The 61583-nt window shown below is 40.5% G+C and overlaps 2 protein-coding genes across 2 annotated transcripts; both read right to left on the bottom strand.

The window, feature by feature from the left end:
* Positions 1–11717: 11717 nt before the first annotated feature.
* Positions 11718–24128, bottom strand: galm (galactose mutarotase). The gene is made up of 8 exons (XM_018694097.2): positions 23909–24128; positions 23342–23496; positions 20591–20704; positions 18915–19007; positions 17980–18061; positions 14270–14420; positions 13981–14155; positions 11718–12158 (listed from the first exon to the last, which is right to left on the bottom strand). The coding sequence occupies exons 1-8, from the start codon at positions 24120–24122 to the stop codon at positions 12081–12083; spliced, it is 1062 nt and encodes a 353-aa protein (XP_018549613.2). The 5' UTR covers positions 24123–24128; the 3' UTR covers positions 11718–12080.
* A 1584-nt stretch (positions 24129–25712) lies between these two features.
* Positions 25713–40378, bottom strand: LOC108895346 (rap1 GTPase-GDP dissociation stimulator 1-B). The gene is made up of 14 exons (XM_018694096.2): positions 40147–40378; positions 37635–37739; positions 37256–37378; positions 36839–36964; positions 36424–36552; positions 35777–35902; positions 35312–35455; positions 34479–34610; positions 33789–33923; positions 33433–33558; positions 32202–32341; positions 31940–32066; positions 30626–30754; positions 25713–29382 (listed from the first exon to the last, which is right to left on the bottom strand). Exons 1-14 carry the CDS (start codon positions 40157–40159, stop codon positions 29255–29257), a joined length of 1683 nt encoding a protein of 560 aa, XP_018549612.1. The 5' UTR covers positions 40160–40378; the 3' UTR covers positions 25713–29254.
* Between the last annotated feature and the right edge of the window lie 21205 nt (positions 40379–61583).

Raw genomic sequence — 61583 nt, 5'->3', positions numbered from 1 at the left:
AACGGAGGTAAGACAGGTTCTTATGGTCAGTCCAAACAATAAAAGGGTGTGTAGAACCCTCCAGCCAGTGCCTCCACTCCTGGAGGGCCAGCACCACTGCCAGCAGCTCCCGATTCCCCACATCATAGTTCTCTCGCAGGTGTGAGGCGGCGGGAGAAGAACGCACAGGGGTGGAGTTTCTGGTCAGAGGTGGACCGTTGAGACAGGACCGCTCCCACACCAGAGTCCGAGGCATCAACCTCTACAACAAACTGGACAGAGGGATCAGGGTGACACAACACGGGAGCAGAGGAAAATAAACTCTTTAACTTAGCAAAAGCGGCCTCAGCCGCAGGGGACCAAACAAAAGGTGATTTGACAGAGGTTAACTTAGTAAGAGGTGCAGCCACTCTACTGTAATCGCGAATGAATCTGCGGTAGAAATTAGCGAACCCAAGATACCGCTGTAGTTGCTTCCTGTCGGTGGGAGTGGGCCATTCAACCACTGCCTTAATCTTGGCAGGGTCAGACCTGACCTGCCCTTTTTCCACCACAAAGCCCAGGAAACTGACTGAGGGGACATGAAACTCACACTTCTCGGCTTTAACAAAAAGACGGTTCTCCAAAAGTCTTTGCAAAACTAGCCGGACGTGTTGTACATGTTCATCAGGGGTGCGGGAGAAAATCAAAATGTCATCCAGGTAGACAAAAACAAACCGGTTGAGCATATCACGGAGGACATCGTTGATGAGACATTGGAAGACAGCAGGTGCGTTGGTTAACCCAAAAGGCATGACAAGGTACTCAAAATGACCGAGAGGAGTGTTGAATCCGGTCTTCCATTCATCCCCCCTTGATCCGCACCAAGTGGTAAGCATTACGTAGATCCAACTTGGTGAAGATGGTGGCCTGGTGGAGGGAAGCGAAGGCAGAATCGATCAGGGGAAGAGGGTACTTATTCTTTACAGTGATCTCATTAAGTCCCCTGTAGTCTACACAGGGCCGAAGAGTCTTGTCCTTCTTTTCAAAAAAAAAAATCCTGCTCCCAGGGGCGAAGAGGAAGGACGGATGAGACCTGCCGCCAGAGAGTCAGAGATGTAGGTCTCCATAGCCTCCCTTTCAGGCTTGGAGAGGTTATAGAGCTTGCTGGATGGATAGGGGGCTCCAGGGAGCAGATCAATACTGCAGTCATAAGGTCTATGGGGAGCAGAGATTGAGCCCCCCTGCTGAACACCTCCTGGAGGTCATGATACTGCTGGGGAACTGAGGAAAGATCTATGGGTTTAGGGGTTCCAGGAGCTGAGCTGGTGGTGGGAATGGCCGAGTGGAGACAGTGGGAGTGACAGAATAAACTCCAATTAGTAATGGATAGAGTGGACCAGTCTATGTGTGGGTTGTGGAGCTTGAGCCAGGGAAGGCCTAAAACCAAAGAAGAAGATGGTGAGGGGATTATGTAAAAGGAAATATCTTCTCGATGATTGCCAGAGAGGAGCAGGGATACAGGAATAGTTCGGAGAGTGACATGGGCCAGAAGGCGACCATCGAGGGCAAAAACGTCCTTGGGTTCAGGAAGGGGTTCCGAGGGATGTCAAAACGGGAAACAATATCAGAGTCTATGAAATTGTTGTCCGAACCAGAGTCCACTAGGACAGGGAGAGGAATGCCCTCTTTAGACCAGGAAACAGTCCTTTCAGAGAAAAACGCTTGGAGGATGGGGGAACAGCAGAAGTTCGGCTCACCAACGTTCCCCTAGTGGTTGATGAGCCAAATCTTTTGGTCGTAAGGGACAGAGAGCGAGGACATGACCCTCACCACCACAGTAGAGGCACAGTCTCTGGAGGAAGCGGCGTTGACGTTCAGTGGGGGTGAGTCTCATCCCTCCCCAACTGCATTGGCTCCTCTCTGCAGGGGGAGGAAGAGGCAGCTGGGGGAGATGTACAGGCAGAAGGTGGCTCCGGAGGAGGGCAAGGTACCATGGGACCAGAGGGTCGAGGGGACTTTGATCGAAGGGAAGGGGCCCTAATTCTGACTGCCCTTTCCCTGCGTCTCTCGCTAAGGCGATTGTCCAAACGGATAGCCAAGGAGATTAGCTCCTCCAGAGAAGAGGTCTCATCCCGAGAAGCAAGTTCATCTTTTAGTTCCTCACTGAGCCCTCGCAGAAATAACCCTTGTAAAGCCCCTTCATCCCACCCACACTCGCAGCGAGAATGCGGAAATCTACTGAATAAGCAGCTACAGTGAGGGATCCCTGACGTAGGGAGAGTAGCCGGTTACCAGCTACCTGCCCCGGAGTGGGTGGTCGAAAACTCTACGGAACTCACAGCAAAAGGAATGGTAGGTTTGCCAAGCAGGTGAGTTAGCACTAGCTGTGGCTACGGCCCATGCTGACGCCTTCCCTGAAAGTAAGCTGCTAACAAAAGCGATCTTGGACCTGTCGGTAGAGTAGGATAAGGGCTGCTGGTCAAAAAACTAAAAAAACACTGGTGGAGAAACTGACTACAAGACCCTACTTCTCCTGAATACCTGACCGGAGTGGGGATAAAGGGCTCACGAGGAAGGCTGGGCAGGGTAGGAGAAGTAGTTAGGGGCTGGAGGATGGACTGGTGGAGCCGGAGAGGGAACAGGAGCCGCCAGAGAGGTAAGCTGCGTGGAGACCTGGTCCAGGCGGGCGTCGAGTTGGGTCATGCTGGAGGCCAGGCGGAGCAGCTTGTCTGTAATATCCCTCAGAGCATCCTCATGTTGGCCCACCCGTGCTCCTTGAGAGGTGAGAGCGAGTTTCACCCTCTCAATCTCTGCGGGGTCCATGCTTGGCCAGAGTATTCTGTTATGAACTCTAGTATAGGACCCCAATGCAGAGAACACACACAGGTAAGTACCAACAGATGGCTCTTTAATAAGGCACTGGATGAAAACACAGGAACAATAGGCAGGCAGCATGGCAGGCGACTGGCTGACTATAGAAAGTACTGAAGACACGAGGAACAGAAAACGCTGCCACTGGAGAACACAGGTAGCCACAGAGAACAGGAGAATCCAAACGCAGGTAGCGCTGAGAGCTTGCACACAGGATACAGCAAGGAATACTCTGGCCAAGGACTGGGTGAAGGCCGGGCTTAAGAAGGCGAAGGGAGAACGAGCGGAGTGGAAACAGGTGTGTGTAATCAGCCAGCAGGAGGAGACAGCCACACCCCTAGCAACACACCAGCTCTGCAACCAAACAGAAAAAAGGGAAGGGGGAACAGAGAGAAAGAACACAACACAAAGACAAACTAACCCAAACCATAACAGGGCATTCACAAGACCCATGGTCAGAAGAGAACAGAAGTTCAGCCCTGGACTTATCCTCTAGAACAGACAGGATTTTTGACTGACTGACTCAGTTGACATGCTAGACCAGTAAGTAACCTGCCTACTTATTAATACAACCAGGTGTTTTATTCTGCCTTTATCACAAACCAAAAAACTAGAAACCCCAAACTCACCTGTGAGATTGGGGTTCTAGTTCAAACATGGATTCTTATGGTTGTTTCTTGCTTTGGACAGTAGCCAAGCTGATGGTGGTAGCCATGTTCCTAATGCAACCACTAGCAGTAGGACTAACAGATGATTTGTTATTTGTTTGATAATGACTTTTCTAAAAATGAGCAGGGGTGAAACTTACTATATACTTCTTTGTGACAGCGTCACCAACCAAATCCTTGTGGAAAGACAAGGGGGGAAAGCTGTCTATTGTCACTATAAAGAAAGAGTGCAATGTTTTAGTGGGTATTTGTTTTCTGCTAAAACGTGAGTCAGTTTCAAAGAAGAGAATGTTGTTATCAAAGAAGTGCAACTGAGTATCATTTAGTACCAAATAATGTGAGATCGATGCCACCAGGCACTCATTCCAGATATCTTCTGTGATAGGCCTCAGACAGCAGGTGACAGGCTATAAAAAGTTTTGGAAGACAGCTGATTGGTTGGTCTGTTTTTCACTCTACAGGAAAATGGGCCATCAATTTGTGTTCTGTGAAGGTTTTTCACTCTAATTGTTTGCAGAGAATCCTAAGTGGTAAACTTAATGAAATAGTTTTTGTTTCTCCTTTTTGTGGCCAGTCAGAAAAAAAAAAAATCTGAAAAATCAACACTACCAACTATCCTCAAGCATCCTTGGGGTGTGGTAGAATGGGAGATTGGCAGCTTGAATGTGCAGCTGACAAATGCAATCATGTCAACATTAACCACAATCCCAAAGAACTGCTTCCAACATCTTGTCTAGGTTCCTGTTGAGCTGAGGCTGTTTTGAGATCAAAGGGAGGGCCTATGCAGTATTAGTATGGTGTTCCTACTAAAGTGTTTGCTGACTATATGTTTATATTGATCTTATTGACCCAGCAGTATAACCTGAGCTGATCCACAGGCAGTGATCAGTGGATAACAGCTGAAAAGTAAGGTGACATCAGTACCATATGTTGAGCCCATTAGTCAGGGATATCTCTCAGTTCTCAGTTCACATTTTGATGTAGCATTTTTCATTGTAAGCTAGGTTATAAGTTAAAAGTTCTGATCTGCACTTCTCTACACAACAGCATTCAGTGCATTTCACAGGAAGTGTTAAAGCACTATCTATTACAGTCATCTGTCTTTTAATGAAATGCTCAATGAAGCTATATATAATGTGATTGTTAAAATGACAGAATGAAATGGTGTAATAAAATGAAATAAAACTATAAATAAAATTAAAACACATCTCCCACGACTTCAAGTATCTGTTGCTGCTGTGGCCATGGTGTACTGTCTTTTGACGAGTCAATGGTAGACAAAAGAAGTGAGGATAATAATAATCAGGTGCGAGGGAGTCCACAACCAGTGAAAAACTGTATACCCCACTGAAGCCATGCAGCATGACCCTCTTTTCACAAGCTGTTGGCACTCCTTTTCATGGTCACATGAACTGCAATTGTAGGATCTTGAATTATTTCACAGGCTGGTTAGCAATGGTCACCACAGAGCTGTGCTCCATGTTTGTGGTGAGCACCTGTTAACTTTGGCTGTGCATTCTTGTATGTGTATGTAATGTTATGCAGTAATATCCATATAAGATACATGTCATCAATCCAAGTGTGTACTAATAACTTTTCCTTTCATATTTCAGATTAAGTATAAATCACTATGTATAAACCAATTCCCTTAATTATTTATAAGCTCAGTATGAATGCATTTGCATTTTCTAGACTATCTCTAAGAAATGACAATTTCATAGACCCATTGAGTAGGCCACAATATCCAAGTACTTCATATTCATGTACACGCTGCTGTAACCTCTTCGTATGGCCTCTGGTCAGACTGTGTAGCAGCCCATCAAAGTCAACTGTCTTTAAGCACTCCTGTAGTGTGCACACTCTCCAATCATCATGGAGATGATCACTTTACTATTTTCTGAAAAATAGCTTAGCCTGGCAAGATAGTCTTAAAAGATATAAGAAGGCCCTCTGTAATGCAAGAGGCGCCTATTACTCGTCACTACTAGAGGATAATAAGAACAACCTCAGGTTTCTTTTCACTGTGGCCAGGCTGATAGAGAGTCACAGCTCTATCGATCCATGTATTCCTATAACCTAATGATTTTATGAACTTTTTAAATGATAAAATGTTTAATATTAGAGACAAAATTCATCACATCCTGCTTTCAACCAGCACTGATTTATGTCAAAATACAGGATCCATAGCATCAGCTGTGAAACCTAACTTAGACTCTTTTTCTCCCATCGACCTCCCCCAGCTCACTTCAACTATTTCAGTATCTAAACCTTCAACATGTCTCTTAGACCCCATCCCAACTGTATTAGATATGTTAAATCTGTCCTTGTTAACAGGTTATGTGCTGCAGTTGTATAAAGTAGCTGTAATCAAACCTCTTCTAAAAAAAGCCCACTCTAGATCCAGACGTATTAGCCAATTACAGACCTATATCTAACCTCCCCTTTCTTTCTAAGATCCTGGAGAAAGCAGTTGCAAAACAGTTGTGTGATTTTCTCCAGGATAATAGTTTATTTGAGGTTTTTCAGTCAGGATTTAGGCTGTATCACAGCACAGAGACAGCACTCATAAAAGTTACAAACCTCCTGATAGCATCAGACAATGGACTTGTTTCTGTCCTTGTCTTGTTAGATCTCAGTGCTGCTTTTGATACAATTGACCATCACATCCTTTTACAGAGACTGGAGCACTTTATTGGTATTAAAGGAACTGCACTAAACTGGTTTAAATCCTATCTATCTGATAGGCTTCAGTTTGTACATGTTAACAACTACTCCTCCATACACACAAAAATTAGACAAGGAGTTCCACAAGGGTCAGTGCTTGGTTCAATCCTCTTCACCTTGTATATGCTTCCCTTGGGCAACATTATCAGGACACACTCCATAAATTTCCATTGTTATGCAGATGATACACAGCTTTATCTGTCAATGGAGCCTAACGAAACCAATCAGCTAGCCCAACTCCAGGCTTGTCTTAGGGACATTAAAACTTGGATGACAAGCAATTTTTTATTACTGAACTCAGATAAAACTGAAGTCATTGTACTTGGTCCTGAACACATCAGAAATAAATTTTCTAATGATGTAGTTCCATTAGACGGCATTGCCCTGGCTCCCAGCTCCACTGTAAAGAATCTGGGAGTCATCTTTGATCAGGATATGTCCTTTAACTCACATATAAAACAAACTTCTAGGACTGCCTTCTTTCACCTGTGTAATATCACCAACATTAGACATTTTCTGTCTCAAAAAGATGCAGAAAAACTAGTCCATGCATTTGTTACTTCCAGGCTGGACTACTGTAATTCATTATTATCAGGCTGCCCCAACAAGTCTCTAAAGACTCTGCAGCTGATTCAAAATGCTGCAGCACCATTACTGACAGGAACTAGGGAAAGAGACCATATTTCTCCTGTGTTAGCCTCTCTACATTGGCTCCCAGTCAAATCCAGAGTAGAATTCAAAATCCTCCTCCTCACATACAAAGCCCTTAATGGTCAGGCTCCATCTAACTCAATATCTCCTCTTTCCCATAGTATTGTGCTCTTCCGTCTCTCTCTCCTCTTCTGTCTCTTTCTGCAGGTATTTCTGCCTCTGGAGCTGTAGAGTCTGACCTGTGATGACAAGTCTCCTGCTGCTCCTACAACTCCACTCAACACCTGCTGCTAGAATTAGAAATTGTTACTATTGCTTCTAGTAGGGTTAGGGTTGGTGGGATCTGTTGGGTCTCTCTCTGTAAATACCTATTTTAAAGAGTACGGTCTAGACCTGCTCTATATGAAAAGTGCCTTGAGATGACTTTTGTTGTGATTCGGCACTATATAAATAAATTGAATTGAATTGAATTGAATTGCATGATGTTATAAAGTTAAAGGAACATTTATTTTTAACATGTTTCATAGAACATAAATAACACACATATATCTATATATAACATAAATAACAAATTATATATATATATATATATATATATATATATATATATATATATATATATATATATATATATATATATATATATAACTAGCAGCTTGCAAACCCTGTGTAAAAGCACCCTTAGGATCCTTTCACATTCACATTCTGTTAATTTGGTTCAGACAGGATTACTAAGCCATTTTACAGCAAGAATGAGTTGTTGGTAAACAATGTAACTTCTTAATAACAATAACTCTGCATTGATTTCTCCTTGGGTGTCCATGCAGCCTGACGATGGAGGTGATTATTTAAACCTTCTTTTGACCTATCCATATGTTTTCATGTCCACACTTAGTGGTTGCTGTGCAAAAAACCAATGTGAACAGGAAATGGAACTAACAGGAAACAATGTTTTTTCCCCTTTGCTGTGCTTTGCCAGCACTGTGGCCATAAAAATGTGACCACAAGCCAACTTCTCTACCCTACTGCTTTAAAGTAACAACAGAGGTCACAATAACATGGTTATTCAATGCAACTAGTAATTAAGAACAGACAGAATTAGATACCTTTGGTAACTTTTTGTTTTACATGGATAAAGAGCTTTGTCCTAACAGTGAAAAAGTTCATTGTATTGAACAGCAAGTTGACTATTTTCTGATGTGTTTTTCTAGACATTTTTATGTCAGGAAATTCTGAATATTAATATCAGAAAAATATTGTTAATATTGTGATACAGGTTTCAAGCATATCCATACTGGCCTGACACCTACACTGCTACAATTACCCACCTTTACATTTAGCAGACACAGTATACACAGATGCATTCACTCGGAAATAAACTGCTAGATGCTGCATTTGCCATCTTCTTAACACCACTGCTGTTGCTGGACAGGCTGGTAGTGTGCAAGGGTGGTTTCTAAGACCAACACACGCTCCATCAACAGACTGGTTTACAAGTTCTCACCCTTGCCATAAAGCTGACATAAAGATTTTCAGTTGGTGGGATTAACTTGTTTAGTCCAGTGTGATCTCCTTTCACTGGAGACAATACATTTGTCTTGGCCCTACATTGTAACATAATAAATAAACAGCTAAATTTGAAAATAAAAATCTTGCTTCTAGTGTATTTTGTTTCACATGATTCATGTACAGCTGAACTCACTTCCTCCTACTGTTAGGGACTCCAGCTAAAACTCCCACTCATCACCTCATCAATTTTCTGTTCTCTGCTGCAGGTTCTCTCTCCCTTCGCATCATTCCTTCTTTCAACATTCTTTTTGAAGGCTTGTGTTGTTCTTTGGTTGGATTTACATCTACATTTTTGGCAATGATGGTGTAGATGATTACATTATTCTAGAACCACTTACAGTGTAACTTTACTGTAAATCAATAATCATGTCTTATTAAGACTGTCAGCAGTCGTATTGTAGTCGTATGGTGAGGATAGTGACAATGGCAGTCAAATAGGTGAACATACTTACAGGGACCATAGTACAATAACCACAAGCAGAATCACAGAGGGAAGAAAATAAATCCCACACTGTTCAAAGCTGTGTACAAAGGAGTGTTGTCCACGAAACTGTCCACACTGTCCACCAGAACATATTCTGCTTACTATATCTCATCTCTCTCTCTCATTTCTCTCACCCCTCACCTACACACACGCACATACACACACACCACACACACACATACACACACACACACACACACACACACACACAGCAGCAGTATTTGCCACAAAGTCTGACATGATTGGTTCCACTTCCCCATGACCGTAATCAGTCTTGTCTTGCTGTTTTTGCAGAGAACAACACACACACACACACACACACACACTTTGATAACAGTCACACTCACTCAGGACTGTAGCTTCTGTAAAATGTTTCTCAATAAAAAGGCTTTTGTCACTTGTCTTCCTGTGTAGTTCTGTTCTGACTGTAGACCCTGACCTCTGATCTGTCCATATGATTCAAGATCCACATTGTGTTATACAATACTGATATGATATATGACACAAGGCATCCCAAAAAATGGTTCTCTATTCACAAATAAAATCTATTTTACAAAATAAACCAAGCCCCAAATAATAATACTGCCATAATAAACTTGAAAGCAAAACCATAAACTGAACTTTTATATTTGAATTTAATTAGATGCACCAAGTTTGGTAGGCAGACGTATCATACCAAGGCTTGAGAAAAGCCTCTTGGAACTGTAGTAGACAATCAGCAAGTAACTAACAAATACATTGTCCAATCTGACCCAAACTTCACACTTCATAAGAGAGGCTGCTTGAGGACATCTACAAGCCAACATTCAGTCATAGTCATAGTGCCACCTACTACACCACCTATTAGCCACAGTATGTCTAAAAGATATAACCCTGATGATGTCATAGTAATGTCACCTTAGCCTTGTGGTTGGCAAACTTATTACAAGAAAGTCCACAAATTGGAAGTGTGGAGTTTGAAAGATATCTAACAGGCAGGGACAGCCAAATGAGAAAATGCGATTGGTTGCATTATGGGAACTGTAGTATCCAGTCAGGATTTCTTCAAATCTAACTCTTGTGACTCTCCTATGAAGCAAACACCATGATGGCTACATGACAAATAAAAAGAGACATTTCCATAAATTCAACCTGGATACAGAGTCTTTTGTCTCAGCTGACAAGCATCTTCTATGAATGTTGCCAAAGCAAAAGTTTCCACCTTAAAAAGCCAGTCAACATAACTGCATCAGACAACCAAAACAAGTCAGGGTTATTCACTTGAACCTTAACAAACAAACATTTTCTTAAATCAGAGTACAGAGGGCAATAAAATACAAAATGAAATTCATCTTCAACAACCCCAAAATCACAAAAAACACATAAACATTGTTCATCTGGTGTTCCTTTGTATCCACTCGCCTCAGTTGCCCGCAGTAATGTTCAATAAGTTTTCAATAAACGTTGAACCCGTCTGGCCCTTGACTTGTAGCATTTTTTTAATTTCGGCCCACTGTGTATTTGAGTTTGACACCCCTGCACTAACTGCTCCTGTAGCAGGCAATGAAAATTATGAAGGAGCAAAGAAGTTGATTAGAAAAAATATGTGCAGTATCCTTTTAACAACCTAGCCTTGGAAAATTACTAGTTCCTCTCTTCAGGTAAGTTAAACAGTCCTCAATAATTTAATGAAATGTTTTTTCCAAGTATATAAATATTTAAAAATATCCCCGGTCATCCACCCTTCAGGTACAATGTATTGAGTAAGTCACTTACCCAGCCAACTTTATATGAAATTGATTAAATCTGAACTCTTTTACTTACTGTCCCTGCACTGTAGCCCAGCGGGAAAGCCTTGTCCATGTACACTCAAAGAGAATTGTATGCCTATTAGCTTACCTATACCTATATTAGCTTCACATAAATGTTGAAAAATAAATATTTGCATGATACAAGAACAGTGGATTTTGGGTCACATTAATGTGAAATGAAAATGAAAGCCCATTGAGAGAGGATCTTTTAATGTATGAACAGGAGGAGTAATTAAAGCAAATAAAATAAAGTCCTATGTTCATACAGGTGCCTGGCTCTTGTTTTATATCCTGTCCTTTAAGACAAATGTGGTAGAAGTAATTTTAGGGATTAAGAAACTGCCATGGCTCTGGCAACATCACAGTCCTTAATTATTAACAAAACAGAAAGGCTCAGGCACCACAAGAGACAGTTTATAGAAGGAAATAAACCAACTACACTGAGAGGTTGGTGATGTGAGTGGTCCTCCCTGTGTCTGTGAAACTGTTACCACAGTGAATCAGAGCTCTCTCACTCCTCCCTGCATGAAATTCAACTGCAGTTTCATGGTGTTGACTGTGAAAGCTGTCTCACACTCCTACAGTAAAATATGAATAATGACAAAGCCACGCAGCCTCTGTTGGAGACCAGTTTCCTGTTCTTTTCTGCAACTCAACTTACATCAACTTATATCACATTTTATGAAATCCCAGCTGTTAAAAGTCTTTGCGAGTGATGGATGAGAGGTTGCCATAGCGACACATCATGTCTCCTGGCAGGGGAACGGAGTGCCCTCTCACCCAAAACCGCCTCCTCAGCTCATGCTCTAGGAATAGTTCAGTTTGTATAAAGATGTTAATCACACACAGGTGAAGACTCACACACAGTGCAATGTTACATAACATGAATAGAACTGCTCTCTAATTCTTGATGGACTACAATCATTCAGTGGACAGGGACCATCAGGGACAATCTGACACATTGTAACAAACAACAATAACCAGCTTGAGTGAGCAAGCTCTTTGACACTTATTATTAGTTTAATGTACGAATGGCACAGGTTCGTCACATCACAAATCACATATATCTAACCAAGTTTGGTCAGGTTACACTATGAGCATCATGTCGCTGTAACATACCTGACATGACTATAGACTGGCATGGTAAAGTTCATTAAAAAACATCTCATCAAATCACACAGTTGCACAAGTGGGAACTACATGTGCACAGAAAAAGGCACTGGCTATTGAGCTGTATGGTGCATGATTATACTGTAAATTGAGAAAAATAATTTGCATAGTTAATTAATACACTTAATTATCTACTTCAAAATATCCAGTTTTCTTCTTTTCTGTCCCACTGTTGCTAGAGGTCAGGTCAGATCAGACTGAAGTGAAGGTGAAGCGAGTGATATGTTGGTAGTCCTCACCAGGACGCAGGAGACAGTCAGGAAATGAAGCCTGAAGAGACACACACACACACACACACACACACACACACACACACATCGTGAATATGGATTTTGTTTCTGGTTTCTGTGCTACATTTACATTTACTCATTTAGCAGACACTTGTATCCAAAGTTACTTCAAGTAGACAGACCCAGACCCACAAGTTGCTGTGTAGGCAAGCACTGGTGACATGAATTTGATTTTCATGTCATGGGTAGCCACTGGAGGTCAATGAGCAGTCGATGGACATGTGCCTTTAAAGGCTGATGAAGTGCAGATGCACAGCTACATTCTGGACCATCTGCAACAGTTTCACTGTGTGTGAAAGGAGGCCCGCCAAAAGGGCACAGCAGTCAAGTAGAGTGATAGCCATGGTTACTTAAGCCACTTAAGACCTGATTTCTTACATTGTATAGTGCAAGTGACACAACAAGGGGACAGATGCAACGTGATTATAGAAGGACAGCTGGTCATCAAACATGACAGCCAGGTTTCTGATGAGTTTAACTGGGTAGAGAGATGAAAAGGCAATTTTGATGCTGATATTGTGATAGAGACATTGATTGGCTGGGATTACTCAACAGTTTTTGTTGCTTAGCAAGAGAGTTGTAGAACATTTTGCTGAGTTGAGTAATACTAAACCAGGTTTCTCAATCTTGAGGTCAGAACCTTATATGGGGTTGCCTGAAATACAGAGAGGGTTGTAGAAGATTTGTCAGGCTGACATATGGGTAAGAGGCATGGGGAAAATAATCAATGGCAATTTTTAATTAAAACTTTTAATTCTAAGTATCAGCTGTAGAAATTTCAGCTCTCATCCAAGAGGCTTCTTCAGTCCTGACTAAAGAGACCGGGGTATTTAACCTCTGTGGTGTTATCATCAAGGCTGTTGGTGTTGCTTCATTGTCACTGATGCTCTGTTGTAACAACAGTCTTCAGGGTCGTTGGAGTCACATGAGGCCAAGTGTCCACACAAGGCCAACTGATAAATATTACAAGTATTATTAAAACTAAACTTCAAATCAGCTCGAAAATGCTGTCTGTTCTCAGCTCGTGAGTTACAGTTACATCTCCGTCTCTGACTCAGCTGTCAGGTGAGCACAAACAACAGCCCCCACCCTAGAGGTTCTGAGGCTGAAGGAGAATTTTCCATTGTCAGGTCAGTTATATTCATATTGTACACTCCACAATCACAAAAAATAAGATAACTAAGACAGCCTCTCTACTTAGACCCTCCCATCTTGCATCAATATGTTCTATATGTGCTTTGTTCAGAAATGAAAACATATTGACAAAATATTTGAAAATCTATTTAATGAGACTGTTGACTGCAGAAAAGCTTGGGTTTTGTAAGTGGTACTGGACTTGGAGTGGAAACAATGCTATTACATGGTGACTGTTGCAAAATAATTATTCTACAACTTACCTTAGATGTGGTGCATGAAGATTCATATCAATGGTAAAATGCTCTACACAAAGCTTCATTTACATACATCCTTATTAAGATTTCAGCCATATCCCACAGCCCTCTTCAGCATGTGTAAGTAAACCATGTGTTTAGACTATTTTACCACCACACAATTTCATTTATGTTAGAACCAAGGCAATGATCCCCAGTGACTGAAGCATCTCACCTGCATGCATGCACCTACACATCTGCTGATTTCATTATTGGTCAATAAATCATTTACTAATGCTCGTGGTGTATTATTAGATTATGAGTTAAGTTATATTTACCAAGAAAATTGCAATTTCAACCCTCTTAACAACATCATAGAACTAAATAACAGATGGTTTTAACAGCAGTTCACTCCATAAAACATCATCATACCTGGTTGACAGCATCAGGCCAATTCTGTGTCTCCAGACAGAAAGCACTGTGCTTCCCATACCTAACCCCACCCTTTCCTGTCATAGAACCATCCAGGAAGTTGGCAGTGTAGAACTGGACTCCTGGTTGGGTGGTAGAAACCTCCAGGACACGCCCACTGGCCAGGTGACACACTCTGAGGTGAAGAAACATGTTTTCCTTCCAAACTTTAATACAAAGGCCACATGCTTTTGTATTTATTTGTTTTATGTAACTGTGTGTAGAGTGTGTATGAGAAAATGCAGCTAACCTGGCAGCATGTTTCTCAGTGCAGGGGTCTCTGGGTGATGACAGACAGAAGTTGTGGTCAAACCCCGGACCTGGAACTTCCTTCAGGCAAGGGCCAATCAGAACAGGCTTTCTGAGGTCAAAGGATGTGCCCTCCACTCCTCTGATCTCTCCTGTGGATACATTAGATTATTGATTAGGATGAAGGGTCATATGATACAAAGAATGTGCACAGATATGGGAAATCCTGCAAGACACATCTAGCATTCAGAATAATTCTGTCAGAAAGACAGGCTCTAAGAAATGTGATGCAGTATGTAATTGTCATAGCAAGTAAATGAAAGCACAAACTGGTAACTGATGTCAGAAAAATACTGTAATACCCTATTTTATCCTTCTAGACTGAAAACAAGTGAGTCACAGCAGTCAGGCACAACTTCTATCTCAAAATATGTTTCCAAGCTTAACTTTGTCCTCACATAGAAATCATGCATTTGTCACGCACAGTGCCTACTTTACATTTGCTCTGACTGGCTGATTGTCACTCTATTGTGTGCAGCATACAGGAAAGTACACATATTAAAGTGTTCCAAATTTCTTTAGATGTCTTTGCTTTTGTCCAGTGGTTGTGAATAATGACATAAACTGAACACTATCTAAAGCCCACCCATAAATTAGCTGAGCACTCAGAGGGTCAGAGATCCAGTCTTGTCTTACCACTGAACTCAACTTGCCTGAGTCCGCCTCCAAATATTAGTTCACCTCATAGTTTAGCCATCTGTGTGCACAGTTTTATCAATTATACAGATTTTCACATTAGTATTTTTTAATTAACCAACTGGGAACTAACCTGAGTTCCATTAGATTTTATTATATTCATATTTAGAGGTGTTTCTAACACTACTCAGATTTAAAATGTGTTTGATTCATGTTTCAATCAATAAGGCCCCAGGTTAGGGAGCAGCCACAGCTCTAATAAGCCTTATTTTGCTTGAGTGTCTTCTAGGCTATCAAGCATTCTAACTCTGACGTACAGTCTATAGTATCTGGGACAATGTCTGCATTATGCTATTCATTTTTAAAAACATTGTTTTCATGTGAAAGCCATGTGTTGACCAAATCATTGTTTTATGATTACTACATTATCTGCCAAAATCAGAATATCAGCTTGTTACACCTCTGTTCAGCCCTCTGCTCTCTGTGATGTTACATGTTAACCAGCAGCCATTCCCAAGCTGAGTGAAGACTGAACAGCCTGAGAAGACAGGCAGGATCAGCCAGTCAACTTTTGAATACTGACCACTAATTTTAACTGTGCATGACACAGAATTGATCCCATTTTTAAAATCATGTTTTAATTCAGTCCTTAAGGTGGATTTCTATTGTAACACAGATTCTGTGATATAAATAAACAGTCATTAGCTCCTCTGTCTCCAGGGAAAGCTCCAAAGCTAATTGCAGGGTAATGAGAATGTTTGTCTAACAGAACTAGAAGAAACACATCCCTGCACAAAAGAACAAGTGTTCGTGCCTCCGCATGTCTGTATGTAACAGTGGCAGGATAGCAAACACACACAATAGTTATTCATATTTTATACAGTACAAAACATAAAGAGTAAAGGTGGATTCAACATTCACACAAATTAAATCAGGACTAAACAGTTATCTGAAACTGCAACAAAGACAACAGGACTTGATCTCTGGAAAGAGACACAGAGACAATCACACACAGGCTGCTTGTGCATTCTGCAGTGGAGTTTAAAGACAAGAGTGTTCTGTCAGAGGAAGACAGAGAGAGAGGAACATAAAAGATAGAGAGGAACTATGATGTCTATAAAAATGATTGCCTACTTCCTGATTTTTTTCCCAGTAGGTTTGTACTACACTTTGTATTTGAAAAAGGACAAATCAAAAACTGTTATATTGTGCTTTAAGAGAGTCTCCGTTAGCTCACTCACCAGCAACCAATATTCATAATTATTACTAATGAAGTTCTTGCTGAGAGTTTTCTTTGCTTCTTTCAGTCCAAACTGTTTCCAATGAAGTAAACTTCATGTTTTCATGAGTTGATATTAACACCTGCTGATCAACACTACTGCAGCTTACTGGACGTGGTCTGTAAACCCATGTCAACTGATGAATTAATAAGTTCTGTAGGTCTATACACAGACCCACTAAATTCCAGATTTTATTGATGAATAAGACTATTGACTAACCCTAACCTTTTTATGGTTACTACGTCTAATATCCTAAATTTTAGCTGATTTTAACACTGGATTTTTACTTGACTCTTTCAGTCTTACCCAGTTAGTCAAAGGTCATACTCATATCCATGGTCATAGTCTTTGTTTTGACACTCCTGTCCTTAATGTCCACATAAATTATGTCAGTTTATCTGATCATTGGCCCATTATGTTTTCCACCTCACTCCCCTCTCAGATTCCTAAACCCAGTCTGCCAGAGAACTGGACCACATCTATTGCCCTGTCACTGATGGTCAATTCTCTGTTCTCAGTTCTCAGTTCCTCTGCTCTTATTAAAGCTCCCCCTGCTGGTCTTGGCACAGAGGAGTCTGTTATAGAATAGAATAGAATAGAATTCACAGTATTCAGTTGCACTTGCACTAATACTCAATGACTCAATTGCCCCTTACAGAGGAAAAAAAATACATAAATAAAATCAACTTTACTTCATAACTCATAAGTCATGAAGTTAGACAGAAATGCAGGAGAGCAGAATGTAAATGGAAAGAGAAAAACTGCAAATGTCCTACCAGCATCTGAGATACTGTATATAAACAAAAATAACAAAAATATAAACAATGTCTCAAGCAGAGAGAGACAAATTCTTTTTAATACAATAAATAAAGTACTCAACCCTGCAGTTACATATTAACAGCTGACATTGGTACACAGATCGCCAGTCCATCTCAGGACCAACACATATAGACAAACAACCATTCACACTCACATTCACACCTACTGGTAATTTAGAGTCACCAATGAACCTTAACTAAAACTTGACTTGACTGACTGACTGACTGACTGGTGTGACTCCTCTCAATCTCAAAATATAGCTCCACCAATTTGCTGTCATTTTCATGTATAATGAGGTTTTTTAACAGCTTCTGTCCTTAGCACTTGCAGAAGAGATACAGGTGGGAAATAAGGGAAGGGAGAGCAGGGTTCGACATGTTACAAAGGTTCCAGCTGGAATCAGACTGGGGCTGTTGTGGTTACATAGAGTCTTAATTACTAGGGCTGAGCAAACAGTGCTCATTTGTACAGTCCAGACCATAAGCATTTGGACAGTTTCAGTGTTTGGCAACTCTCAACTTTTTCTCAACTTGAAACGACACACCGCTGCCCAAAAAGCATTTAGTCTCCAAGTGTCTAATTACTTTTGAATCCTAAATTTTGGGCACTATGCGTTGCACATAGTACAGAAACCTTCATCATAAAGAGGACCAAAATCATTACACTGTAATTTCACATCCTGACATTGTTAGTTGCTATTGGTTTTGTGGTTAATGCATCTAAAGAACAACTACTACGTGAGGCTACAGCAAAACAGGTGTTACTTTATTTATAATGTAGAAATTATCAAATATTGTGTGTTCCTTGATTCACTGTGATCTATAAGAACCATTTACTACTACATTTAAATCACTTTCCATTGCTTTGTTCTGTCTCGTTTTGTTGAAAGAAGACAATATGGGTAATGCAAATGTACCTGTAGGAACTGATGTGTCATCCACAGGCAGGTAGGACTGAGCACTGATGGACACTTGATGGTCGTAGATATCTACTGCACCCTGCGCAGACACACACACACACACACACACACACACACACAAAAAACAAACAAACAAAAAAAACCCATAAAACATACAGTATCTCTCCACTACCTGCCTATGCATCTCCTTGAATCCTTCCATTCCTGGGTCATTCACCACCTGGCCACCAGATGCCCTTGGACTTTCTCATTAGCCTCTGTGACCTCTGTTAACTTCCACACTGACCTGCTCACCTGTTGCTCATTCCCCAACTACCCCCTCTGTATTTAAGCAGTCAAATAGTCTCTTTTGCTCAGGAAGGTTCATAACTAAAAGTGAAATGACCTGGAAGTATCTCAGTGGCAGCCATGTTAAGAGCTGAGGAAACTTCTATATTACTTTTGTTATTATATTATTTCAACATTTAAATCCAGTATCTATTTTGTTAGCTCTCTCCGCAATGAATGGAAGTCAATGCAATGCCCTAAGGATAGCTATGCAAATGTGTGTGTATGTGTGTTGGTTGTTGGGTGTTCTCATGTCTGTCTTGCAAAATGGATCTTGACCTCAATGAGATTTGCTGAACAAATAAAACCAGCCTTAGTGACCGTCTGACTGACTGACTGAATCAATGACTGACTCACTCACTCACTCATTTACCTTAACTAACTAAATCAACCTCATCTCTCCCCTGTATTCTCTCCACCTACTTTTATGTTGCCTCTCTCCAGCTTAAATCTCCCTCATTCTACATTAGAGATGATCATAACTAACTGAAACAGTGGTCTTCTTTCATAATTCTCTTTCTTCATGTATTTCTTGCACCTTTCCTACAACAAATACAGCACTGATGATATACTGGATAATCATACAGCTGATCATTTGCCCTTACCTGTCCAGCCAGGTTGAAGTAGGAGTGGTTGGTGAGGTTGATGGGGGTGGTTTTGGTAGACCTGGCTTGGTATTCAGCAGTTAGTGTTTCCCCCTGAACATACAAGTCAGATCTTATTAAACTCACATCTACAAGCTATTTATTTATATGCAAAATCAATCTAATGTCTGGGCTGTAAAACTATGGAAAGGTCTACTTTTAAGGATGACAAAGTTTTCTAAATTCAGTGAAACAACTGACAATAAACTAAGTATGGGATTTTGCAATGTTTCTTTGAGCTTACATTTGTGACAAATACTGTAACTACTCTACATTTACCAAAAATGGAACCTTTTTCATCCCAGGTTGTTTAGTTTTAACAAAAACTGTTTTGTTTCTTAAATGTTATACAGAATCATTAACGAGCCCTCAACTAAACTTAGCACAAAAAGTAAGGAAATTTGTGTTTGGTAGATTATTTCTTTGTTGTAACAATGCTTTCTTGGCAATAACTCTTATACCATTGGAAAGCCTGTTTATTACCCTTTTAAATGGTGCCACATTTGTAAGGAACATGCATTTGTGGGATGAGCAGCAGAGCTGAGTATGTGGGTTGTGCCAATGAAAAATTTGCCAAATGTTCTCTGCCAATGCCAAACAGCTTATTCTGCCATTGACTTTTGTTTGGTGTTTGGTGGATTGGATGATTGAAGTTTGAAGAAAGAAGACACATTGGCAATTTAACAATTTATTCATTTAACAAACAGGAGCCTCAGTAGCGTCTGGAAGAACCATACACAGCCACAACAGCCTGGCACCTCCTCCTCATGCTGGTCACCAGCCTGGTCAGACACTGCTTCAACCAGCATTTGTTGCAAGTCAGCCAACGTGGTTGTGTTGGTCACTCTGGCACGAACAGCACGCCCAAGCTGATCCCATACGTGTTCAATGGGGTTGAGGTCAGGACTACTGGCAGGCCATTCCATCCTGTCCACTCTCAAATTCTGGAGGTAGTCTCTGATAAACCCCACTCTGATGGGGCAAGCGTTGTCATCTTGGAGGATAAAGTTCGGTCCAGACTGACCCCACGATCCAACTGCCATAGGCAGAATCTGGACTCATATCATCCTGCAAACCTTGACTGCAAATCTGTAGAGGACAACCTACGGTTCCTAAGTGCTGACAGGGTGAGGAAATGGTCACCAGCTTGAAGTTGCAATATCGCACTGGCCCTGTCCAGATCAGTAAAACATGGCATGCCGATTCTTGGAGCAGACATCTACTGACCACTGTAGCAGGGCCCATACTCACAAGACTGGCAGCACCTGGGGGTACCAGAAGCTCAAAACAAGAGTCAGTAGCAACAGCAATATGAGCTGTTTGGCATTGGCAGAGAACATGTGGCGCAACCCACATACTCAGCTCTGCTGTTCATCCCACAAATGCATGTTCCTTACAACTGTGGCACCATTTTAAAGGGTAATAAACAGGCTTTCCAACGGTATATGGTTCATTGCCAAGAAGCATTGTTACACCAAAGAAATAATCTACCAAACACAAATTTCCTTACTTTTGTGCTAAGTTTAGATCAGCCCAGCCAAAAGAAGACCACGGTTGATAAAAAGATATGGGATGTCTGAAATGCTTTGAGGGTGATAAGCAACAGCGCTGTAAAGTTATAAACCAGGTGAGTTTACCTGTAGGGTGTAGGACACAGAGACTTGAACCTCTCCAGGATAACCCTGGTCTCCATCAGGACTAGTGAGACTCAGCTGTACACCACCTTCCACTGCTGTAGCAAGCCAGATAGCCTGACAAACACATAACAGGTGATGTAAAATAAAATAGTACATTTACAGGAAGCATACATGTAGCTACATGTTGTGGAGTGATGGTGTGGGAAGAACACTTGCATATATTGATTGTATAAATGTATAAATATCAAACTTCATCAGACTTAGAGCAGTCAAGTGCATATTTTCCACAGTTCTGGTCTTTTTTAGAGCCCCCTTTTTACAATGTTTCTTTCACAAAGTGAATTTTGTTCTAAATGGACTGGGACTATGGAACTGGAGTTATACATTTGTTATACCTTCTCTGAAAATGTTTAGTTCCTCATTGCTCATTTAATGTGTTTGTGTTGTTTATAAATGTAATTGATACCATTTGGATTACCATTCTTTGCATTTGTTCAATTTGACAAGTTTATCCTCAACTGTAAAATTTCAACCTCAGAACAAATCTTTGTCACAATTCTTTACTAACAAAATTTAAGGGATCCTTATTACAAATGTTTCTTTATGTTATGTGTTTAATAAAGTAATTAGAGTCATTAGATCATTTTTGATATCAGCCTCAAAAATCCAAAGGTCAGTCAGGTGCTTGTGTGAACAAAGCCAGAGATGCATTTTAGCTCCATGTGCGAACAGGGACTGTATAGTGGGCTAGCATCTCTTTAATTGTTCTCATTTCTTTTATTTCCTACTTTTCCAACAGGAATCAGATCACCAGTCGATCACAGTCGAACAACCATGTAGTTTAGTTTAGTTTAGTTTAGTTTATTTAAAAGGGGACAGTGCAATTTCATAAAATACATGATTATACATGGTTAAAAAAGCCAGAATTAGCCAGAAGGCTAGTTTTCATCTGTAGTCCCCTGGCCATGATGTAAAAAGGCAATAAAATACATCTACAATAAAAAATACATATACAAACACTTGCTATACAATTAAAAAAAATAAATAAATACGACATCACAACATGACATTTGATCACAACATGACAACAGGCTTATCTTTTAGTGTTGGCAACTGTATGTGTTCATAAGCCACATTTTCAATTTTTTTGTGAAAGCCTTGTATGTTGTAGCCAGTTTAACCTCCTCAGGTACTAAGTTCCACGCACTCGCGCTCCTTAATGACCAGGCCGACTTACTGAAAGTGCTCCTGCGCAGAGGAATGTAACAGTCACCTCTGACAGAGCCTCGAGTGACACGTTCAAGGCTGTTTCTTTGGCTGATGAACTCTGCCAGAGGATCAGGAGCCAATTTATGCAGTACTTTATAAATCAATTTTAAGTCTGCAAATGTGTGAAGACTGTCCCAGTTTAAAATACTGTATTTTTTAAAAATTGCACAGTGATGATAGTGCCTAGGTTTTTTATCCATAACTTTAATTGCTTGTTTGTACAAGACTTCCAATGGTTTTTGTGCACTCTGACCAGCCTGGGACCAACTGGTTAGGCAATAGTTGAAATGACTGAGAATCATCGAATGTAAGTACGTTTTTGCGGCTTCAGTTGACATTTCATTTCGAATTGTGCGAAAATTTGCGAGATTTAACTTGATTTTTTTTACACAATTTGTCAATATGGGCTTTAAAGGAAAGCTGTGAATCTATTATTAACCCAAGATATTTATATTGGCTGATTTGTATTTTTTCTCCATTAACATGTATGTCAGGGTCAGGTGATACTCTATTTATTTTAGTGAAATACATGGCTACAGTTTTAGAAACATTTAGCTGCAGACAGCACTCCTGCAACCAAGTTGTGACACAGGACATTGTTTTAGTGAGTTTAATGGCAACAGTGTCTTTGGTACAACCATGAACAAAGAAAACCGTGTCATCTGCATACATTAAGCATTCAGCTTCAGGACAAACAGTGGGCAAATCATTAATATAAAGACTAAATAAAAGGGGACCTAATATTGACCCCTGAGGGACTCCGGAGGTTAGCGTAAGAGTCAGATCTGCAGTTGTTAACTGATACAGATTGTGTTCGATCACGCAGATATGATTCAATCCAGCTCACAGCGTTGTGAGAGAAGTTAAATTTTGAGAGCTTGGTAAGAAGATTTACTGTATCAAATGCTTTCCTGAGATCCAAAAACACCGCCCCTACAACTCCACCCTTATCAAGAAAGGATTTTATTTTCTCAATAAAGAGGCATGTACCATTCAGTGGAATGCTTGGATCTGAAACCAAACTGCATGGCGTGGAGAGAGGGGTAGCTACTGTTTAAATGATGGACAATCTGCTGTGCCACCCATTTTTCTGCGATTTTGGAAATAGCTGGAAGAATGCTTATTGGGCGGTAGTTATGCAGAGAAGTTGAGTCACCGGATTTAAAGACAAGGGGCAACAATAGCAGATTTCCAGGCCTTTGGAAAGTAACCCGATGAAATTGAAAGATTAATGATTGAGGTAGAGGCAATGGGAGTGGCGAGAGCTGAACCTAAATCTAAACCATTCACATCTACGGGCAATTTAGGACAGACTGCCAGACCTCAGCCAAACATGAGTATGAATTACCTGCAACTCAGAATTGAACCCTATGAGAAACAAGTACAAAGAGGTGAATATTTTACCACTTAGGTTCTACAGAAATTGTTTGAAGCTTTGTACATACTCATTGAAGTAGACAAAACATGTTCACTTTGTCTTACCTTATTAAAACCCCGCAGCCCTCCATGCAGTGCATTAGGTCCATTGTTGATATCTAGTTGGTACTCTTTTCCCTCCACTACAAAACATCCCCGTGCAATCCTGTTGGCCACACGGCCCACCACAGCTCCCAGGTACCGCTTATCTGACACATAACCTGACAAGACAACACAGGTTACTCTAATTCACCTTCACCAATGTAACGTCTGTCTTACATTGACCTCACATACAGTCCCTCACCTCTGGCCTCTTTAATTCTGAAACTCTACCATCAGAAAAACAAACTTATGTCAAACATTTTGTTTTAATAAGACAGCAACAGCAGCAGTCATTTCTGTAACCTACATTTCTTTTGAATGTGTTCAACAGCAGACTTATTTAAACATAGAAGTAATAAATACAATAACCTAGTGTTGGACTGGCAGCATCTTAAATATGTCATCCTACACTTCAACATTGATGACTGATCATGACTGATTCTGAAAGCCACATGTCCCATTAATGCCTGGGCCAAGAAATCCTATATATGAAGTCTCATGCTATGTGTGGACAGTTACATTCCTCCCTACCTTCCAGGTCATCATAGCCCAAGACTATGTCCTCCATCTGACCATCCTTCCCTCTGCAGAACACAGACCTGATGATGGCACCCAGGGTGAGGACTTCCACCCGCACCTGGGAAGACTGGAGGACCCACAGGTCCACACTGCCCAGGCCAGACACCTGTCCCCACTGCTTATGGCTCACTTCAGTCATCTTAGAGGACTGTACAGAACAGGACATCACCTTAAAGTTCCTCTGCAAACATGTTTTTAAGTATGTAAATATACTCTGCTATGATTAATATTTCATTTAACATGTTTTACGCATAAAAGTATAAGCAAAAAAATAAATAAATAAATAAAACTCTGACAAGTAGCTATGCTTAATTCCACATTAAGAAATTCTAGATCTATGAACATGCCCCATCCACCACTGCAGCTTGCGCTAGGTTGACCAGTGAAAGAGCAGTGCGCATCAAGATGGCTAGCGTTAGAGGAAACATTGGAAAGATTCATCCTTGTGTGTTTCAGTCTTGTCAGGCACAGATGAGGAATCTGTTGTGCACCAAAATCAGACATATCAGAATAGTTAAGTGTAGTTAGGAACTGGCAGTGGTTGACACAGCATTCGTGTCCAAGTCCAAGTCTGCTCTGGGCTGGAGGATTCAGGTTCATGTTTAAAGAGATTATTTTTGTAAGTTTATGAAAAATCAGAGTCAAAATCTGAAATCTCTCATTGTAAAGGTATTAAGACCCTTAATACAGTACTTTGTAAAAGTCACTTTGGCAGGAACTCTATCTTTGAGTCTTCTTTGGTTGGTCTCTACAAGCTTTACACACCTGGATTTGGGCAGTTTATCTCATTTCCTCCTGGCAGATCCTCTCAAGACCTTGTATAGACAGGCCTGCCTCTCTAAATGTGCACTCATTTCAGTTTGCCTCAGTTGGACTCCAGTCAAGTTCTAGACTCATCTTAAGGAGGCAAAAAGGATGAAGCTGAACACATATTAATTTTTCAGTTTTAATTCTTAATAAATTTGCAAACATTTCTAAAACATGTTTTCACTTCGTCATTAGAGGTAATTGAGTGTAGACTGATGCACAAAAATGCCATTTAAATTTAAATCTACAAAACAATACTTTCTGAAACCAGTGTATATTTTGACGAAAATATAAACCTACATTGTCTCCAACTTCAGGGTTAGCTCTGTCCCCAACTAATTACTCCTAATGATAACTTAAGGTATGGGTTACAGTGTAACTTACTGACAGTTAGGGAAGTCATGGTACACGAATCTTCCTCAGCATACGCTGTATTTATGCTTAAAGGTATGCAAAACAAGGTACAAGCGTCCAAATAGTGAAAATGCCGTTATTGCCGAAAAAGATCTTCACGTGAACATACACAGGTACAAACATAAAAACAGCAAAGCTGTGAAGAGGACAGTAAGTGAACTATTGCTAACTGCTGATATTACACTATGTGACTGTTCATAACCTCAATGTCTCTACAATACAGTCAGCGCCCATGGCTATCGAGAGCTAGCTGCAAATACTGTGGATGGTTCTGCTGTCTCTCACCTCGAAACACGTCCATTAGGTACTTTGAGACTTTGGAGCCCAACGAGTTTACATCCGACTTCCTGTAACGATGACGCGCACATAAAGACGCCACACGTATTCCCTCAGCATGGCCTGACAGGCAGTCAGTCAGGAATATTTTTCAGACACCAAAATGAAGTGACTGAGGCATTTTCAATTCTACCCAGAATTTTCTTTTTAAAGAAAAAAAACCCTCAAGAATTGAAGAAAATACACTGTAGACATCATCTGGGGGAAGACATCGCTTAACTTTATTCTGCTCTCTCTGGAACAAAGCTCTGAAAATGTCAAAAATGCCCTCCCTGAAAAATAGACAGATTTGCTCACAAATTTTAAATGGTATCTAGTTATGTATACACGCAGATATTACATGGAACATTACAGCAATTGTCCATTGACAGATTATTCACTTGATATTGTACAGAACACACATGCTCACCCTTTCCCTATAATTACTAAACTATAAATGCACACTGAAGTGCTTTGGGCACAGTTGTACATGAATTGTATTAGAATGATTGTATATTATATATACAAATTTTAATGGTTGCAGTTCAACATGTTGTGCATGTGGCTTCTTCACAATGCTATAGAGTGGAGATTCATAACCCCCACTCCCATAACCTCCATTTGTACTGTGTAACTGACAGTTCATTTATGTTGATTTTGATGTGGAGCTGCACTTACATTTGTAAGAGTGGACAGTGGGTGAAGACTACTTGTGCTGTGATATTAGTTAAATGAGAGAGTAACTTAAAATTAGGCTGAGAAACCTCTCTGGTTAAAAGTTTGAGATGTGTTGGACCTCTTACCATACCCCGCATTATTGGTTGGAATTGTGCTAGGTTGCACATAGTGTATCCACTAACTGCAATGCCACCAATCAAACATATTATATTGGGTCCTATAGTGTGGTATAATAAAACCTGTTGGCAGCATTTATGTCATATCAAAGTTACTACAAAAAGTTTCAGCGGGTGGATATCATTCTCATCAACATCTGAGTCATAATTACAACCAGCAAACTGAATTTTCTGGAAGCTCTGACTTGTTGCTTAAGTGCCTGAAATGGCAAACAACTTTGGAGTGGTTACATCAGCTGTCGTTCAATTCAACCAAATCTAAATGTAATGGATATAATGCTACATTGTCAATTAATTGTACTCTTATCTCTTACTCCACCAATTTATAGACCACATAACCATCTTGAGTTGTCCCATTACCTAAACGCTTCCAAGTCTTAAATATCTGAACCTTTCTAATCTCTACCATCCATCACACATGACATGACTGTGACATCAGAGTGCTTCAGTCTGACGTGTACAGATGAAAAGAGCATCTTTAGTTTGAGCTATAACTAAAAAGCTAGCACAGTAACATGATACAAATATTCACAGACATTCCTGACTCATGTACAGTACAATTACTGCATGAGCTCAGGACCCTTTAAGAGAAATAACATACCATAAAGGTTCAAGGACTACAGTAGGTCATGCCATGCTCATTTATTGCTTGTTAATGTGGCTCCACTAATAGTTTTGTTTGAATCTACCTTTCAGAATGACAGTCTGTTTTAAAGTGCTTTGATAATGGTTGATGAACTGGTTATGTTGATTATGTAGTGAAGATTTTGGTCATCTTGACCAGGTTTCAGCCTATAAAAAATACCTCAGTCTTAAAGTAAATTTGGCATTGCTGACTTGGAAAGATAATGAGAAAGCAAGCCCAAAGCACGGTACATTCCCTTCTCTGCAAGAGCAAGTGACTACTTGGATTCTTCCAGCTTGTTCTCATGGCAGTTTGTGTCCATGTACACTTAGTGTAATCTAGTTATTTTGTGTACATCCCTTTATATGGCAGTGAGTACAACTTTCAAACTCATGTATCTCAATTGAAAACTTTTTTTTCCTTTTTGAATGAAGTGCTACATTCATTAATGGAAACAGAGTTGAAAGGAGATAGGTTGGGTTGGACAAAGCACATGACAGTCACATGAAAGACTGGGGTCTGTATCCAAAGTCTGTGGTTAGGTTTAGGCAACAAAGGCACTTTGGTTAAAGCTTGTAAAAGATCATGGTGTTGGTTCAATTGAAGTCAACATGTCTGATCTTAGACATGTTGTGTATTAAACCAATCAACCTTTTCTGCATTAAACCAGACCACAATTTTTCAATAACCTTAACCATGCGCCATGTGTGCCTACACATAACCATAAATAAGTATAATACTGCCATACTGACCACAAGCCAATATTTTACTGTCACTGAAAAAAAATATTAATTAGTGGCCATGTAGGCTATATTAATCAATACATTAAATGTTGACTATTTGATGAACTGAAAGTCGTGTCAGCTGCCACAAAAAAAGGTCATTCGTGTCCATGTACATAAAATCAATAAATACATCAACACATTTGATTACATGGACACAGATTGCCTTGAGACAGGATTGTATTTTACACATTTTCATTTTTAACCAAAGGTCTATGTTTAGGTCATGTGATGACAACCAAGCAATCTCCATGACAACAGACAAACTTCATCCAGTGATGAAGGCCATGAGATGTGGCTGAAAGCTTTGAATAAAGTGTAGTAAGTGGACCTTAGAAGTCTAAATCACTTTTTGTTACATTTTCACCTTTTTGATATTGAAAACGAAAACTTTCTCTGATCATATTCTGAGTGCATTTTAAAAATATTTTAGAAAATTTCTTTTGAGACTTGAAACTTTATATGATATACTTGAAGCTGAACCTCTGTATTCCACAACTGGAAGTTTGTTTCTTTGAAGTATTAACCCCTTGATGCCTGAATGTATTTATAATTGTATAAAAAAATTAATTACTTGTGTTTTTGCTTTCAAGCTGACGCTATCTTTGCTGCAGTCTGAATGCAAACGGTATAATGTGAATTCGCGACGATCAGCGTTAAGGGGTTAAACCAGTGCAAACTTGCAAAGTTATGTGCCAAATGATTAACAGGAGCCTGCATCCTGTAAGTATAAACACTTTGCACTAATGTTTTTGACCCTCTACCTGCAGGGCTCAAAGAAGGTGATGTCTGTCCATCTGCCCATCTATCTACCACTTTGGAAGGGTGCAAAGACCAGGTTTTGGATGCCTCTTTGACCCTGTTTTGTGCCATTGTGAAAAATCATTCAGGAAAATTAGATTTTCATAATTTTCTTTTGATCATGTTTTTGGTCTACGACAAGTTATTTTGAAAAAAATTATTGATTTTAAATAAGCCTTTTCTGAAGATTTTATGTGAGGGAATCCCTCTGTTTTTGTAGACCCCCTGATGTTTCCTCTACTGCCACCACCAATGCTTTTACATTTACTGTACATTTGTATGAAGAAATAGCAGAATCTGATGGACAGGTTACCATGGAATTTGCTGAGTACATTCATGCTCCATGAACCATCTTGGGCTTGGTGACCTTATGGCCTTTCCTTTCGGCCAACACTTCCAACAAAAACTGCACTCCAGCCCTATTACTGTTTAGGGTTTAAAAACTGGAAATCTGTCCTTATGTTGTTTATTCCTCCTGCGAACATTGCAGCCCCTGGGAGCTGCTCTTGGGGGCACAAAGTCTTAATCATGCATGTTTTTAGTTAGTCATTGTTGCCACATAGCAGGTGACAATTTTAGAAGCCAATTCATTATTTACCAATGTCTGTGCAATAAGATCATTTGAATAAAAGTATGTTATTGAATAAGGTGGATAAATCCATACAGCAGATGAGATTCTTTATTGCTCTAGTGTACTGGTTTAGCTGGTGTCACTGAGAATAGCCATGATGGAACTGGCCTGTGAGGCAAGTTTACTGCTGCTATGATCTGTCAGTTTACTGAGGCTTTCCTTCATATTCACAGAGTTCAATTCCTCCTTCATTTCACCTAAAGCAGACAAGGATGGAAAGAAGAAGAGAGACAAGTGTAAGATGGGTCACAACTGGCAGCAGAGGTAAGAATATGCAGATAAGTTGCATTCAGGTGCTGAATACCCTCTGAACATCTCTGTGTTTGTATAAATGTAAGTGTTGTGCACATCTAAAGTGACCTAAAGTGACAACACAATAGCTGACAACTGGAGCCACTGCTCAAATGTCTTAAATGTGGATGGTGGCTCCAAGCTCTGCTGAAATCTATAGTCACTGAACACTTTATTAAGAACCCCATACTAATATCGGACTGGGCCTCCCTTTGCTTTTAAAATAAAAAAGTCAGTAGAAGAAGGTAAATTTAGGCCATAAAGGGATGAAAATGGACAGCAATAGTTCTCAGATAGGCTGTGGAATTCAAACTATGACTGTGTGGTAATAAGTATGTTAATACTTAAGAGTGCTTAAGTGTGCCAAGAAAACATTCACCACACCATTACACCTCCAGCAGCAGCCTGGGCCACTGACACAAGACAAGATGGGTTCATGAGTTCATGGATTCATGCTTTTGACACCAAATTCTGACCCTACCAACAGCGGCCTGAGCAGAAATCCAGATTCATCAGACTAGGTCGCACTTTTCCAGTCATCACATGGCCAGTTTTAGTAAGCCTGTGTCCACTGCAGCCTCAGATTTCTGTTCTTGGCTGACAGGAGTGGAACCTGACATAGTCTTCAGCTGTTGTAGCCCATCTGCCTCAAGGTTGTGTATGGTGTGTGGATGGTTTTTGTTTGTGAAAACCCCAGGAGATCAGCAGTTTCAGAGAGACTCAAACCAGCATGTCTGACACCAACAATCATACCATGGTCAAAGTCACTGAGATCACATTTTTTCCATTATCTTGTTTGATGTGAAGTGAAGCTCCTGACCTGTGTGTTCATGATTTTATGCATTGTGCTGTTGCCACATGATTGACTGATTGGATAACTAAGTACAACTAAGCAGGTATACAGGTGTTCCTAATAAAGTGCTCAGTGAGTGTATTTACAAAGTCCCAACCAACAAAGAGAAATATTGGTGTTTCCATAGAAATCATCGCTTCTAGTTATTTTCTTGTTGAATAGATGTTCCTGATGCTTCAGGCTTGCACCTTATTCCAGTGACTTTCTTGTGCAGTTTTTCTCACACCCTAAAACATCTTGAAATTTGCAGTGGAACAGAATTTCTGTGAATGTGTATTGTGAAATGGAACACATACTTGTGTTAGCCAGGCTGCAGATGAGACCTAAAGCACTGAACTTGACTTCAACTGCCCCTACAGGATCCTCCAACATCTTCTTTAGCATGGCCAATAGCTCTGCCTCCCTGAATGGATCCTTCATAGACTCTGCGGTTATAACACAAACCCACAGACACACACATATGAGTAAACACACATGCAAACGCATCTCTAAATGTACACTATGTATCTAGTATCAGTAAATAAACCAAAGGATCTTGTAGATGGAAGTAGTTAGTCCCGAGTGAAGCACATTGTTTGCATCTGGTTCCACTTGTATGTCATGTGTATGCTAGTTTCCATTGCAATGTCTTGTGTCTGTTTGATACTATGCAAGCAAACAATTTATTTTCGTTGTTTTGTGAAGGGTGGTTTTTTGCCTCTGCTTCATATGATAGTGGAACATACAGGCATGTTTCACAGTGTCTATTTTAAGTCTTAGGCTAAATAAACCATGGTTAGCCTGAGGAGGAGCTGTCCAACCAGTGTGGTGCTGATTACTATTCATGCACACAAGCTTGTCTTACATCCCCTTCATATTTCAAACTACTTATAAACCTGCCTGACTTATTTTTTGGATGGAATGTATATCAGCTGTATTGAATCATACAAAGGAGTGTGTCTTTTGTTTAGCCTAGTTTCTAATAGGAAAATCTATTAATATAATCCGATGCATTTCAACAGCCCCACAGACCTCATTCTCCAAAATGATTATACACTTAAATCAGCACCTCTTTACACAGTTTCAACAAAACCTGAATATTCTAACCTCCATTAAGGAGGATTTAGTGCAGGACTACTGAATTGGTCTGCATTATTTTAAGCTAGGTGTTCCTCACACACTGCTAACTCAGTGTATATGTGATGTACTGTTCAAAGGATGTGAAGATAAAACCTTTGCATAAAACCCTAAATAACTGCTAAACCTAAACAGAGAAGAACATGTATGTTAAAACACAGAAACAATGCACACAGAGTAAAGGTAACTGGAGTATCCCTCAGCCATAAGCTATATGTGCTTAACACAACAAGAAACCAAGTGGAAAGTTAGTTTGTGCTGAACATTGTTGGTGTATGAACAGGCTACACCTGAGAGCAGAGACAGGCTCATGCATCATGAATACCAAATCATTTCAACAATCCACGGGTTCCAGGCAGCTCAGCTATGAAAGGATAGACATGTGCATACTTAGCCTTGCTGAGAGTTGAACAGAGTTCACATGTAGTTCCAGTCAAACTTTCAAGCAGCAATCCTGACATGCAGATAATCTTTAGTCACCAAAAATGCCTTACCAAGGTCAATAGCAGATGCTATTGCCAATGCAACCAGGGCCTCATTCTGCATGATGACGTGCTCACTTCTTGCCATGGAAATAAGGTGCCGAACCCCATCTGCTTTGGCTACAGCACGGACAACTTCCTGTCACAGAGGAAATCAACCCATTACAGATATTCAGTGTTTGTCTGTGTGTATATACATACACTGTCATCACGTTAAACTCCAATTACCAAGAGGAAAGAAACTGTGAATTTCAGTTAAAATGAACAGACTCACAGGGCTGCGGCTGTGTCTGATGAGGGCAGCCAATAAGCGACTAGCTTCCCCTCGAACTCCTGCGTGGTCTTTGGCTTCACACCACTCCATGACCCGAGCCAGCAGCACAGCATCTCTCCCCAGGACTAAGGCTGCCTCCTCTGACACACACAACATGGCAGAGAAAAGGAAAAAGGAAAAAAACATAGAAGAACTGATTGAAAATCAGACAGGAAATAAGGCAACAAGTTAACACTGAGTTGTACAGGGGGAAAAAAAAGACAACACTTAAAGTTTAAGCCTTTGAAGCTCCAGTGTAATGTACATTAAACTGACAATATGAGAAAGGTGTATGGAATTAATTTTAGACTGAATAGAGCCAAGTTCTGATGAAGATGGTGCTAGAGGAAATATATGATAATCAAACGGACTCTTCCCCTGGGACCTGAATGTGCTCAATAAACTGTTTAGACAAAACAAGGCATGTGAAAACCTCAAGACCTGAAACCAAATAAAATCAGGACATCTTGACTGTTGGGAACTGGTGATGGACATTTTCACTATTTTTGGCCTTTTACAGACAATGGTCAGATAAATAAAAATTGTAAAGGTAATGCTTTAAATGGAGACTTTCACACCACAGTGAATAAGCATCAGGGTCTGTCCAAACTGGCCAGCCCTCTATGCAGGATGTGGGTGTGGCCATCTGAAAGTCCTCTTACACAAAGGAGGAATAGTAACTTATTAAAAAATAAGATAAAGCAAAAAGAGAGAAATGCCAGGGAATTAAAATAAGAGTGGTGGTAATAATGATAGTAATAGTCAGACCTTCCTAACTCCATCTCACCCCTCTGATTGTGTGTCTCCTTTCAAAGTTCACCCAAATTAATTTCCCTTTCTTTCTCCTCTCTTTCTCTGTCATCCTTCCTTTTATTTCTTTTTAGACTTCTACATCTCCCCCAGTCATTTACAAACGTTACCAACGACACCACACAGATACATGCTTCACTGGATCCTCTGACACTAGCCCTACTTTTTGTTTTTGTGAGTCATAGTAATGTCTTAGTAATTACACATTATAAATCTGTCTGTTAGACTCCAAGTGGTCAAGTTGGCATTTTGGCCTGAGCATGTTGCGAAAGCAAGGAGCATCATGGACTGTCTTAGACTCCACTATCATGTATTTAATGCCATTAAATACTGCATGAATTATTAAAGTCTTTAAAGTCTTTCAGCCTACACCTGAGCTCACCTTGTCCATCCACCATCATGCGTAGTGTACCCAGCAGTTTGAACTGAACTGGTGGCATGTCAGAGCGCAGCAGGGTCTTTATCCTCTCTGTCACCCCATCCTCCAGCATCCGCACTTTATTGGTGGCTGGAAGACACAAATGTTATACTGATGCACTTCCATAGTGTCTCAGTTTAAGTGTTGTGTGTTTGCATGTATTGCTTGGTATAGTTTATGAGGATAAAACACATTTAGGACAATTTTAACATTATTTTGATGAAAGAATGTTTTTTAATAATGTAATAATAATTTTAAATTACTAATTCAGTAATTTGGTCAGTGGAACCATATCTCCACTGTTTTATTTTGATCAGTACCAGGAATAGCCAGGTTTCTGAGCGCGCTCAGTCCAGCATGTTGAACAGACACATCTCCTTCGTCAACATGTTGCTCCAACAAAGTCAGGATGTGAGGGACCACCCCAAGGTCCAGCATTTTCACACAGTTACTGTCTGACAGGAACACAGCGAGACAACAAAAACAAATTTCAAACCTGGATTACTGTATCACTTTATATGAATTCAAGGTGTAGACATGTAATTGCAACAGCTCAATTTAATCACCCAAAACTGCCTTGTTGGTAATCCAGCCTTGTCATCAGAAAACCCCAACATTTCACTTATGAAACAATATTTCACATAAAAATTAAACATCTTTTTTTTTTTTTTTTTTTTTTGGTTAAAGAAATTAAGGACTTGATATTACTTCCTCCAGTCAAGTGGTGACTTTTAAGATCTTTGGATTAAAATGATATTAAATCTTAAACCTACAATAATGTGTAAACAAACACACTGCAGCTTAAGAAAACACAAGCAAGCAAACAAAACATCCTCAACAATCTGACGACACGTGCACTGCTCTTAAGCTGCAGTGTGCTGAGCTCTCTCAGCCACTGTAGTTATAGTTACTTACTTTATTGACAAAAGTCTCAGCTGTGGTGGTGTCAGCTTGTTTATACAAAGATACATGTTTCTTTACAAGCTGTTTGTTCCTGACAAATATCTCACCATTTCTGGCGAAGTTGGCGATGGCCAAGGCTCCAGACAGCTGCAGCTGAGTGTTGGAGCTCTGTAGCCAGGACAGAACATCCTGATACACCAGACCTGATCCTTCACCAAAACACTTCTGCATAGACTCATCTGAGACACACACACATGCACACACAAACACAAGATCATTATAATACTCCCAAACAGCACATCATTTCTTCCAACAAGCAGCAGTGGCATTATCATCCTTGTACAATAATACATGGTGTATGGTGATACATATTATTTGGGTAAAGAAATCAGTAGTAAGGCAAAGCTGGTGTGCTGATGTCAGACAGGCACATAAAGACACTATGGTCTGTCGTCTGCCTGTGACACACTATCACCCAGAAAGGTCACACTATCAAGATAAATGAGGCGGAAGGGAGTCACAATACTGTAAACAATCTGCTAGGCTGTTTGTTATGTCCAGCCCACACCCTGTGTGCTTTTCCATCTCTATCTCCTCTTCTGTGTCTTTCATTTAGTCCACATTACATTTATGGTGTGTTCAGACAGACAGAATATGGTGATGGAGGAAAAGCCAGGACAGTCAGTGGTATCTTCACTGGCAAGCTGAATATGCATAGTAAGTTATGTGCACAGAATTTTCTAATTACATATTTCAGACTTTACACACACACATGCAATTTTGTCTTTTTGAAAATCTGACCAGTTAAATGAGGTGAAAGACAAACAGAAAGACTTAAAAAAGGCAAAAAAAAAAAAAAAAAAAGGAAATGAATACCTACAGTGAGACAGAACTGTTGCTTTATACACATACACATTCACAGATGTCATGCATCACTCACCTCCTAAAAGCAAGGACACTATGAGGTTGGAGGCGATCTTGATGCTGCAGAGGTCATGGGGGTCAGAACCTCCTAGCAGGCCCCGAATCATCGCTGATAAAGCCTCTGGTACTCCTGACTCTGCAAACTGCAGCTTCAGTATATCTGGTGGTACAACACAACCAGCTCAGCTGTGCTACTGTCTTTGTTTTAACCATTATTAATAGCTAACATCAACTTACATTATGTTGCATATCATATTGAACATTATCACATGTTGGATGAACATGTTGGAAAATCTGACATTTTACATTGTTCTCTTTTATCTCTGATAATCTGAATTATGCATTCCTCTAAAACAGAGTAGACAATGGGGATGAAATCTTTTGCTGTGGTTTTATATTGGGATTAGCTAATCCATATAATAAAATGTGTAACAAGTCAAATGTTACACATTTAATTTCCTTTAGGACCTTCAGGTCTTACCACTCTCGCCCAGTGCGCCCAGTATTTCCAGGATGACGTGTCGGCGTTCTGCATCAGGTGCCCGTTTCAACTGAAATGTCAGTACATCTGCCACATCCAGCTCTGTCAGGGCTTCCCTCGCAGAGTCTGCAAGCACAGGGGTCTATAACTATAGACAGCGTTACCAGTGATCATACATCTGCCATCTACTGCTAGTTTAACACAGCAGCTGTTTGAGATGGTGAATTCCTGCCCTCTTCTTGATAAGGGTTCCAATTAAAATATACAACTTACAACAGTGTAATTACAACCTCCATTCTTTTGAGACAAGCTTCGTTGCTGTATCCTTGTGACATCGCTGTGTAAGCTATAAGTTGGGCTAATTGTATGACATTCTCCATGATGACAGGAGTGGGGAAGCACTAAAGAATGAATCACAGCTGTTTTTGTCTGTTCCCTCTTCCCACTGATTTTGGCACTTATTTGACTATGGAGGGAAACACATGAGAGCACATGGATAACATGGAAACGTAACACAGAGATGACCAGTTATTAAAGGAACAGTGAGGTATCTATGAAGGACATATCTAAATACTGATACTATTTGATTCAAATCACAACTAATTCACAATGAATTCCTATGATAAGCACAATTATTAAATAATCACCCATGTCAGCGAGGTTACAGAGGGCCAGCAGGCAGACGTTAACCAGTGGGTCGTTCTCTGGATATTCCCTCATTATGGACACCAGTCTGGGGATTACACCACTCTGGACTAACTGGTCCTGCTGGTATGCTGTGTGGGAGGTCAGAGAGATACAGTGGAAGTGATCAAGAGTGACAGATCTATGTTATTGTTAGTTTGTTTGAATTTTGACTTTAAGGTCATTGTTTCATCTCCTGGCTCCACCAGTTTACTGTATCACAAGTGATAATTTGAGTGATAATTGCATACATCAAATTTAACTGACTTGCAGTCTATTCTCTGTAACGTTCAACAGAACACAGTCTCTGCCTCATCAGCCCACTGTTCATCATCAGTAAACCCCTCTGACTGAGCCGGCACTGTCACACCAACTCACAGTTGTCAAAGCAGATGCGTCCAATGGCTCTGCCTGTGTTCAGCAGCATGTCCTGGTTATTGCTGTTCAGATGCGGAACAAGCACCTTCACCAGGCCTGCCTCGATACATGGCTCCCTGACTGCAGCTACAACACACACAGGGATAAGATTTCATTTCTTGAACTTTTTCCCTTAAATGCCCCCTCAAGTACTTTGAACCTCTGTTGTACCTGTAATAGCAAACAGCTGTGATGTAACATGGTAGTACAGCAACACTCTACATCAGGGTGTGGAAATATAGTCAAAAGTGATCATCAGTCATTTGGCAAATTAGCCTTAGGGGCCTCAACAAATTGTACAGCACACAACCCCCTCTGTCCGTACATCCTCAAATCAGATGAGAACCCGAACACCCCCCCCCCCGGATTCCACTGTACCTTCACGGGCCATCTCTGCTACCACTAGAGCCACCTGGCAGCTCAGGTTGCTTTTACTCTGTAAGGCCTGAGCCAGTGTGGGTAGAATCCCACTTCTGACAATCTCAACAGCAGCATCTTTCTCTGTGGACACACAAACACATTTGTTTTATAAAGAAAATAATGGCAGGATATCCAGTCACAGCATAAACTAGAATTATGTGATTGCAAGTGGTTGCATAAGAAAAGGCATTGTCACAGACATTTTTAGTGGTCTTCTCACTTTTATTCTACTGACTGTGTGTATGTGTGTGTGTGTGTGTGTGTGTGTGTGTGTGTGTGTGTGTGTGTGTGTGTGTGTGTGTATGTGTGTGTGTGCAGTGTATGTAGCAGGACTTACTCTTTTCCAGCAGAGAAGCCAGCAGTATGTCCAAATGAGGTTTGAGCTCCTCATCAATCAGTTCTGTACTCACACTGATAGCCTTTAGCGCCTCACTCAGAGAGTCTGCAACACACACACAAGCATGCACCACCACCAAACAACAACTAGAATAAGTTAATGTGCCAGCTTCAGAAGACTTCCTTATGCCCCCTAAATAAACACATACATGAACATGATCTTGTATAAATCAGTAGAAAGTAAATCTCGTTAGAAGGAGGAACAAGGGGTGCAGTAAATGTACATCAACAAAGTAAAGAAGCATCAGGCTATGAGTAGTCAGCTGATACCTACACAGCTGCAAATCATCCAGTGATTATGAAGCACAGATGAAACAGCTGATGGAAGACAGCAACTGCAAGTGCAACTTTTGTGCTCTGCCTAAACTAATGCTCAGTTCCTTTAAAATGACTTTCATAGTTCATAGTAGGACAACAGACAAACTGTTGTGAAGTATGTAGCTTAAATAATTTGGTGTTAACAAATATTACATCTTCAGAGCAGCATGGTGTCATAGAGTCTTTTTTTCCTATATTGTTCAGTTGCTTTAAGAAAAATGTCTAGCTCCTCACTGTCACACACAAAGACTAATAACAATGATATATGGCTGAACTCACTCTAGCATGGATTCTATTGACTATCACAATTTTTTTCAGTGGTTATGTCCTTGATAATCCTTCACCAGATAAACCAGCGATGTTGAACATGTCTACAAAATTCAAGATGTTATCTTAAAATTCTTGCTAAATACTGTATTTCAAATTATTCCTGAAATATATGTGTGTATTGAAAACATGAGCATTCATCCTCTTCACCCAAACCCAGCATTCAGGCTTTACTGGCCAGTAGTCCCCTCCATTGCCGTGGTGAGATCAGTTACTGCCCAGTACTGCTGCCTGCTGGGTCTCTGTTTTCATTCTGATGCTGCTGACTTAAAACCAACAGACTGTATTTAATGGTGGATATCTGTTCTCTTAGCTTTCTCTGGTCTCTTGTCTCACTGTCGTTTACATTTTATCAGACTACAGGAGTCCAGCAACTGGTCTTGAAGCAAGAATCAATCACTGTGCTGAGCTGAAATGCTGTTTTTTGTTTTATGTTGGAAACAGTATGCCTTTTGTGTCACAAGGCACACCATAAATGTGTGGAGACAGTAGTGGAGGGATGTGAAGCTTATTCAACTTTGATGCAGGACATTGCCTCTGTCATAGCCCTGCAGTTAACATTTGCCTTTGCTTTAAAAGCAACCAGGAACTTTTCCTGACCATAACCAAGTGTTTTAATTGCCTTACCTGAACCATTATTTACTGTCCATGACCACTTCTTTTTTCTGACCTTAACTAAACCCTCATTGTCATAGGTAGAAATAGAAAGAATAAAGCAGCTGGTGAATGTAATCCTAGGTTTGTAGAATTGTTCAGTGTTGACATTCTTGTTCTACACATGCTGTACAGTACAATACATTATGTACAAACAAACTCACACACACACAGCGAGGAGAGACCTGCAGGTGGTAATCACCTCAGCTTAATCCCTTGTAAGTCGAATGAAAATAGCCTGAGTAGATGACTGATAAACTACCAGGCTGATACACAGCCTGCAAGGCTGGGATCCAGCCCGCATGTACTTGTTTTTTTTTTTTTTGTTTTTGTTTTGGTTTTTTTTTTTTTTTTTTGTGTGTGTGTGTGTGTGTGTGTGTGTGTGTGTGTGTGCCAGAGAGAGAGCGTTAGAGACCATATCCATGTGTTCATATGCTTCCATGTGTGTTGGACAAGAGAGCAGGTGGCAGTTTACTGATCAGTTCCAGCAGTCGGAGTCCTGCGAGGTCCCCAGGTTATTACAGCTGTTTCAACTACTCTGCATGTTTCCACATACTGTACACAAACATACATGCATATGCACTTATGCTAGCAAAAACATATGCAGAGGGTGGACACAATATCAGAAACAAGTGCACACTCTAACCTAACACAACAGTCCAGCAATAAATCCTATCACTGTGAAGCTTCTGATGTTAGCAACGCATGACATTCACTGGCTAATGAATAGTTTGTGTCCCTCCACTCTCAAGCTAAACAGTGCACTCTTACTGGCCAGTGAGACAAACAGCCTGGTGTTGCTGTGATTGTCTGGACAGAGTGTGACACAGGGGAGTGGTGTAACTCCACGCCTTGCACCAAAAAAGCTGAAAATATTTTACATGTTGTGCAAAGAGAGAGAGGAAGGAGAGCCCATGTTTTACCATTTCTATCTATCTATCTATCTATCTATCTATCTATCTATCTATCTATCTATCTATCTATCTGTCTATCTATCTATCTATCTATCTAATGCCTTCACACACACATTTCACATGTTTGCAGTCCCTGATGTGTGATGCCTAAAATCACAAAACCCCAGCTGGTACTGTACGTCATCACTCAAAAGAGACCACACACACATAGTAGGGGATGTTAGATATGAAGCTACTCACCAGTGTCTGTCATGGCTGCTGGTCGGCTGGCTCTCTGTTGGCTCGCTGCCGCTGTCTCTTACACTGTGTGTTTGGGTGTGTAGCTAGAGGAGCTCCCCTCCCTTCTTAAGGTCAGGTGTACCCCAACTGTGTCTCTCAGTCTGTCTCTCTCTACTCCTCTCTCTCCCTCAATCCCATTATCCAGCCCCCCCTCTCTCTCTCCCTATCTGGATGTCTCTTTATCTGTCTCCCTCCTCCCTGCCCCCACTGCGCTTGCGTTCTCTCCCTCTGCTCATTTGCTCTGTTTTCTCTCCTTGCTCTCTCTCTCTCTCTCAATTCACACATTCAAATAAGCTTTATTGTTCAGACAAGAGTGTATGTCAAAGTATCTACTGTACATGGAAGAATATAACAACAAATAAAGAAGATATAAATCAAATAAAATAAAATAAAGATTTTCAGTGTTTTGTTATATAAATCATTGATCATAATGCTAATATAAAATATCCAAGGTGGCAAGATCTTGACACTCATTTTCATTTTGTTTTAAAACATTGTTTAAAAAACGTAACATAATATATATTTAATGGAAATACCACTTAATAGAAAATACTATGTCTATCGATGACAACAAAAAGTTCAGTGAAATATACATTTATTCACATTCATAAACATTTATGAAGCCCTGTAAAGAAGTGTGGCAGAGCTGATGGACAGGACAGAGAGCTAAGTGTGTATGTATGCAGACAGAGACTGAGGGTTAGGGAGGTGCTGTATGTGAGAGGGATTATTTGCAGGTGTGGGCGTACATTCATGTCTTATTCCTCAGAGTGTATTCATGTTTTATATTACTCTTACATTAGCCTGTATCACATATGAAGTTAAGTCACTTTAAAAAAAAAATCACAGGATCACCAAACTTGAGGATTTATGCTATGTCTGTCAGTAGCTTGTAGCTGGGTTCGTTTGAAACAAGCACATTTTCCTGAAAGCGCGGAACATGGTTCTGACATATTAAGATGGCCAGCTACCAGAAATACTAAAACAAGATCAAATTACTTAAAGTAAGATTGGTGCTATTCTTGTTTCTAGATAACAAAACCAAGGCAGGAGATGTGGCCACTAGGAGGAGCTGCTGCTTGAGCCTAAGAACCTGAGAGACTGATGCTGTCTCCAGGACCAATAAATGATGCTTAACAATAAGACATACCTTTGGGTTGACACAAGCACACAACCATTACGGTTGTTTGTTCTATATCATAGAGAGAAAATCACTAATTAAACTGGCTACTGTGCAAGAGTTATTTCTATGCATCTTTTTTCCATTAGCAGTATCACCTCCTGCCATCTCTCATATCCTTCCAATTGAAATTCTCCCTCTTCCTACCTCCACTACTCCCTCTCTGTCTCTGTCTCTCGCTGTCTATCTGTCTCTCCCTTCTCCCTAATGCGCTCTAAATCTATTCAAAGCTCATCAGTTGATTATCAGCTGCACAGAGAGAAGCTGAAGCTGAGATACAAAGCAGGGAGTCGTGACACAAACACACTTCTCCCTGCTCTGGGTTGTGACTGGAAAGTGTCACAGTGTCTCAGAACAAAAGCCAGTAAATGAGTTGTTTAGCTGGAGAACAGTATTGTGTGTATGTATATGTGTGGGTAGGAGAAGAGGGGTGGGGGACAACTGGAGTAGCTATCCTTGTGAGCACCGACTCTTTGCAGTCAGCTGTACTTATGAAACAAGCTCCACCACATCAGCTGATGCCTGAATATAATGCTTTCAGATGCATAACCACTAGTGGCTTCAAAATATCACAGAAAGTGTTACATTATGTCTCTGCATACAAAGTCAGCATTTCTCTGAAAGTGGTCAGTCTTAATAGGCAGGTTCTCTTCTGGCAAAGTGAAGTGTTGCTGGTTTTAAAGAAGCACATTATCTGGCACACTGATTCAATCTCCATCTGATATTAACTCACAGTCTGTCTATGGATTATTAGTTATTGTTGTGTCACAAAACCCCAGGTCTGGGGCAGGAAGAAAACCTGGGTTTTGTTCTGACACTAAGTGAAACTAGCTTTGTTGTTTATGTAAGAGTCAGTAAAGTACTCAGAAAGTCAGCAGCAGTAACATCAATAAACCAAAGCAAACCCCAGGTGATCACAGGGTCTCCACCTATTGTTTAAAAAAACAGTAACTGAAGACCATTTTAAATGTGTCAGACCTTGGATTTCTTGGTATTTTCTGACACCAGTGTAATGGAGCCTGCCCCTGCTGCACCCACGTCTTTCCTGCTTAGTCACCTGACTCTAATATTTCAGGTGCTTTCCACATGGCTTTCCACATTTTAAGGCAAACACAAGCATACATGAGTGTAATACAGCTTTTCAAATACAGAGATATATTAAGTGTAGTATATCAAGTAATTTAACATTTTCAGTGACAACTACAACATATTTCATTATAATTATCATTATTATAATTAGAATTATTTATTCAATAATTACATTCTTGAAATTATAACCACATTATCTGGATAATTGCATCTTATCACAAGCCTTATCTCAAATTTATGATGCTGCTATTGTCACTGCGGGTGGTAGAAATATAGGCAGGGAGGACCAAAGCACAGACACACAGACACACAGACAGGCTGGTTTATATAAGAATAAGTGATGAGGACCATGTAGCAGCAACATGAGTCCAGAACACAAGCAGCACAAAGAGAATCATAGTGAGACATTAGCAAACAATCTGACATCACACTGGGATAAAAGGGCTGCTATAAGAACCAGGGAGCAGAAGAGGGAAATGAGGAACAGGTAGGTGGGGAAGTTCCAGTGATTGGAAATGGAATAGAGGAAGAAAGTCTTAGTTTCTGTCTCAGCCAGTTAACAGGGCCGAGACAGAAATCATGACAGCCTTTAACCCTTGATTGAGATCAGGGACATCTTCAATCTGAAAACCTCTTTGAATGACATCTTTTCTCAAAATGGAAACATGCATATAAACCCCACCATATTAAAAGGCTGCCATAGTTGCAGTGTTTGTCAAACGCGTGTTGGTGTTCAACCATTCCCATCTAAATAAATGCTTTGCAACATTTTGTTGGATCTGTAAGTGCTCCATATCTAAATATGCAAATTGGGAGGGTGGGGTTGGTAGACTCATACATACATACACATACACATACATAGTATTTCTCAGGTGAATGGAAGTGGAAGTCAAATACTTCTGAGCAACCACTGCGACAAGGTGAGGGTCATGTGACAGATGGACACAGCTGAAAGCTACTTATTATAGCCTCGCTTAGTTGACTGTTAGAGGGTAATCAGAGCCAGTGGAGAAGCTTGTTAGCACTAATGCTAGTTCATCAAGTGACCTCCGTCTTGCATTTTGTGGTGGTAAAAAGTAAACAAATTAGCTGAAAGGCCCAGATGCTTCATAGAGCTATGAAAAAATATTGTAAAAATACTGTTTACATTACACATTCAATTCTTTGTTAATATAGAAAATGTTGATTGAAGCAGCTCTAAGGAGAGGAAGCTGAAGGGCCCCAACCCAATTGTCTTCTCTACACTGAGCCTCTTGTTATGCAAAATTTTGTTCTCAATTGTTTATGCAGTTTTGCTTGTATGAAAACTATGACAGTTTGCCTCTAAAATATGAATGGTTGAGACTGTTTACTGAGAAGTTGGGCTGTGAACCCACAGAAACACATCACAGTAGTAAAGAAAATCCATTAAATCAAAAAACAACTAATTTCATTCACAGTCAGTGGTGAAGTTTTTAAGCAGCGTTCACTGCCTGGGGTGCCAAAAACCAGTGCTGGGAAGGTCAGAGGAGAGGGGAGCCAGAGGCTGGATATCTGCAGTTTCTGTTCTTTGCACAGCAGGGGGAGTGCTTGTACTTGCTAAACAGTAAACAGGGCTGGTCCTACATGAGGTGGTCACCACCACAAAACCCCACCCCACCCAAATGCTTAGCTTACATTCAGTCTCATCATCTGGAAATCAATATGATACCAAGGTATGAATAACTCTGCAGCTCCTTTCAAAGGGTCTGAGAGAACTTCAGATGAGGTAACACATCATCAGGTTTGCAGGTGAAGTCACCCAATGAAACAAAGCCCCTGGTAAGGTGTTGGACCACCACATGCCAAGAACATCAATGTGCCATGGCAATGATTCTCTGACAGCTGGAGGAATAGAACACCATTCTTCCAGAGGATATTTTTTGATGATGGTGGTAGCGAGCATTGTCTAACACATCACATCATGTCTGTGTGTGTGTTTTTGTGTATAAGAACACAATAAAGTGTACATGGTGTGTATATAGATGTCAAAAAAATAAACAAAAAAACCTATCCACAAAGTGATACTAACTGTGACTATATAGCCGTAATTGGCTTGGCTGGTTATGTTTTGGTTTTAAATGCTAGAGCATGAAAGTCGTGTGACTGAGAGCAGTGAGAATGTGAGGAAATGTAATTAGAGCCACAGTTAAGAGCTCAATTTAGTGGGTCCTGATTTTAGTTCATAAGGTTATCTATCAGTCTTATTGACACTGTCAGACCAGGGATGCTGTCTAGCCAGAAAATTGATTTATAGTACTCAATACTAAAGATTATTCAGTTACACTTTATAATACAGCCTGTGATTTGTAATGTAAATTAGCTGTATCTGTCAGGTATTAGAAAAATCCTGACTGAAATTTGGGAAAATTAGTATTAATCCAATTCAATTCAATTCAATTCAATTTTATTTATATAGCGCCATATCACAACAACAGTCATCTCAAGGCACTTTTCATATAGAGCAGGTCTAGACTGTACTCTTTAAAATAGGTATTTACAGAGAGAGACCCAACAGATCCACCATGAGCAGCACTAGGAGACAGTGGCAAGGGAAAACTTCCTTTAAGAGGCAGAAACCTCGAGCAGAACCGGACTCAGGGTGGGCGGCCATCTGCCTCGACCGGTTGGGTTAAGAAGGAGAGAGAGAGGGGGAGTAATATAATCCATTATATTACAGCCCACATACCTTATTCTCACAGGATAATTATTGAAATTAAAATAATAATTACTCCCATGTAGATCTATGGCCAATCTACATGGCCATAGATTGGCCATGTTTGATACACTGCATTTCTGTTATATTATTATCAAATGACACAGTTACAGTTTCTTCCTCATATAGCAAAAGAAGACTTCCATGGTGTACTGTTAGCAGTTTTTACAAACAGGAAACAAGGAGAGAGAGAAGGATATGGCAGGCAACAAATGTCCCAAGCTGTGCTCGACCATGGAAGTTGCAGTCATATGGTATGCACATTTATTTTCCACACTAGCTCACGTGTTACGAGCTGCTGCAGTGCTGGACCAACATGCCTGCTTTTCTACCATTAAATTATACAAGAAAATTGTCATTTTTTTCCCCCAAAACATCAGTTTTGCTAGGTACCCAGTATTTCAGGGCCATTTCTAGCTTTTTTGGGCTCCTATTCAGTATCTTGATCAGGGGCCCCCTCTCCCTATTTCAAGCATTCATAAACACACCAAATCAGCATCATATTCCGCATACATATAAACGAGACCAAATGCTTGGTCACACAATATACCTCAGATTACAAAACCTTCTGCCAGTAATGTTTTGATAAATTACCTAACATTGGTTTTGTAAGCATGAGCCTTACCAGCCATTTTTCCTTGAGTAAAGGCTCTGAAGGATTTTCTTGCACTACCGTGTAGCATAATGTACAATGGACTGGTGTGTGTAGCAGCAGCAGTTGTCCATCTGTCCAAATTACACAATCAATTATTTTTAAAGATCTTAAATAGGCATGGCTGAAGAAACAGCACTATAGTGGGAGCACAGCTGGAAAAAGTGGACTTGGTCTGTGCTTATGCATAGAGATGGATAATTCAATGAATATCAAACATTTAGTTGACAGTTTGAACATAGTCTGATAACCTAATGCAACACAGTTGAGACATTTTCCTATACTAGAGGGAATGTGCTCCCCTAACCAGATTATTACAGCAGACAATCTAATTGTGCTCAGGTTCCATAAGTGAACTCCATGGCCTGAAGACCTCCTTTCATGTGTATACACTTCATACGCACACTCTTGAGTAATTGAGGGCACTGACGATTCATTTTGAGGGAATAAGCCTTTCAATACACATTTTAACAGGTTGTGATCAACAAAGATGAGAAGACATGTTTTAATGGGAATTCTGAAGGATTCCACACCTCATTGTGTGTTTCCACACATTGGGGGCTGCTCCTGCGTATATGAATACAGTAGTATTAAGCCTTTATGTCTGGAGGGCCAGTTATAGCAGTTAACCCACACTGACCGTTATCTTTGGTGACACTCCTGTGTTTCAATTTAACGGCTATTCCAGGTATTTACCTCTCTTAGAATGCAATATTTATTCCAAAAGACTCTCGGATTCTTACAGTGGTACCAAACAAAAAAAGGTCAGGTAGTCATTAAAGCTGTCCTCAGGAGTATGAATATCCACAGGGAACCTCATAGCAATCAATCACCTAGATTTGAGAAGTGAGACTGTGTACCTGGTGATGGATACAAAGGTCAGCAACATCAGTAGTAATGATCATGAATATCTTCCAGCCCCCCCACGACCCTTAATGGATAAGTGGTATAGATAATGCTGTGTCAGCATTATATCCATATGTTCAGTAATTCTGTGCAATGTCTCCAGCTACAGCACATTTCCAGATCCAGCTGGCGAGCACATGTCCTGGTCTCCATACAGGTACAATGGAACCAAACATAGCAATTTCACTGTCATTACATGATCCTGTTCCAGCACATGATTAGCCATAAAACCAATAGCTTTAGTTTTTTGTACTGACTGCCATTTCCCCCTGCCTCCAACAACTATTTGAGAAGTCCCTAAACACATCATCTCCTGTTGTACATGGACTGTACTTGTATAGCGCTTTTCTTGTCTTTTCAACCACAAAGCATTACAGATCACATTCACACACATTCATACAGCATTCTATACAATGTAAGTGCTTTCTAACACAGACACACACATTCGCACACCAATGACACACATCGGAGGCAATTTGGGGTTCAGTATTTATGCCCAAGGATACTTCAGCATGCGGACTGGAGGAGCCGGGAGTCGAACCACCAACCTTCTGATTGGTGGGCGACTGAGCCACAGGAGGGCAAAGACTCCTCTGAACAGGTGCTCAAGTTATTAGTATTCAGACATGCAGGAGCTCAATTCACACTAATGCACTGGATTACAAGGACAGCTGTGCCATTCATTGACTGGACATTAAGGCAGATGTTAGAGGGAAATTCTTTGATTTTATGCAAGATCGTGGCTGCTTAAATCCACACATGAACGTAGACGGTTAATGTTGTTGCTCCTGTATAAATAATGCAGCAGTGATGCAGCAGTTTGTTGGTCTGTGAAGAGGGAGGATTGTGATTTCTCCGAGGCACTGGTATTTTCCAGACAGACACGCGCTTCATTAGCTAATGGTCTTGTCAGGATAATCAATTCAGTCTGTCAGACAGCTACAGAGAGTCTGCTATTTTCCCACCATGCTGTTCTTCACCTTCCTTTGGCTCCAGTTCACTTCCCCATAAGTACTGGCCACTATTATCTTTCCTTCTGGGATTCTTTCTTTCTTTCTGGTCCATTTTATTCTGTTACCTGGAAAATCAGCTCAGTCCACTGAAGCTGCATTAACAGAATATGAGTTCATTCCTGACCTTGGAACTAGCAGTTAGAGAGAAAATCTTTGTCAAGGTCCACTTGCAAGCTTTATCTGGAGCTTTCAGCCATGTTGTATTATCTTCATCAACAGGTGGAGCCAATTGTATTTCTGGCAACTATAGTTTATCCATGAAGGTTCCTTGGAAGCAGGTCACCATGCAATAGCAAATCCAGTTAGCTGCATGTTGCTTAGCTGTTGGTAGGTATAAATTTGAACTTTTGACAGAGCCAGCTGACCACATCCTGACCCCAGCTCTGAAGCTATCACACAGACACAAGACTGACATGCATCTTATCATCTCACTTTTAGAAAGAATTTAAGCAAAATGTTTCACTTTTCCTTTTAAAGAGAGGGTGAGAGGTGAGGAGGGTGACCAGAGCAGCACCACGCGGAGACGAGGGAGGACAGGATGAACACAGAGAAACACTAGTGAAAAACATGGGGAAGCTGCAACAAGTGATTTTAATGACAAATAGTTCAGTCTACTGTGAGGGAATGAATGAGGGGAGATGGTGAGGTATGGGGAATCCAGGGAGAAGGCCTAATGAATGAGGAGGCTGGGGAATGGCAAAAGAGCAGGTGAATGGAGCAGCTTGAAAAGAGCAGTGTGTGTTACCACATTACTATTATTACTACATCTTCATCCCCAGTTCCAGCTACATTTAGTCACTGCATGGCCCAGGACCCTTACTGTCACACTCTCTCTCCTCAGCCAACTCCTCAAGAGGGTAGTTGTCTCTCTCTTCTGCAACTTGGTTAGCTGTCAGTTGGGAAATGAGCAACATATTTCATTTGTAGAGTTACAGAAAGTGCAATGGGCAAGGAGCAACCCAAATTTACCATTCAACAGGAAAAGTTAAAGGGCTTGATAGACACCCAGTTGTCCCATACATAGCAAAACTGCTCAGAGTCATTGAGATTACAGTGTTTGGTCGCATGGCAGAATTAGAAATTTCTGTGTCAGGCTCCTACAGTACAATATCAGACTAGGAGCTTAACACTTTAGTGTCTGACATAAAGATGCCTCATATTGGATACAGGTTAGTAATGGGAAGACTGTGGTCATTAGACCACATGGTACAGTGGAGCAGAGTGAGGGCAGTGATGCACAGAGTAGAGGCAGATGGGATTCTGTCTCATCTGACACGGTTAGCCTGCGTTATGAGGAGAAGCTACTTTGTGAGGGCACGTCTTTCTCTTGTTCATATGGATACTAACCACAAACTCATAAGGTTACTAGTTTTTAAACAGTTGAAAGATCAATCATGCATAACAAACATATACATATACTAGATTCTACTTTTTCCTAAACAGGTTTAATATAGTCATTTTTGGAGGTATTGATGGCACTGATATAAGATTTTTGGCATCTATTACATTGACTTTTTGGATATTTTTTCCCATGCAAGGTGTCATATGAATCTAAAAAAGTGGTTTCACTGACTTACATTTTGTGTTTACACACAAGACTGAAAATTTATATTCAAGGGAATAGTACCCCTTGAATATAAATTTGTGTACAGATCATGTACCTGGAACCTGCTAATAACAATAAAGCAGCTACTGGCATCATCCTTTTCCCGGCCTCTTGTGAGAGGAATGGTTTGCCCTCTCAGTATGTGCAGTCTGGTATGCACCACATGTATGTCATCCTGTGTAGCGTATCAGGGCTGTCATTTATGGCTGGAATAACTTTATCACATATATACCAGGGTCAGAGGTGTAGAGAACATCAACACTGCTCCTTTCATGTTTGCTGTGTGAGGGACTGACAGGGGAAGTTATATTTCCTTAAAAAGTGTCCACAACCAGAGGTAAACATGATCAAATATTTAGGAAAAAACAGTCACTGATTTTTCTGTGCATGTGTGCAGTTTGTGTGTCAATCAAGGCTCTACTTGTGTACTTTTCTTGAGCTAGTGGATGCCCTGAATTTCATCTTTATCCCTGGATAAAGAATTTAGGCCACTGATGAAGCTGAACCACTAACAAACTGTCTTCAATTCAATACATATTGTTAAGGCACTCTCCTCGTGCTCGGTCCTGAGGCCTGTACTACGAAGGGAGTTTAACCTACTCTGGTTTATCCTGGGGTTATCAAGAAAAGTCTGTGATCTGTGTTAAACGGTACTACGACAGTGGTTCAGATGTTGAGTCAGTGTTAACTTAATCAGAGTTTGTACATGTGCATAAAACGGCGTGCACCGTATCTCTCAGATGAAGAGCACACGTTGATTTTGTCAGTTTACGAGGAATTTAAAGAGACTCTAATGACACAATATAAAACTGTGACTGTTGACAAAACCAGGGAGACTTGTCACATGTTCTCTGGGTTCTTAATCTGTAATATGAGACATAAGGACACGGAAAATATGTGATGATTTTTCAGACACTTGGATTACAGACAATACGTGGGAAAATGTCTGAGAATGAGCTGTTACTCTCTGTTAATGATGTTCTGCCTGGAACACTCAGGCTGTATATGTATGAATGTAATGCTGTTATGTTCAGTATGAACTTCATGTTACCAGAAAAGTACTCCCAGCAACAAGTCAGGATGAAATATAAAATCTCTGTAAAGGGGTCTGCATTAATAATTCCCATCATTAATACTGTATATAGTCTACAGTTAGGCTACAGCCTGTTGCATTGAATTGTCTAACCCCTCCATATGTTGCATATCATCAATATGCAACAGCAATGAAACTGATGGAAAACTGTGACATGGTCTGACTCCACTATGTTGTATTACAGAGTTTACAGACTTTACACATGTTTTCAGAAACTATTTCCTACCATAAATAATGTGTTTAGAGACAAATCTCTTTTGCTTTACACTGACTTTAAATACTGTGTCCACAGAGCTAACATTTATTTGTTTTACAACTCTGGCATCACTCCTTGCTGCTTTTTAACCATCTCAGATTGTCTTGCCATGTTGATGATTTTATCCAGGTCCACATCTTTTTCCATTTGTATGCACTCTAATAACCGTGTATCTGCCAGCCCCAGGACAATTCTGACAATGATGAGCTCGTCATGTAAAATCCTGTAATTGCAGTGCTCTGCTAATGCATGCAGGGCAGTAACAAATGCATAAACAGTCTCATTTCTTTCTTGCTTCTGCATATGAAATTGTGGACATTCATAAGCAACAAAGAAAGAGTGAAAGTTGTGCCTCACTTTAGCATATTGGTGCTGGTCTGCATCACTGAGTTTAAAGCCTCTCAAAACATCATCAGCTTCAGTTTCCGTACAGTAGATCATATTTACCTAATTCGCTTCTCAGAACTGGCAATTAAGTTGTTTGCTCAGCGGAATCTCTTGTATATGTGAATCCATTTTGTTCACTCATGCAGTTCAGAAAAATCAACCAACCAAGCTGGCAGAGGATGTCACCACCACCATCCAGGGTGAGCCAGTGGAGATGGTGGAGTACAGGTATCTGGGTACAATTTTTGACAGTTCTCTCGAGTTTTCTTCCAATACTGCGGAAATCCTTAGGTAATGTCACCAGCGCCAGTACCTACTCAGGAAGCTGAATTCATTTGGAGTTAACAAAGACATTCTCACCACTTTCTACCACTCCCTCATTGAAAGTGTGCTCACCTTTTCATTTACCTGCTGGTTTAGCGCCATCAGCCTGCAAAACTGGACATGATTCCATTATTAACCCCCGCTTTAAAATTACTGGACATCCTGTTAGAGCTCTGTCTGCCCTCTGTGAACAACAGACAATCAAAACTGCCCACAAGTTCCTCTGAGACCCCTCATACATCTTACAGTCTGTGTTTGAGTGGCTCCCATCATGACACAGACTGCACAGTCCAGGATGCAGGACACAGAGGAGAGCCACTTTTGTCCCCTCTGCAGTCCAGCATCTGAACTCTGACCCTTCCCTGCACCAGCATCGCAACCTCTCCTTGCCCCTTCCCCCCAGACAGTTCCTCTATGACTAAACTGATCACAGCACTTTGAGCTGTGATCAGTCACTGCTCATTGATGGTTTATGTTTATGTTTTGTTTGGATGTCTCATGTTCTGCCTGTGCCCTATGTGGTGCTCTCTGTGCCTTTTAACTGCTCCTCTGGGACAAATAAAGTGTTTTGAATTTGAATGAATTGAGTTGAACTTTGGTGGCTGAATGCTAATGTAGCACTGGGCGTGTTAGCCATCCTGCTAGCTCCTTACCCACTCTGCTTGCCTTCACTGTTACTCCTTTAACTTGATCACCTTGCTAATCTTTTTCCTTCCTCGTAGATGTTCTGTTCTGACATGGGCTCAACACCATTTCATTGTTTTCAGGATAAGACACATAAACTCTTCATGTGCAACTTTTTTTGCTCTACTGCAAAATATTACTTCTTTGTGTACTGTAAATCACATATATATTCAGGAGGAGCCATACACATTCCATTCTAGCCATGGAACCGTGGACCAGCTCTTTACAGGAGTGCTGAGTGGGTCATGTGACTTTAACCATCCAATCTACATGTGTTCTGTAGACCTTGTCCCCCAGAGGACCCTATGGAGGGTAAGCCATCCAATCCTTGTACAACCAAAGTGAGAGCTGGGAGTGAGGTGCTGCTCCAAGTGAAGGAGTTCCAGTATCTCAGGTTCTTGTTCACAAGTGAGGATAGGATGGAGCAGGAGATTAACAGGCAGACTGATGCAGTATGCAATGTGGACATTGTATGAACTGCTGTGGTGAAAAGGGAGCTGAGCCAGAAGGCAAAGCTCTCAATTTACCGTCAGTCCCTGTTCCAACCCTCACCTATGATAATGAGAATAAGAATGAGGTCACAGATACAAGCAGCTGAAACAAGATTCCTCTATAGGGTGGCTGGGCTCAGCCTCAGAGATAGGGTGAGGAGTTTGGACTTCTGGAGGGAGCTCAGAGTAGAGCCAGTTGAGGTGGTTTGGGCTAGAGGCTAACTTTTTTGGGGAATCCAATGGGTCACGTGATTCCTGTGAGATTCAATTTCACTACTCATCACATGACTGGGATGGGATGGGATTAAAATTCAATGGGAGCGGGAATAATAATCACAATTGTCGAGTTTTAAATGCAGTTATATTGTGTGGGTGAAGACGCCAACAGTCAGGATTCGGGGAAGATGGCCTTACACAACAGACTGTGCCCAAAAAACACAACATAGGTACAGGAGTGATTTCTCTGAAACTGGAACAGGACAGGATTTTTTTTTTTTCTAATTTGGTTGGTGGATTGGAATCCACTCCTGTGTCCTCTAGTTAGGGCTTATGGTCAGGATGCCTCCTGGGTGCCTTCCTTTGGAGGTCTTCTGGGCATTACCAACTCACAGGAGACCCCAGGGTATACAAAGAACCTGCTGGAGAGATTACATATCCCATCTGTCCAGGGAGTGCCTCTGTATCACTCAGGAGGAGCTGGAAAGCATTGCTGGGAGAGGGATGTCCAGAATACCCTGCTTAGCCTGCTGCCACCATGATCCAATGTAAGAAAAAGGACTGATATATCTGATTTAAAGCTTTTAGCTTTATAGCTTTCATCATTATTTGATGAAATTATGAAATTATGATATTTTTGTGCTCACTGTGAAAACATAAACCTTTTAAAATTTGAATTATTTTCATCAATTTTGATACATTGAGATTTCTTAGGGCTTATGCCACAAAGTGCGGTCAGTTGGATTGTATTACTGGTAATAGTTCAGTCTACAGCTGTCTGATAATACTGGTGTGTATTATTGGGCAGAGATCTCTCAGTACTGACTTGTCACCCAGCTCAGACTGCTCATCAAAGCTCATCATGTGTTGTCACCTTAACACACACTTTACACACTAGTCCATTCATTCTCTCTGTTACTAACAGCTGTGGTTGTGGAGCAGCACTCAGCAGGGGGGCAGGGTGAGGTGGATACCCTCCAACCCCCAACACACACACATGCGCGCACAGACTCACACACACACAAACTCTTTGCCTTTTCCACACTATACCAGCTGTTGCTTTCCCCAGACCCTGTGCCCCCATTAATTATTTAGTTCTGAAAGGCAGGCAACCATATACACTCACAAATACACACCTGACACACACACACACACACACAGAGAGAGAGAGAGAGAGAGAGAGAGAGAGCAGAGAAGTCTCTCCTGATGCAGCTTACTTAACTCATACATGGACCTGTCACGGTAGATTCATGCTATTAAATCTAATTAAGTATGCTCAGCTCCAAGTAACAGGTCCACTAATAATGAATGAAACAACACTTTAACTCATAGAGTCCATATTTGTAAGGTAAGACACTATAAACATGGTTTGTAAGGACTTGTCCTATCATCAGTTTTTGATTTGGGTACAAATGTTAGTGGTATGGATGACAGAGCGTGTGAATGTAGATCAAAGATCAGTCATGTACTACTGAACAGCCTTCAAACAACAGCAAATACTTATGAACTGGGAAAGTGGCACTCCAAAGCACTCAGTGTTCTCCACTGTTGTTTTTTAAAGGATTGGTTTGGCCCCTCCATACAGATGCACTAGTATGCACTAGCTGATTCCTGTTATTGTATTTTCTGTAATCATACTTTCTTTTGATGTGATGTTATAATGTCACAAAAACAGAAGCTGTAAAAATGAAACAGATACTTTTTGTTTGCAGCTGGGGGAAGTCAGATTTTCTCTTTGTCTGCAGTCACAGAGACTTGTCTGGCTTCCATAGGAGAAGTCAGAGCTAACAAAGCAGCAATGACCCAGCCTGGCCTCAGACAACACTGGCAATATGCAGATCTGCAGAGACTCTGAAGCACTAAAAAGACAAACAAGATGGAAGGGGTCAAAGGTCATGTTACAGCTGGACAGGCAGAAACACACACAAGACAAAGCTGAGATGCTGAAAGGCATTCCTCAGTCTCCCAGCTCAGTCTGTTCTCATCGCTAAACAGCTCCTGATCCACAGTGGTATTAGTTGGACCACTTGAACCAACCACAACATTATAATACATCAATGATTTAACACACTCAGAGAAGCCAATTACTATTATAACCATCATCATTATTTTTACAGCTATCATTACTATCATTCAAATCATTGATATCTCTATGCTTGTAGGCTGAGCAGTTATTTATGTGTGTGTTATTTTGTGTGTGTGTGTGTGTGTGTGTGTGTGTGTGTGTGCATGTGCAGCTCTACATTCAAAAAGTCCATTAGTTTGTCACCTTAGGAAGTTTGTATATGCTGAGGTTAATAGTGATAATGTACTAATGAAAACAATAATCTTTCCTACTCACACCTTTACCACTGTTTATTTTGGTTGCTAGACTGGAGTCAGCCAGCACCCCCCTCATTACTGTTGATAACCCACACTGTGTTTCATGCCCTGCAGTAACAGAAGAACAGCTGTGCAGTGACTGGCAGACATATTGGCAGGTACAACCATTTTCCCTGTTTACATGAAGATTATCTAAACTATGTCATAATGATACAGACATATCTTGAATGTGTTGGAACCTGACTTGTGTACAATTACTTCTGTGGATCAGTTTATAACTGTGGAATGATAAACATGTATCTAATGTTTAAGGAAAAAGACAGATATCATATGATATGATTCTCACATCATCAGGGCTGTTAGATTTTTGGAAACTCTTACTTGAGAAGACACTAAGATTTTTCTTTAGGGTAAAAACATAGATTTTATATAAAAAACAAAGCTCTGTGGTTGTTTTTAATGTGTTTTTCAGTTTGCAGCGGTACACTGTTTTGAGTGTGCTTTTAGTGCGGTTATGTGCAAAACATGACCGTGTGTATTAGTCTGCTGAGGATTAGCAGGAAAGAACCAACTACTTCATCAGCATATCTGAAAGAAAACTTAAATACTGTCAGTGTGATTTATCAATACACTTTATTTATTTTTCTGTGTGTGTGTGTGTGTGTGTGTGTGTGTCAGAGGTCTTGAAGGTTTGAAGTTTCACTCAGGCTTCTGTCCTTCTGTCTTTCTCCAAAATAAAAGCTCTTTGTTGTCATGAGCACAAACACAGGGTCTCTCTCTCATTCTCTTGGACCCCACATGCAACAAGGATGTCCTCGATCAAGAAGCAGGGTCCCTCTTCCTGCTCCCTCAAGAGCTCTCTGGCAACACCCCCTAAAACAGTCCTGTGTTACAGCCTCCCTCACTGCTCAATGTTGCCTGTCACCCAGTAAATTTTGGATATTGTTGAATACATCTATCCTGTTCTGGAACTTCATCGTACTGTCCACACTGTCACAAATGACATTAAGGTCAGACAGTCTATAAATCTTGAGCAGAAACAACTGAAAGCCTTGGCAAACAGTGTGTCCTTTCTGGTCCAGTTCCCACATCAAGGAAAGGCTATGAGAATAGTAGCTGCAGAATGTCTGCATTGCGACTGATCATTACTTCCTCAGTCATTTTGATTAATTCTGGTGAAGGAGAGATCTCTTCAAACATGAAAACCTCAACCCCAATAGAAGGAGCACAAGCTGACTAGAAATTAGAATCATCTCACACTAGCAGTGGCATCAGGTGACTGACTAACCCCACACAAATCTCTTAATCCCTCCCCTGTATCTTACATCATTAGTAGTTCTCCACAGCAGGCCACATACTCATCTACCTCACAGATCTGCATGCTAATAATTATTTGATGCTCATCAGTTTTGCTTTGCTCAGTGTCAGGTCAGCAGCTAACAAACCTTTTATATGCAATAATCTCATTGCATCTTACAACATTGTTTTTTTCTGAAACATGGTTGTCAGTTGGTGAGTCGTCCCACATGTTGAATGCTATCCACCAGGTTACACTTTCTTTAATGAGCCCAGAGTAACTGGACATGAGTGGTGGTCTAGTGATTCTTCATTTGAAATTCTGCCTTTTGTTTTAAGAGAGTCAACTAAAATTCTTAGTATTTTAGTATAAGCCACCCAAGTCCACGGCAGGTTTCACAGAAGAATATTCATCATGCCCGAATATGGAAATAATCAGATTCTATGTGATTTTTATGCAACGCCCTGAGAATCCCCTAGTGTGGGATACCACACTTGAATCTACCACTTTTTTTTTTTTTTTTTTTTTTTTTTTTTTTTTTTTTTTTTTTTTATCTTGAAGTCATGAACAATAAGGGCCACACCCTGGATCTGCTCTTAAATTTACAAAATAAAGTCTTATGTAGAGAACTTACTTCAGTTAATACCTCATTTTCCAGTACCAGTCCTGTGTTGTACCAGTCCCTCACACTTGTATTTTTCATACCCCATCAGTAAGAAACTTTTGCCAACCCCTGCCTCTCCTGATCTCCAGGTCAGCTCTTCAGTGAACACAACTATTTTGAATTATTTTAATTCTGCTTGTGTAAACCAAAGTGAACATTGCTCCTTTGAGGCTTAAGAAAGGTAAAACACCCTCTCAGTCTTCTCAGTCATAACAATGTATACTGTTAAATAAAGAAAACTTATAAAGCAGAATGCAAATAAGATGTATATGATCTCATAGCTAAATATAAAGATGACTCCAGACACTTTTACAGTATTAATAACCACAATACAGACCCTCTCCCAGTTTTAATTGAGCACTCAGTTAAGAAATGCAGAGAGTTCATATAATAATAAGGTTCATGCTGTTAGGAACTCAATTACCCTGCACCTTAGTAACATTTAAATCAGTCACTGCTAAGCATTTAACCATTATCATCACTAGGATGATTATCTTAGCAACTCCTCATCTGGTCATGTACTTCAATAGTTTCACCATCTCTCGACCCATCCATCCTAACTAACTATCAGGTGCAGTTTAAGAGTGCCTCAAGGTTCAGTCTTTGGCCCTTCACTATTCTCTGTTTATACTTTACCTCCAGGTCAAATCTTTCAGAAGCACCCTATTGGTTTCCATTTTTATGTAGATGACTCCCACATCTATTTCTCATTTGACTCCAACAACACAACCCAATTGAGCATAATACAATCCTGTTTTAAAGATTTTAAAAAGTGGCTCTCAAAACCTTTTCAGTTAAACTATGAAAAATCAGATGTTTTTAATCACAGGTCCAGACTCAGTGTGCACATTTCCCCTTCCCATTACTGTAACAAACTGTATTCCTGTCTTAGCAAATACAATCTGTTCTAAATTTCACAGGTAACCTAACCCAGTAAAAGAATCCACTTAGCATACCTGTCACGTCTCAACTCTCATCCATCCAAGTGTTTCCTTGTTGTCGTTCCCCTGTTTTTCCTTGTGTCTTTGCCCTTTTGTCTGTCTGTCTGTCTCTCTCTCTCTCTCTCTCTCTGTCTCTCTCTCTGTGTGTGTGTGTGTTGTGTGTGTGTGTTGTGTGTGGTGTGTGTGTGTGTGTTGGTGGTGTGATGTAGCACTGATCACCTGGCTGTTCTGCTAACCCGATCCTTATTTTTAATCAGTACTTGCAGTATAAGAACCTCAGCTCTTCATTCCCCATATGAGTCTTCATTAAAATTCATCTGCTTGTTCATCTACATTAAGTGTATATGTCTGCTTCTTGGGTCCTAAGGTAAATTATTACAAGGATGTCACACCTAACCCCAACCCTACATTTGTTACCTATACATTTCAGAAGTGATTTAAAAATGTTAAAGATTACTTTTAAGGTTTGTTTGGGATTGCTGCACTAGAAGTGTAGATCACTGTGGATGAACTGATTTTGGCACAGAATCAAGTCCACACTTCTCCCAGTGCAGAGACAGCTGTGTACAGCACACACTTCCAGGTGAGGAATGTGCAGAGAACACTACACGGGCAGACAGTGGCAGGAGCATGCATGATTCTGTTCATGAGGACAGAAGGTGAACACAAACTGTTTCCAGCTGTGAAAATAAACTATACATTGTGTAAAATGTGCCTTTTTCCAGAGGACACCTAAAGGAAAAAGTTTTTGTCATTTAATTAAAGTAACTATAAATAATATTTTTAGAAAAATGTGAAAGCAGTCTGATTCTCAGTCACGTGGATTATGGTATTTTCAGCGCTATATTAAACTGGGAACTGGACTTGCTTGAGGTTCTTGAATATGTTTCACCTCTCATCTGACAGGCTTTTTCACTTATAACTGACTAGTGGGGAGACCAGGAGTGAAAGGAGTCTCTGGTAATGATGAAACTACAGAGAATAATCAGCTGAATCTGCTGCTACCCTCAGCTTTATAATGAACTTCAGCTCATTGTTCATCTGTCTGGATCACAACTTTACTGTTCTAGTTCACTCTCACTGATCTCACAGCATCATTTTCAGGCCGCAGCTGGCAGCTGAAAAAGCTCAGGAGGCTCATGTTGCTCTGCTGGATGTGGAAATAAAATACCATTTGCTAACAAGTCAGTAAATCCAAAGTTAAGACCCCATAGTGGTTTCAGAAGCTGTTCAACCACTGAACAAACATGTCTAATGAAGTATACTGGCCACTTAACCCTGCACGCCCTCCTTTTCATTTAACCCTTTCTCCTTAGAGAGTGCCTGTCAGTGCAGTATGAAATAGGCACTTGTAGTGTTTTTTTACAGAGGTATAGTAAGTATCATTAGCTTATTTGATAGTCTATTCATTATTTAATCACAACTCATCAATGGTTTTAAGTGGTCACAAGATGCCAATCACTGATCTACATTACATGGCATAACAGAAGTCTATTGATACTGGTTTGAGTGCAGCTGTGACTGTGACCTTTATATCTCATCAGTCCAGGTGTTTCTTTTCATGAAGTGAGGTTTGTTACTTTCCATATCTGCCTGAACTGGACACATTTCAAATCTAAAGTTTCATGGTGTCAGTGTGTGGGTGTGTTGTTTGCTCTTATAAAGCTGAACCTGATCTTATTAGACATGGCACCTACTCTAATACATGCTGACGCTGCATCCACACCTAACATGCCCTCAGACACAGGCTGATGTTATGACTTGCCCTGCATTCTCTTTGAATGTCAAGTAGCCATGGGCCAACTGCCAGAAGAACAGAGAGGAAACTGGAAGCTACATTTCTTTATCACTGTCACTGGCAGAACATGCTAACACCACGCAACAACAGGAGTGATCTGAAATATATGAAGTACAATCAGTCCTGACATTATTGTTTGTAATCAAGATTCTTTTCAATTCAAGATTCAAGATTCAAGATTCAAGAAGCTTTATTTATCCTGAGGGAAATTGCTGTGCACCAGTTGCAATACAGAGGTGGAAAAGTAATACAGTGTGAAGAGACAGTAGGAATAAATCATAAAATAAAATAAAAATAAAGTAAAATAAAATAAAGGCTAAAATAAATAAACAAGTAACTAAATGCAACAAAATGCCACAAAGATTCCAGTAATGTAGGTATATACAATATACAACAATACAACTATAAACTTAGTAGCATAGTTGAAATAAAATAAGTACAAGTGAAATAAAATTAGTACAAGAAGTAAAGTGAAATGGGTAAAAGTGATAAAGTGGCATCTTGGCCTCAGGACACAGGGTCTCCACTGTCCCTCTCGCAAAAAGAGAGAGAGCCACTGTTGCTGGCTGCTGCTCGACACAGCGCCGGCAGGATTTTCTTTTACCATCCATTGTTGGTGTTGTTTCTTTTTTGTTGTTTGTTTGTTTGTTTTGAAACTCTTTAAGCTGCATGTGTGACATCAGATTGATGAATGCCTGGTGTAGTGCCCTGAGCTCTCTCAGACAGATTTGGAGGATGAAATCCATTTTTGTCTGTAAGTTGTTCACATGCACTGTGATGCTAATCAAAGTGAGTATATAATTAGTACAAAAAATTTTTAAGGCTGACACTGCCATCAATATGTGAGTTGAATAATAGACTATAATATAGACCCACCTCTCACATGTCAGCTGGATGATTGAAAAAAATCAAGAAAGAAAAACAGTCTACATGTAATTTATTATTGAAAAAAAATGTCTTGTTGTGAATTTACAGTTGCTGGTACTTTGGTAATGCTTTCAAGGGATTCCCTGAGACACTGTGTTCACAAGCCCAAAAGGGTCACAGTGACTTTAACCTTTAAGAATCAGTTCATCCCTGAGTCCAAGTGAATGTTTGCACCAAGTTTGAAGAAATTCCTTTAAGACATTACTGAGATATTGCATTTTATGAGAATGGGATGAACCACAGACAGATGGAGAACCGAAAACACAGTGCCTGCAGCTGTCACAGGTGTGAAGGCACAACACGCCATTCTGAACTGTGATGCCATGTCCAAACCAGACAAAAATGGCCTTTTCATAACAAATTACAGCTCTGCATTTAGCTTTTGGATCTCACTTTTTATTCGGCTAAATATGTTGCCTTGATCATGGCTGGATTTATCTGTTAGGGGTCTTTTGTGCAAAATATGTAGCACATAGGCACATGGCCTCTCTTCAGGACAGGGCCACAAATATATTATGGGGCCAGAGATATGCAATTAATTAAATTACCAAAAGCCAACTGACACACAGTGAATGTGTGAATTTGGGGCTCTTAGTGGTCAGTTGCCCACTTTGCTGAGCTCCAGACTTTGCCATCCATGCAAACCACAGGTATACAAAATCCCATTTTGTACTAATATTCATGCTTCACAGTGCATGTGAACATCCTCCAAATCTGTCTGAGAGAGCTCAGGGCACTACCCAGGCATTCCAGCATTAAAACATATTTTCTACTGTATGCTGGGAGGACAGATTGGTATTTCTTTTGTCAGAACTGGG

The sequence above is a fragment of the Lates calcarifer genome, linkage group LG16_LG22 (genome assembly GCF_001640805.2).
Source record: "Lates calcarifer isolate ASB-BC8 linkage group LG16_LG22, TLL_Latcal_v3, whole genome shotgun sequence".
Classification (NCBI taxonomy): domain Eukaryota; kingdom Metazoa; phylum Chordata; class Actinopteri; family Centropomidae; genus Lates; species Lates calcarifer.
Note: the sequence above shows the minus strand (reverse complement) of the source record. Positions and strands in the feature narration are given on the sequence as shown.

Bases quoted from the DNA above. Each gene is read 5' to 3' on its own strand.
- galm (XM_018694097.2), bottom strand. From the start codon at position 24,122: ATGTCCTGTTCTGTACAGTCCTCTAAGATGACTGAAGTGAGCCATAAG. The intron at 19,008-20,590 runs GTAAACTCACCT...TTGTATGTTCAG, and splicing joins CTGTGTCCTACACCCTACAG to GGGGAAACACTAACTGCTGA. The intron at 14,156-14,269 runs GTTAGCTGCATT...TCTTCACCTCAG, and splicing joins ACTGAGAAACATGCTGCCAG to AGTGTGTCACCTGGCCAGTG.
- LOC108895346 (XM_018694096.2), bottom strand. The intron at 36,553-36,838 runs GTGAGTTGGTGT...CCTCCCACACAG, and splicing joins ACGCATCTGCTTTGACAACT to CATACCAGCAGGACCAGTTA. The intron at 34,611-35,311 runs GTGAGTGATGCA...TGTGTGTCTCAG, and splicing joins AGTGTCCTTGCTTTTAGGAG to ATGAGTCTATGCAGAAGTGT.